The sequence below is a fragment of the Cervus elaphus genome, chromosome 22, assembly GCF_910594005.1.
Source record: "Cervus elaphus chromosome 22, mCerEla1.1, whole genome shotgun sequence".
NCBI classification, from domain to species: Eukaryota; Metazoa; Chordata; class Mammalia; order Artiodactyla; family Cervidae; genus Cervus; species Cervus elaphus.
Window position 1 is genome coordinate 38,401,767 of NC_057836.1, and position 72,089 is coordinate 38,473,855.

Below are 72,089 nucleotides of genomic sequence, written 5' to 3' on the forward strand. Positions count from 1 at the left end.
TTTAGGCAAATTATGCTCAGAGACTGAGATCATCTTTGCCAATAATTAATTAAACACAGGTTCAGTATAGAACTAAAATTTATAATAATAATTCACAAGTCAATAGTATGCAGGGTAATATCTCTTAATAATCCAATAACGAAATAACATCCCAAACCAATGATTTGTTCCAGGCAAATGATTTGTTCTACACTATTGTTCCAGGCAAAAGGCTGTTCCAAATTTAGTAGAGATGTACCTTTCTTCAAGTTAGTTCTCAGAAGAGTCTGCTGAGCCAACTAAAAGTTGATATCATGCTGCCAGCACAAATTAAAAGTCCCTTGTCACTAGAGCACAATGCTGTAGCAGAACAATGGCCCCAGTGTTGGTGAAAAATATGATCTCCTTCATGGAGCCGCTACACAGTTTTCACTTCTGTTGGGAAAAATGAACTTGCCAGGGCAGGAGCTAATGCCCCAAGGTCTTCAAAGAGCTACTTGAATTAGCAAAGAGTAGCCTAGTCCATATTTAATACTCTCAGTAAGTCTTCACTAATTCTTGGTATTTAAAGTTTAAATGTCCCTTATGTCATAGTTGCTCCTCCATGAGTTCATATCAATAAGCACTCAGTTACACATCACTTTGATGCCATCATCCTGACATGACCTTCCCAATGTAAGCAAATTCACCCTTAGATCAAAACAACTTCATTTACCATGAACAAGTGGATTTGAAATCATAGCAAACCATACATAAATCATAATAAATAGAGAGAGGATGTGCACATGCTCCTGCATGCCCACGCACACACACATGTGCACACACACACACACACACATACACGTGTTGGGCATGATCTGCTTGCTTTCTAAAGAGTGGTTCCTGGACCAGAAGCATGGGCCTCACCTGGCAACTTTTAAAAATGCAGAATGTCGAGCTCCACCCTAGACATATAGGCTCAGAATCTGCATTTTCATATGAAGCCGAGATACATTTTCGAGAAAGACTTTCCTAGAACCATCCTAAAAAGGGGAAGCAGAAACACAATGTAATGAGCTAGAAAGGAGGCAATATTACTGGGAAAAGAATAGTGACTGCTGGAGAGTATCTTCCTAACCCTATTTTCAGCTTCTGTCGAGAGGACCTTTCATACTCTAAAAAACTATGAAATAAGACAATAGTCAACACACTCCACTTTGCCATTTTTAAGGCAAGTTTGAATATGTTATCATCCCAGAAATTTGATCTGAAATTCAAATAGGTGCCTCCAGCAGAACAATGGTGTTTCATGAACAACTGCAAAAATCACCTGGGAAGGCTTTCTTCTGGCAACATAACTGGGTCTCACATTATAGCACCGGGTCAAATAAATGGTGTTTCTCAGAAAATGAAATGAACTTTTAATTCAAAATAGACATAAGCCTAAAATGTTCATTGTTGTCTGCATGTTAATTGAAACAATGATACACAATATAGTATCTAATGAGAAGTAATACCATTTGGTATCTCTTTCACTAAATAGTTTTCAATTGCTGTTTAACTAATTGCTTAATTTCCATAGAAACAAAACTCACAAGCCTTTTCTTAACGTCCAAATAGCCTTCCAAGGCTGCATGGGTGAGTAGCACTTTGAAGCTTTAGCACTGTTCAGTAGATCTCTTATTCTACTCGCAAGCAATACCGACAGACAAACCATTCAGTCTACACTCTCTGGGCTCTGGATATTCTTCCTAAGCACTCCCTCCTGCTTCCACTGGGGTTTTGCTAAAGGGAGAAAAAACTTTCAGAAATCAACCCCTATCATTAAAGGAAACTTCCTCTCCACATTCACCTCAGAAGCAGGCAACAAGTTTCTCCTGATGAATCTAGACATTTCTTGCTGTTTCACTTTCCTCCAAGGCTCCAGGCTCACCTTGGGACTTTCCTCAAACTTGATTTGTACACCAACTTCAATAGATTTTTAGATACTTTCTTTGCATTTCCAGAAACTCTAGAGATTTGCTTTTAATTAAAGGAGATCATTTTCCCTTTATGAACATCTTTTCTAAAATAGGTTTTTATCAACACTCACAGTAGTTTTTCCACTAGAAGACAAAGCTTGCTTGTTTGAAGAAGTCTCTGTTGGCAGGACTTATCGAGATGGCAAATTACAGGGAAATGTTTTTGTATGTGCGTTGCTTTACTTGAACATAATTATTTGCTTGTAAAACACATGAGAGGAAAAAAATTCATGAGGATATTTTCAAGATCAGAGAAGTCAGAAGTAGAACTGGGTTCATCTGGCCTGAAGATAAAAGTTCTTAATCCTATGAAGGTTAAGAATATGAGTTCCAAAGTTTACTGCTGTGGTTCAAAGCTCGGTTTTGCCAAAACTATGTTGGCAAACTGGGCAAATTCCTTATCTGTGCCTTGGTTTCTGCATCAGGATAATAAAAGAACCTACTTATTAGTGTTGTAAAAACTGAATGATTTAACATACACAAAATGCCTAAAATACCTGGCAGATAGCAAGGGCTCCATAAAATAATTACTATTATTGGTTGTAGTCTAGCAGGATGTATGAATGAAGTGATTTTCCTAACACGTTCAAAGTTATGTTTGATTTCACCATAATTCTAGGCTTTGTATAATGCAGTTTATTACTATTTTTTTTTAATCTGATAAGCTTGCCCTCGAGGAGTTGGAAGCATTTCGTATTATCTTCCCAGCAAATATTTAGGTAACATACACATGTGTGCTTTCTAGAATATGGGGAAACAGATGAACTAAGAATATAACTGACTTAATAGTGGGAACAAAGGTCAGCCTGTGGTCCATCTCTTTTGATGCCCCACCAAATGTTCTTTCAACTAAAATATACTTCTTTAAAGCTAGTTCAAATCCATTTTGACTTTAGAAGGGCTGAGAACGTCTGGTTTCCAGCTTTTCTATTATTTGAGCTTGCCCACCAATAAATGGACTTCCCAGGTGGCGCAGTAGTAAAGAATCCCCCTGCTGATACAGGAGACACAGGAAACAATGGGTTGGATCTCTGGATCACGAAGATCCCCTAGAGGAGGGCATGGCAACCCACCCCAGTATTCTTACGAGGAAAATCCCATGGACAGAGAAACCTGGCGGACTACTGTCCATGGAGTTGCAGAGTCAGACACAACTGAGCAACTGAGGTCAACACACAGCACCAATAAACAGTCCCGCTGCTGGAAATCCCCCAAAAGGCTTAAAAAGAGAGGAAAGCTGCCTGAGTGTGACAGAGGGGCCAGAACTGACGATCTGCACTACAGTTATTAGAAATGTTTTCAATGTAAAGGTGGCCTGGCCTCAGGTAACTGGGGCCATAGTATACAGCTAAAGAAAGGGATCTTTGAGAAGCAAAGGGAGAAGACTTACATCATCTTCTAGAAAAGCAAACAGGATGGGAAAAAAGGGAGAAATGTCTTTACTCTCTCTGGGGATTCTTGGTTTACTGGAAAAACTGACTTGGCCGCCACGCTGCTTCGGGTCCCTTGTTTCCTTTCCAAGGCAATTGTTGCATGCAGCATGATCCGCATGCCCTAGAGTCAACCTGAACAAGTGGGTGATTCCCAGGAAAGACTTTTGGCCTCCAAGCCCGCTAAACTGTGGTGCTTTTGCGAACCATATTCGAACATCTGCCTCCAGTGAATGGGGCTGGAAATCTTGCAAGAATATGTTTCCCAGAGGGTGATTTTGAGACTTCTTGCTTCTGGTCTTAGCCAAGACCAGAAGAGATGAAGCAGAAGGTGGGTTAGAGAGGCAGAGAGAGGACCATTTCACTGGGGGAACGTCTCCTCTCCCAGCTAAGGATTCCGTTAGAGTTTGGTGAAGCTCCCACTGGCTCTCATTTAATCTGAATCAATTTTATCACAGTATCATATACAAGGAATTGTGCTTTGTAGTCAGACTCCCCGAAATACAGCCAACTGCTTCCTTGTGCCTCAACCAGCACTGGAATACTCAGGCGAGATGGTGAGGCATGGGCCCTGTTCAGGGTTTGCACAAACCCTGCTTTGGTTCTGGGTTGTAGCACTGTGCTGTTTCCTGGCCTGTACAAACACACCCCCCCTCCCAGTTTGGAAACTGGGTGTCTGCCTGGCTGCGTGTGTTGCTGCCATCCCATCCCGGGTGGGCCAGCGCTGTAGGTTTGGACTTATTCAAACACCTCAAAGTACTTTTCAAATGTTTTGGGTTCGCTAAAACCCTAAAGTGTGTTTGGCCTGCTTTCCCCCCTCTTTTTCAAACCCCTACGTGTTTCAAGGGAAATTTAATCCATATGTTTCTGATACATTTACACTTAACTCATCAAAATATTGTTTTGTGAAAACCACTGGATGTCCAGGGTTCTTTAGGAGCTCTTTTCATGGAACTTTTGAAAGCTTTTTTTTCTTAGAAACAGGAAGTCACATTTGGGCCAAAAGTTAAAAGAACTTGAACCTCAAAAAAAAAAAAAAATTGGAATTCTATCTGGAGTTTCAAATCCACAGGTTTCCAGGGGTTCTAAACTTGGCAAGCCATCCCCTGTTTTGCAAACCCAAAGCCTATAAACAGAACCCAGAGTCAGGTTCCACAGTCTCTGCAAGAACACAACCACCCCTGTGTTACATGAGACAGAAAAGGATGCAGCTAGAAAACTATGGCAATCGTCCTGCACATAAAAGAAAACTTTAAGTGCTTTTGTAGGACCATCAAAACCTGCGCAGGAGGATCTGAGCTTCACCCGTGCCTGGAGGTGGATTTGATTGTTTCAAGTGCTGGGTAAATTATAGGCTCCCCTGCACCCTTAAATCCTTGTTTTTTTAAAAATAGAATGTGAGAGATTTGGGCCAAAGGTGCTTTGTTGCTGCAGAGCCCAAAATTAAAACCAGGACCAGGAGCTTCAGTTGTAAAACCAGGGGTTTACAGCTACAAGGAGAAAAGGGCTTTCCCTTCCAGGACCCTAATTACTATAACTTTGCACCAGGATCTTGCCAGGGAACTGCTCTCAGCCCTGCCCTCCCACCCTCCTGGTGAAGGCTCTGTTTCCCTGTCCAGGATCTCTAGCTTAAGCCCACCAAAGGCAGGTTGAGTCACCTGATTTCTCTCAAGATTCCTCTGTCCTCTGCCAGCCTCATATTTTAAGAGTTTCATAAAAACTACCTTACCATGACTGCCTTGATACGGGTTTTTTTACAGCACTCCAAATTAAACAACTTTAATCACGGTAAAATGCAACTCTGATATCCTGTTCAAGTCTGGGGGGCAATCCTAGCTCCTGCTCTCTTAGGCCCACAGTGGAGGAGAGCTGATACCCCATGTTTGCACCCTTTTTCACTCAGGCTGGCTTCCCAACCTTGATAAAGATTCCCCTCTGCTATCTGACTTAACCCTCCCATGTGTGGGGAACAGGGGAAAGACCTAAAAAGAACCTTCTGAGGGTGACCAGGAAGAGCTCAATAGTTCTTAGGAGCCTATCCCACTGCGTATGCATAGTGCAATGACCTGAATGTGTGTATCCCCTAAAATCCATATTTCTTTTTCTTTTTTATTGGAGGATAATTGCTTTACTATATTGTGTTGGCCTCTGCCATATATCAGCATACATCAGTCACAGGTATACATATGTCCCCTCCCTCCTGAACCCCGCCTCCCGTTTCCCACTCCATCCCACCTCTGTAGGTTGTCAGAGAGCACTGGGTTGAGCTGGCTGTGTCACACAGCAAATTCTCACTTGCTATCTATTTTACACATGGTAATGCACATGCTTCCATTAAAACCCATATGCTGTCGCTCATTCGCTCAGTTTTGTCTGACTCTTTGAGGTCCCAAGGACTGCTCCCCATGTGATGGTCCTTGGGAGGTGACTAGATTATGTGGGTGAAGGCTTCATGAATGGGGTTAGTGCCCTTATAGAAAGACCCCAGAGAAAGTCCTCGGTCCTGTTCCACCCTATGAGGACACATCAAAAGGCCAGAGGTCTGCCACAGCACCTGATTATGCTGGCACTCTGACCTCAGACTTCCAATCTTCAGAAGGGTGAGAAATAAGTTTTTGCTGTTTATAAGCTACTCCACACTTTAAGACACATAGTTTCAGAGGCAGACCCTCCCCAGCCAGTGGAGTACTATGCTTAGGATACAGAGGTGCCAGTTTCTTATATGGCAGGGAGCAACTTCTGTTGACTGACCCCAGCCCACATGTGTGCTCAGAAATATGTGTAATGTCCACAGGGTACTTTGCACTCCATCGGAAACCATACTCTCCATATATGCCTCCCCCTGTTCAGAACATGGCTGGGAGAAGTACCAACCTCTCTGTCAACATCATCCTCTGTGTCTTGTAGTCCAAAGCTTGAACCCTCTAAAAGCTACCCGCATACCACGTGCATGCTCTGAGAACTCATCTAGGGATGTGTGCATATATTAAACTCCATATCCCTACACGCTCTGCAGACTTACACACAAACAACATATCTGCTCTGGGCAGATCAGGACCGGAGAAGCAGCAGGCTGCAGGGCAGTGCTGGTGATGGAGAAGGCCAAAGAAGGTGCTCAGACTGCCTCAGCCTTGGCTTCGTTCCCCACACACAGGGCCCCAGTGACTGCACAGAGAGAGGAAAGGCCCCTGTCTAGGACTCAAGGCACCTTCCTGTTTGCTTGGCTGCCTTTGCACAATCTCTCTGAAAAATCAACTGTCTCCCCTTTCAGTCTTCCCAGGGGAAGTTTCTGGCAGTCCATGAAGTACTGTGTATAAGGTCTGTGAAATGAAAAAATTACCAGGCAAACAGTTTTGGCCCAAGCTACTTTCTGTTAACCTTGGGTTTGCACTTCTGATTTGAAAGCAGGAAAAAAGAAATGCCATATTGTTTCCTCTAAACTTCTCTTACCTTGCTTGGCATGCCAGTTGCCAGTTTAGACCACCTATCTTGCAGACCTGCCTTGGAAGAAAAGGCTCTCTGATGACGAGAAAATCAAGGAATACATGAAGCAAGAATGCCCTCTAATGGAAATGCAAAGGACACTGCATGATTCACAAAATTATTAGCCTGCTGCTTAGTCTAATTGGCAACAGCAGTGCTCCAGATTTTAGATCTTGGGCTCAGAATTAACATTCATGTTGCATATGACTCCAAAAGAGTGAATACTTCAAATGACTATGACCATACTACACCTGAGCCCTTGGGTCTTGTAAATGGGTTCTAAGAGGTTCTTCAGGCTTATTCTAGTCTTCTATGCCATTTCAGCCTCTGTATCCAACCATGCCACAATAAAGCAATGCCAAGAACCAACAAAAATTCTCCTCTGACTTGTCTAAATGTACACTGGTTTTGTATAAAAATGATTCCTCTTATCACTTTGCTTTCTGTCTCTGTTTTTAAATGTTTCCCTTCCTCTGTGCCCCTGATGGTTGAGAAGTGTAAGTTTTCCACATTCAACCTCTTTCAGGTTCAAGATGGAATACCCAGTTCTCTGAGATTCTTTTCCATCTGAGAAGTTTGTATTTTCTTTCATGAAGGCATATGTTTACCATTGAACTCACTGCACGTGACCCAGAGCAGCACCAAAGCCCTCTTGGTCATGCAGCGGTGCAGGGTATGAGCCCACGCAGAGCTGTGTCAGACAGCCGAAGAGGATTTTGTTCAGACTTGCTGACGGCACTTACTGAGAAAAACCCACATAGGCATTTTCCATAAAGACTGATGATTAGCTTAAATTGAACCTAGGATAAGGCTAAAGCTCTCCTGGTATTATGTATCTATTTCCTCTGTTGGTCAATTAAATAATTAATACTGAACGGTGCAGAGGCGATTGCCCTGGCACTTAGCAGACCATGTTTAAAGGCCTTCCCACCTACAGTTATTTAGCCATGATGATGGCTCAGCCAGCAGATGGGATCTGGAACAGGGTAGGACTTATTCTACATACCACCCAAGCAGAATCCCAGAATCCAGGCCATGGGTGGAACTCAGGCCATTGACTTCTGAGGGTGGAGTTCTCTGAGATAAAAGCTGTAGAGATTGGTGTTGGCAATTTAATGTCATTAGAACCAAACCACATAGACGCTGCTACTTACTTCTCTCCCGCTGGGCTGGAAAATTGCTGTCAGGCCTGTAGGTTGCTGGGTATTTACTAGACTTCTGACTGGACTCATCAAACCTAAGCCAGCAGGAGTGTCTGCTCCGTTCTCAGGTTTTGGTTCACAGTCTTTTCTTTGACTTCTGTGATTCGGATCATTAAACGCCTCGGGTGTGGGGGCGGTGAGATGAAAGGGGCTGCTGCGGAAGGAGCAGGGGTGCTGGGGAAGGGGTCTCTGGAGTACCTCACTACCTAATCCTGCCTATAAAGGTCTCTTGCCAAAAGCCCTCAAGCCTCTAACATCATTGCTGGAGGGGGTAAATAGAAAAAGGACAAATCAGTGGGACCTTTTTACACATGAGCAAAATAAACATGAACTAAACCACTTGTGTTCACATCAGCCGCAGCCTGGCAGCCCCTGAGTCCATTGTTTGCCTGCTCTGTGCCTCTGTCCTTCCATGTCTAAAATGGAAACGATGATATCAACTCATAGGGGTATAGAATGGTTAAGTAGATGAACTACCTCCATATTAACAGACAATCTGCATTTTGTTGGGTTAACTTGAAGACATGCTTTGCATTGGAACTCTGGTCTTGAAAACATAATAATGAACCTGATATTGAGCATTCCGTCTTTGTCCATTTTTGTCTGCTGTTGCTGATTTGACACAACTGGGAAACATATAACTAGTACTGTTTTTGTCATGAAGGACACCTGATTTTGTCATGAAGGACATGATTACCTTCTCCTGATTTCTTCTGATGTGAGCCAATATTCTATTGATAACTCACACCAGAGTTGGAATAACTTACTTTTTAATGAAATAATTGCTGTTTAAACTTTGGCAGGGGTTTTCATTAAGAAGAGCCTATTCAAGTTTCATTTTAGTTTCCCAAGCAGCTTTCTAGCAAGATAGATCCTCTGAAATCACTCTAAATAATTTTTGAAATTATTCAAAATCTCAAACACTTCTGAATTGCCCAACAGCAGTGTCATTCTTTTTAGTACATTTTGGAGGGCTCTGACGCTTTGCCCCTTTTTATCTTGCTGCAATATGAAAGTCTGACATCACAATATATTCCACTGAGTTCAACATTTCTTGTCTCTCAGTATTTTAAAGTGCAAAGGCAGGGTGACCTGTCAACCATCAGGGAAAAGCTATAGAGACTAGAAAGCGCATTTTGTCTGAGAATAAACTGGAACCTTCTTGATCCCTTTTATAGGCCTCCCCTTGCTTTAAGATGGCACAGTGGCAAGAAGGCTGGAGGCCCACTTTGAAAAATATTCCAAGGCTACAGCAGTGAGCAAGTTAGATCCTTCCCCTGGCTGAGGCCTTGGCCCTCGGGCAGAGTCCAAGATGGAGGGCCGTGAGAAGCTGGCGGTCAGCACAGGGGGCATAATGAAGACGCAGGGCTGTAGGTCAGAGGTGCAGGTGTATTGGTTGAATTATGTGTGGGTTCAGGTCCTGAGAAGCAAAGTGTGGGCGGCCTGGCCTCAGGGGTACATAAGGAGCTGTGTGGCAAGATCCTCATATGACCTCTGCCCAAAGTTGACTCAATCTGGTTCCAGCCAAATGTTATTCATTCCTCATTTTTAAGAGTGACATAGTCACTCACCAACTCCCAAAGGCCTGGAATTAATCAAACTTTAGAGAGAATGCAAAAAAAAAAAAAAAATGTATTTAAATAATAACCTGGCGATTGTCTATAAAGCTTAGCATGGGGAGCCCTCCAGTGGCCATTAAAAAAATTGAACCCTGGTCAGTTTGGGCATCAGATAGTCTCTACAATCAACGTTTTAAAAGTATCTATTAGATCACCAGCAGAGGGTGGATGCATGAGACAAGTGCTCGGGCCTGGTGCACTGGGAAGATCCAGAGGAATCGGGTGGAGAGGGAGGTGGGAGGGGGGATCGGGATGGGGAATACATGTAAATCCATGGCTGATTCATGTCAATGTATGACAAAAACCACTACAATATTGTAAAGTAATTAGCCTCCAACTAATAAAAATAAATGAAAAAAAGAAAAAAGGAAAAAAAAAAGTATCTGTTAATTATCCCCAGTCATATAACAGCATGTAAAACGAAGCTAGGCAAGATCTCCAAGAAGAAGAAAAGAAGGTTTGCTTTCCTCAAGATTCAGGTCACAACAGGGAAAGAGTTGACACTGAAGTTGGCTTTCTGAGTCTGTTCTGGCCAAGTGTGTGACTTTGGGCCCTTCCTGCCCCTCTCCACTCTCTGAGCCCCTTCTCTGTTGCCCTCCTGTAGTTCTGTTATAAGAATCTAGAGAAATTACTGAGCTGACCAGCTAGAAGGGGGTGTCCTAAGAATGCTCATTCCATCCACTTTTCCCAAGATCATTGCTTATGGTCGTTCCATTAGCTTTGGACCTTACAAAGAACAGAAATGTTTTGTTAGCTGTCTCCTTCTGTGTTGTCTTCCCAACTTGCCTGATGACTGGCTCTTCATACTTCTTTATAGTCACAGACTAGTGTCTACCTTGTACATGGTCAGGCCTGGGCGAATGCTGATTATACCTCACTATTTGTATAAAAATATTTCTCCAGGGTATCCTGTATCAGTTACTCACTGGGGCACTTTGATTGAGACTCACCTGCATCCCCAGCAAGAAGAAGCATTCTCTCAGTCTCTTGTTCTCTCACTCTTACACTCCCCTACTCTCTCTTCCATTTAAGTAAAAACAAAACAAAAAATAAAATCTCACCTAGGAAGATTTGGGCTGTTATTCATTCCACACTCTTTGCAAGATGGATATTCACAATGTGGACAGTGAAGAATTAAAATTAATCTTCTGGCTATGACAGCTGAAAGGTTTCTATTCATCAAAATTCTCTTCCTCCATGTTTATCACTAGATACTGTAAAGAGCTGTTCTGTTCTGCGCTTAGTCACTCTTTGCAACCCCAGGGACTGTAGCCCGCCAGGCTCCTCTGACTATTAAGTTTTCCAGGCAAGAATCCTGGAATGGTTGCTATTTCTTACTCCAGGGGATCTTCCCAACCCAGGGGTCGAACCCGTATCTCTTATTCTTCTGCACTGACAGGAAGGTTCTTCACCACCAGCACCACCTGGGAAGCCCAACAATACTGGAGGGGGTTGCTATTTCCCACTCCAAGGGATCTTCCTGACCCAGGGCTTGAACCTGAGTCTCCTGCATCTCCTGCATGGTAGGTGGATTTTTTACCACTGAGCTACCTGGCAGCCCAAAGAACTGTTAGGAGTGTCTGAAACTTAAAATTATGCTTTTTGGTTCTCAAGTCTTTTCCATCAGTTCCATAGTGGTGGTGAAAAGAGAAGAGGAGGATACTCTGAGTGTACAATGAGGAGAAATACAGCACATAGGACCAATTTGATAAAAGGTCACCAAAACAGATAAGACTAACGAAAAGATATCAGAAGAAAGAAAAAAAGAGTGGAATAGCAAGACAGACAAGCTCAAAGAAATTCTCAGGATTATTTCCCAATCCCTGCATATTGGCATTTATGCTATAGCCTTTAAGCATAACTCACTGGCTAAGTATCAGACCTGGCATATAATTGAATAGGTCAAAGTTTGTAAGGCTATATGTTTTTAAAGGGAGTAAAATATGAATGAACATGGCCATAACTGTCTGGAGTCCTAAGTGTTCTCATATGTATCATTTATATGTGGCAGGTTTCACTTTCCAAAGATGATCACAACAGTATCTCCCATCTTACTGGTTCTTCTACAACGTGACCTTGTCACACCCATCAAAAGGTAGAGTCTAAAGCCCACCTACCCAGCTTGAATCTTTGGACACTTTCAATGACAGAGTCTACTAGAAGTGACACAGAGAGCTTTCAAAATCAGGTCCTACAGGGCAATGCCACTTCCACTTTGTTTGCTTGAACCTTGCACTTGTCACTCCACACTTTGCTGTAAAAAGACTGATTACTCTTACATTGCCTGCCAATGAAGCCACATGTCATTGCCCTGGTCAGCTACCAGCCCCTAAGTGAACCAACTTGGACATCCAGCCAGTTTGGGCTTTTAGATGATAGTAGCTGCAGCCAACATCTTATTACATCTGCATGGGTGACCTCAAGGGAGAACTACCCAGATGAATCTTGTCCCCACAGATTTTGAGCACAATAAAATTGCTGCTTTAAATTGCTAATTTGGGGGTATGTAATTTGTTATGCACTCTGTCTATCAGATCTAATCTCTTGAATCTGTTTGTCACTTCTGCTGTATAATTGTAAGGGATATTATTTAGGTCATACCTGCATGGTCTAGTGGTTTTCCCTACTTTCTTCAACTTAAGTCTGAATTTTCAATAAGGAGTCCACAATCCGAGCCACAGTCATGAACTGCTTCTAACAGAAGCAGAAGATATCAAGAAGAGGTGACAAGAATACACAAAAGAACTATACAAGAAAGATCTTAATGACCTGAATAACCACGATGGTGTGATCATGCACCTGGAGCCAAGCATCCCGGAATGTGAAGTCAAGTGGGCCTTAGGAAGCATCACTACAAACAAAGATAGAGGGAGGTAAAGGAATTCCAGCTGAGCTATTTCAAACCATAAAAGATGATGCTATAAAAGTGCTGCACTCAATATGCCAGCAAATTTGGAAAACTCAACAGTGGCCACAGGACTGGAAAATGTCAGTTTTCATTCCAATCCCAAAGAAAGGCAATGCCGAAGAATGTTAAACAATTGCACTCATCTCACATGCTAGCAAAGTAATGCTCAAATTTCTCCAAGCCAGGCTTCAACAGAACGTGAACTGTGAACTTCCAGATGTTCAAGCTGGATTTAAGAAAGGCAAAGGAACCAGAGATCAAATTGCAAACATTCACTGGATCATAGAAAAAGCAAGGGAGTTCCAGAAAAACATCTACTTCTGCTTTATTGACCATGCCAAAGCCTTTGACTGTATGGATCACAACAAACTGGAAAATTCTTAAAGAAATGGGAACACCAGACCACTTTACCTGCCTCCTGAAAAATCTGTATGCAGGTCAAGAAGCAACAGTTAGAACTGGACATGGAACAACAGACTGATTCCAGATTGGGAAAGGAGTACATCAAGTCTGTATATTTTCACCCTGTTTATTTAACTTGTATGAAGAATATATCATGCAAAATGCTGGGCTGGATGGAGCACAAGCTGAAATCAAGATTGCCGGGAGAAATATCAATAACCTCAGATACACAGATGATACCACCCTTATGGCAGAAAGCGAAGAAGAACTAAAGAGCCTCTTGATGAAAGTGAAAGAGGAGAGTGAAAATGCTGGCTTAAAACTCAACATTCAAAAAAAAAAAACATCATGCCACGTGGTCCCATCCCTTCATGGCAGACAGATGGGGAAACAATGGAAACAGTGACAGACTTTATTTTCTTGGGACCCAATATCACTGCAGATGGTGACTGCATCCATGAAATTAAAAGATGCTTGCTCCTTGGAAGTAAAGCTATACCAACCTAGACAGCATATTAAAAAGCAAAGCCATTACTTTGCCAACAAAGGTCTGTCTAGTCAAAGCTATGGTTTTTCCAGTAGTCATGTATGGATGTAAGAATTGGACCATAAAGAAAGCTGAGCATCAAACAACTGATGCTTTTGAACTGTGGTATTGGAGAAGACTCTTGAGAGTCCCTTGGACTGCAAGGAGATTCAGTTAGTCAATCCTAAATGAAATCAGGCCTGAATATTCATTGGAAGGACTGATGCTAAAGCTAAAGCTCCAATACTTTGGCCACCTTATGTGAAGAGCTGACTCATTGGAAAAGACTTTGATGGTTGGAAGGATTGAAGGGAGGAGGAGAAGAGGATGACAGAGAATGAGATGTTTGGATGGCATCACTGACTCAATGGGCATGAGTTTGGGCAAGCTCAAGGAGTTGATGATGGACAGGGAAGCCTGGTGTGCTACAGTCCATGGGTTCGCAAAGAGTCAACATGACTGAGAAACTGAACTGAACTAAATTTGTCATGCATCAACAGTATTCAGAGCAATTTGTGAAGTTGGTGGTATTCCCACTGCAAAGATGAGGGGAGCTTCACATTATTAGCATGTGCTGGATACTGGCACTTGTATGAAGGTATTTGACATGTAAACCCTGCCTCAGTGATCTGCCGGATCATTAGAGAAGATGACTGGTGGGTGAAGATGGTGTGTGAGGAAGGTCATGAAAAATGTAATCAAAGTACTACAGAAGTGAGAAGGATATTGCTTTAATTCACAAGATCAGAGAAGGCTTCATACGGATGGTGACATTTGAACTTGACTTTAAACAATATGATGGATCTTTTTGAAGAAGAAATATCCTGCACAAAGATCCAGCCATGTGAACGGGAAGTATTCTTGTGATAATGAAGTCTTTAAGCCCCTGAACTTTAGTTCAATGTCCTTCCCACCCATCTCTGATTACTGCTTACTGAATCTAAAGTTGAGGTATCCATCAAGTCGCTGGCTGAATAATTCTGCCAGAGAGAGCAGCAAGCCTTTGTAACTGCCCATAACCATAACTGCCCATAACCAAGGGACACTCTCCTTGTCACATGTCCAGGGTTGGGATTTCAAGGGTTTAAAAAAAATCTGTGATGTCAATTCTATGACACCCTCTTTGCAATTATCCTTGAAACATTCAAAGAGAATTAAATAATTCCTATTCCATTTCTGCTCAATGTCTTATTGAAATATGCTAGATGTTTATTTTTAAAATAGCAGAAATTAATCTTAATCAATAAAAAATAGAACTTATATCCCAGGACATGAAATCTGAGATATCCCAGTTGTTTTTGAAGGTAACAGTTTTAAAATTCAAGGCAATCTTCATTACTTATGTGTCCTTTTAAATTTAAAAAGTAAATGGTACTTTTCTTCTTACCTCCTCCCCCTCTTGAATATACCCACTTTATATGTTCTGAACTTACAGTCATATACTGGGTCTAATATATTCAACAAAGGTTTTACTTTAAAAGTTTGAAAGAAACATTGCAAAACAAAATTGGAAAATACATAGAAATAAGCAAAGACCAGTAGTATAGAAATATAGATATAGGTATAGATATAGATAGATATTGGAGAAGGAAATGACAACCCACTTCAGTATTCTTGCCAGGAGAACCCCACGGACAAAGGAGACTGGCAAGCTACAGTCCATGGAGTCACAAAGAGTCATACACAAGTTTGTGACTGAACAACAAATAAATATAGATATCATGGCTTGCAATGCCTATGTTGTAATCAAAATTGTCCTTTCACACAATTAAAACAACTTGAAAGAACACATATTTTTTTTCTTTTTCATTTATTTTTATTAGTTGGAGGCTAATTACTTTACAATATTGTAGTGGTTTTTGTCATACATTGACATGAATCAGCCATGGATTTACATGTATTCCCCATCCCAATCCCCCCTCCCCCCTCCCACCTCCCTCTCCACCCGATCCCTCTGGGTCTTCCCAGTGCACCAGGCCCGAGCACTTGTCTCATGCATCCAACCTGGGCTGGTGATCTGTTTCACCCTAGATAATATACATGTTTCGATGCTGTTCTCTCGAAACATCCCACCCTCGCCTTCTCCCACAGAGTCCAAAAGTCTGTTCTGTACATCTGTGTCTCTTTTTCTGTTTTGCATATAGGGTTATCATTACCATGAAAGAACACATATTTAACTGGTGTGGAAAAAATCCAAACACTGTTGACTAATCTTGGAACACAATGCCTAAGAGACAAGGGTATCTGAAGCTATATCATCTAGAGCTGCTCTATTCAGTGTGGTAGTCAGCAGCTGGCTGTTTTAATTTAAGTAAAACAAACAGTTCAGTATGGCACTAGCCACATTTAATTGATCAGGGGCCACCTGCGGCTAGTGGTGATCATTTTAGATCAGCAGATATCAGGCATTTCCATCAGCACAGAAAGTTCTGTTGAAAACACTCCTTTAGACAATTAACTGTCTCTCTTCATCAATATTCGGGCTGCTGTGTGGAAAGGATTTGAAACGAAAAGAATCTAATGTCTTGAATCACAAAACACTATCTATTTGTTGGAGCACATCAATCTCACAATAACAGATCTTATTTGTATATTAACTTTGGAAGAGGGATTGATGATTTTGAAATGTGCCTGTACATTTTTACTCATTTTGAAATTTTTCATCAATTTTTGCCTCGTGAATATCCAAATAGGTGTTAAGTCATGAAGTCAGTCTTGAATTTAGATGGCATTTAGAACACATAACTTTATAACTTATGTTAAGTAAGATGAATATTTGTATATAACTTCCCTAACCCTGCTCTGATACCAGGCTCCTCTGTCCATGGAACGCTCCAGGCAAGAATGCTGAAATGGGTAGCCATTCTCTTCTCCAGGGGATCTTCCTGACCTTTATCAATTAGTGTTTTCATTTTCTTCAGATGAATACCCAGTAATGGAATTGCTGTATCACATGTTATTTTATTTATAATTTTTTGAAGAACTTCCATACTGTTTTCTGGAATGGCTACATCAATGTATATCTCTACCAATAGTGCACAATGTATTCTTTTCTCCATATTTTCACCAATACTTGCTACTTGCTGTCTTTTTAATAATAGCCATTCTGACAGGTTATGAGGTAATATCTGACTGTAGTTGGATTTGCATTTCCCTGATGATTAATATATTGAATTTCTTTTCATGTGACTCTCTATATGCCTTCTTTGGAAAAATGTCTATTCAGGGCCTCTGCCCATCAGGTTGTTTTTTTCTTTTTTTTTTTAATGAGTTTTTAGTATATTTTTTATATTAACCCATTATCAGATATACTGTTTGCAAATATCTTCTGCCATTCACTAGACGTTCTTTTCATTTTGTTGATAGTTTCCTTAGCTGTGCAAAAGCTTTTAACTTGATGTAGTCTCCTTAATTTACCTTTATTTTTGTTGCCCTTGTCTGAGAATAGGTGTCCAAAAAAACATTGCAAAGACCAATGTCACAGAACATACTGACTATGTTTTCTCCTGGGAGTTTGATGGTTTCAACCTTTAATATTTAAGATTTTCCTATATTTTGTTTATTTTTGTATATGGCATAAGTAGTCCAGTTTGATTCATTTTACATGTGGCTGTCCATTTTTCTCAACAGCATTTACTGGAGAAACTCTTTTTCCATATACTATATTCTTTCCTCTATTGTCATCAGTTCAGTTCAGTTCAGTTCAGTCACTCATTCATGTCTGACTCTTTGCGAGCCCATGAATCCCAGCATGGCAGGCCTCCCTGTCCATCACCAGCTCCCAGAGTTTACTCAAACTCATGTCTACCGAGTCAGTGATGCCACCCAGCCATCTCATCCTCTGTCGTCCCCTTCTCCTCCTGACCCCAATCCTTCCCAGCATCAGGGTCTTTTCCAGTGGGTCGACCCTTTGCTTGAGGTGGCCAAAGTATTGGAGTTTCAGCTTCAACATCTGTCCTTCCAATGAACACCCAGGACTGATCTCCTTTAGGATGGACTGGTTGGATCTCCTTGCAGTCCAAGGGACTCTCAAGTGTCTTCTCCAACACCACAGTTCAAAATCATCAATTCACTGGCGCTCAGTTTTCTCTGTAATCCAAATCTCACATCCATACATGACTACTGGAAAAACCATAGCTTTGACTAGACAGACCTTTGTTGGCAAAGTAATGTCTCTGCTTTTTAATATGCTGTCTAGGTTGGTCATAGCTTTTCTTCCAGGGAGCAAGCGTCTTTTAATTTCATGGATGCAGCCACCATCTGCAGTGATTTTGGATCCCAAGAAAATAAAGTCTGTCACTGTTTCCATTGTTTCCCCATCTGTTTGCCATGAAGGGATGGGACCACATGGCATGATGTCTGTTTTTTGAATGTTGAGTTTTAAGCCAGCATTTTCACTCTCCTCTTTCACTTTCATCAAGAGGCTCTTTAGTTCTTCTTTGCTTTCTGCCATAAGGGTGGTGTCATCTGTGTATCTGAGTTTATTGATACTGCTCCCAGCAATCTTGAACTCAGCTTGTGCTTCATCCCAGCATTTCACATGATGTACTCTGGATATAAGTTAAATAAGCAGGGTGAGAGTATATACGGCCTTGATGTACTCCTTTCCCAATTTGGAACCAGTCTGTTGCTCCATGTCTGGTTGGAACTTAGTTAAACTTAAAATCTTCTGCACAGCAAAAGAAACTATAAATAAAGTGAAAAGGCAACTCTCAGAATGGAAGAAAATAATAGCAAATGAAACAACTGACAAAGGATTAATCTCCAAAATATAAAGGCCAATCAATCATTCAGCTCAATACCAGAAAAAAACTGTCAAAAAATCTACAAACAATAAATCCTGGAGAGAGTGTGGAGAAAAGGGAACCCTCTTCTCTGTTTGCGGGAGTGCAAATTGATATAGCCACTATGTCTCCATAGTGACTGTATGGAGGTTTTTTTTTAAAGCTAGGAATAAGCCTACCATATAATTCAACAATTCAACTACTGGGCATATACCCTGAGGAAACAATAATTGAAAAAGACACATGTTCTTCAATGTTCATCACAGCACTGTTTGCAAGAGTTAGGGCATGAAGTAACCTAGATGTTCACCTACAGATAAATGGATAAAGAAATTGTGGTACATATACTTAATGGGATATTACTCAGTCATAAAAAGGAAAGCATTTGATTCAGTTCTAATAATGTGGATGAACCTAGAGCCTACTATACAGAGTGAAGTATGGCAGAAAGAAAAAGACAAATATCATGTATTAATGCATATATGGAATCTAGAAAGATGGTATACTGATGAACCTATCTTCAGGGCAACAGTGGAGATGCAGACATAGACAACAGACTTGTGGACACAGAGAGGTAAGGAGAAGGTGGGATGAATTGAGAGAGGAGCAATGAAACACATACATCACCATGTGTAAAACTAGATATCCAGTAGAAATTTATTTTATGGTGCAATGAGGTCAAATTCAGTGCTGTGAGAGCCTAGAGGGATGAGATGGGGTGAGAGGTGGACGGGAAGTTCAAGATGGAGGGAATATCCATATATCTATGGCCAATTCATGTTGATATATGGCAGAAACCAACACCATGTTATAAACAATTATCTTCCAATTAAAAATAAATATTTTTTAAAAGAAAAGGATATCTTTTTTGGTGTTAGTTCTAGGTGTTGTAGGTCTTCACAGAATTAGTCAGCTTCAGCTTCTTTAGCATCAGTGGTTTGGGCATCGACTTTTATTACTATGACGCTCAATGGTTTGCTTTGAAAAGGAATCTAGATCATTCTGTCATTTTTGAGGTTGCTTCCAAATATTGCATTTTAGACTTTCATTTTCTTCTTAGGGATTTTTGCCCACAGAAGTAGATATAATGGTCATCTGAATTAGATTCACCCATTCCTACACATTTTAGTTCACTGATTCCTGAGATGTTGATGTTCAATCTTGGTATCTAATGCTTGATCATGTCCAATTTACCCTGATTCAAAACCTAATGCTCCATGTTCCTATGTAATGTACTTTGCAGCATTTGCAGTACTGTTGAAGCCTCGTTTGGAGAATTTTGAACATTATTTTGCTAGCATGTGAGATGAGTGTAATTGTGCGATAGTTTGAGCATTCTTTGGCATTACCTTTCTTTGGGACTGGAATGATAACTGACCTTTTCCAGTCCTATGGCCCACTGCTGACTTTTCCAAATTTGCTGGCATATTGAGTGCAGCCCTTTAACAGCATCACTTTTTAGGACTTGAAATAGCTCAGCTGGAATTCCATCACCTCCACTAACTTTGTTTGTACTGATGCTTCCCAAGGCTGAGTTGACTTTGGATTCCAGAATGTCTGGCTCTAGGTGAGTGATCACACCATTGTGGTTATCTGGGTCATGAGGATCTTTTTTGTATAGTTCTTCTGTGTATTCTTGCCACCTTTTTTTAATTTCTTCTGCTTCTGTTAGGTCGATAACATTTCTGTCCTTTATTGTGCCCATCTTTGCATGAGATATTCACTTGGTATCTCCAATTTTCCTGAAGAGATCTCTAGTCTTTCCCATTCTATTGTTTTACTCTTTGCATTGACTGAAAAAAAATTGAAGAAAAAAAAACTGAAAAAAATTCTTTGCAATGATCAATGAGGAAGGCTTTCTTATCTCTCCTTGCTATTGTTTGGGACTCTGTGTTCAGATAGGTATATCTTTCCTTTTCTCCTTTGCCTTTTGCTTCTCTTATTTTCTAAGCTATTTGAAGGCCTCCTCAGACAACCATTTTGTCTTTCTGCATTTCCTTTTATTGGGGATGGGCTTCATCACTATCATTAACCTCTGTCCGTAGTTCTTCAGGCACTTTGTCTATCAGATCTAATCAGATCTAATGCATTAAATCTATTCCAGATGTTCAAGCTTGATATAGAAAAGGCAGAGGAGCCAGAGATCAAATTGCCAACATCCACAGGAACATCAAAATAGCAAAAGAGTCCCAGAAAAACATCTATTTCTGCTTCACTGACTACGCCAAAGACTTTGATGGTGTGAATCACAACAAACTGTGAAAAATTCTGAAAGAGATGGGAATACCAGACCACCTTATCTGCCTTCTGAGAAATCTGTATGCAGGTTAAGAAGCAACAGTTAAAACCAGACATGGAACAACGGACTGGTTCCAACTTGGGAAAGGAGTATGTCAGGCTGTATATTGTCACCCTGCTTATTTAATTTATATGCAGAGTACATCATGTGAAATGCTAGGTTGGGTGAAGCACAAGCTGAAACCAAGACTGCTGGGGAAAATATCAATAATTTCAGATATGCAGATGACACCACCCTTATGGCAGAAAGCAAAGAGGAACTGAGGAGTCTCTTGATGGAAGTGAGAGAGGAGAATGAAAATGCTGGCTTGAAACTCAACATAGAAAATGAAGATCATGGCATCTGGTCCCATCACTTCATGGCAAATAGATGGAGAAACAATGGAAACAAAGACAGACTTTATTTTCTTGGGATCCAAAAGCACTGAAGACGGTGACTGCAGCCATGAAAGACACTTGCTCCTTGGAAGAAAAGCTGTGACCAACCTAGACAACATATTAAAAAGCAGAGACTTTACTTTGGCAACAGAGGTCAATCTAGTCAAAGCTATTGTTTTTCCAGTAGACAGGTATGGATGTGAGAGTTGGACTATAAAGAAAACTGGGCACTGAAGAATTGATGCTTTTGAACTGTGGTGTTGAAGAAGACTCTTGCAAGTCCCTTGGACTGCAAGGAGATCCAACCAGTTCATCCTAAAGGAAATCAGTCCTGAATATTCATTGGAAGGACTGATGTTGAAGCTGAAACTCTAATACTCTGGCCACCTGATGAAAAGAACTGAGTCACTGGAAAAGACCCTGAAGCTGGGAAAGATTGAAAGCAGAAGGAGAAGGCGATAATAGAGGATTTGATGGTTGGATCGCATCACTGACTCGATGTACACGAGTTTGAGCAGGTTCTGGGAGTTGGTGATGGACAGGGAGGCCTGGCGTGCTGCAGTCCATGGGGTCACAAAGAGTCAGACGTGACTGAGTGATTGAACTGAACTACAGGATTGGACTTTACTTTCACTGCTAGACACAATCACAACTGACCATTATTTCTGCTTTGGCCTAGCACTTCATTCTTTCTGAAGCTGTTAGTAATTGCCACTGCTCTTCTTTCATTGCATATTTCAAACCTTCCAACTTGGGGGGCTCAACTTCTGGTGTGATGGAGGGATAAATTAGGAGTTTTAAACTAGCAGATACAAATTAGTGTGTATAAAATGGATATCCTTTTATCACACAGGATGATATTCAGTATCTTCTGCCTGGCACTGGAGTAGGGAGCAGTCGAGAGGAGATACCCTATGTCCAAGGTCAGGATCAGCAGCCATTAGGAGATACCCCACATCCAAATCAGAGAAACCCCAGTAATATGGTAGGCACTGAGAGAGGGCATCAGAGGACAGACAGACTGAAACCACAATCACAGAAAAATTACCAATCTAATCACATGGAACACAGCCTTCTCTAACTCAATGAAACTAAGAGCCATGCCATGTGGGGCCACCCAAGAGGGACAGGTCATAATGGAGAGTTCTGACAAAATGTGGTCCACTGGAGAAGAGAATGACAAACCACTTCACTACTCTTGCCTTGAGAACCCCATGAACAGTATGAAAAGGCAAAAAGATAAGATACTGAAAGATGAACTCCCCAGGTTGGCAGGTGCCCAATAAGCTACTGGCAATCAGTGGAGAAATAACTCCAGAAAGAATGAAGAGATGGAGCCAAAGCAACAACAACACCCAGTTGTGGATGTGACTGGTGACAGAAGCAAGGTTTGATGTTGTAAAGAGCAATGTTGCATAGGAACCTGGAATGTTAGGTCCATGAATCAAGGCAAATTGGAAGAGGTCAAACAGGAGATGGCAAGAGTGAATGTTGACATTTTAAGAATCAAAGAACTAAAATGGAATGGAATGGGTGAATTTAACTCAGATGACCATTATATCTACTACTGTGGGCAAGAATCCCTTAGAAGAAATGGACTGGCCATATAGTCAACAAAGGAGTCTGAAATGCAGTACTTAAATGCAATCTCAAAAATGACAAATGATCTCTGTTTATTTCCAAGGCTAGCCATTCAATATCATGGTAATCCAAGTCTATGCCCTGACCAGTAATGCTGAAGAAGCTGAAGTTGAATGGTTCTATGAAGTCCTACAAGACCTTTTAAAAATAACACCCAAAAAAGATATCCTTTTCATTATAGGGGACGAGAATGCAAAAGGAGGAAGTCAAGAAACACCTGGAGTAACAGGCAAATATGTCCTTGGAGTACAGAATGAAGCAGTGCAAAGGCTAATAGAGTTTTGCAAAGAGAACGCACTGGTCATAGCAAACACCCTCTTCCAACAACACAAGAGAAGACTCAACACATGGATATCACCAGATGGCCAACACCAAAATTAGATTGATTATATTTGCTGCCAAAGATGGAGAAACTCTATACTGTCAGCCAAAACAAGGCCGAGAGCTAACTGTGGCTCAAATTATGAACTCCTCATTGCCAAATGCAGACTTAAATTGAAGAAAGTAGGGAAAACCACTAGACCATTCAGGTATGACCTAAATCAAATCCCTTATTATACAGTGGAAGTGACAAATAGATTTAAGGGACTAGATCTGATAGAGTGCCTGATGAACTATGGATGGAGGTTTGTGACATTGTACAGGAGACAGGGAGCAAGACAATTCCCAAGAAAAAGAAATGCAAAAAGCAAAATGGCTGTCTGAGGAGGCCATACAAATAGCTGTGAAAAGAGAAGTTTAAAGCGAAGGAGAAAAGGGGAGATATACCCATTTGAATGCAGAGTTCCAAAGAATAGCAAGGAGAGATAAGAAAGCCTTCCTCAGTGATCAGTGCAAAGAAATAGAGGAAAATAATAGAATGGGAAAGACTAGATATGTCTTCAAGAAAATTAGATACACCAAGGGAACATTTCATGCAAAGATGGGCTAAATAAAGGACAGAAATTGTATGGACCTAACAGAAGCAGAAGATATTAAGAAAAGGTGGCAAGAATACAAAGAACTGTACAAAAAAAGATCTTTACGACCCAGATAATCATGATGGTGTGATCACTCACCTAGAGCCAGACATGCTGGAATGTGCAGTCAAGTGGGCCTTAGGATGCATCACTACAAACAAAGCTAGCGGAGGTGATGGAATGCCAGTTGAGCTATTTCAAGTCCTAAAAGATGATGCTGTGAAAGTGCTGTACTCAATATGCCAGCAAATTTGGAAAACTCAGTAGTGGGCCACAAGACTAGAAAACATCAGTTTTCATTCCAGTCCCAAAGAAAGGCAATCCCAAAGAATGCTCAAATTACCACAAAATTGCACTCATCTCACATGCTAGTAAAGTAATGCTCAAAATTCTCCAAGCCAGGCTTCAGCAATATGTGAACTGTGAAGTTCCAGATGTTCAAGCTGGATTTAGAAAAGGCAGAAGAACCAGGGATCAAATTGCCAACATCCAATGGATCATCGAAAAAGCAAGAGAGTTCCAGAAGAACATCTATTTCTGCTTTATTGACAATGCCAAATCCTTTGACTGTGTGGATCACAATAAACTGTGGAAAATTCTGACAGAGATGGGAATACCAGACCACCTGACCTGCCTCTTGAGAAATCTGTATGCAGGTCAAGAAGTAACAGTAAGAACTGGATATAGAACAACAGATTGGTTCCAAATAAGGAAAGGGGTACATCAAGGCTGTATATTGTCATCCTGCTTATTTAACTTATATGCAGAGTACATCATGAGAAACGCTGGGCTGGATGAAGCACAAACTGGAATCAAGATTCCCGGGGGAAATATCAATAACCTCAGATATGTAGATGACACCACCCTTATGGCAGAAAGTGAAGAAGAACTAAAGAGTCTCTTGTTGAAAGTGAAAGAGGAGAGTGAAAACGTTGCCTTAAAGCACAACATTCAGAAAACTAAGATTATGGCATCCAGTACCATCACTTCATGGCAAATAGATGGGGAAACAGTGGAAACAGTGTCGGACTTTATTTTGGGGGGCTCCAGAATCACTGCAGATGGTGACAGCAGCCATGAAATTAAAAGACATTTTCTCCTTTGAAGGAAAGTTATGACCAACCTAGAAAGCATATTAAAAAGCAGAGTCATTACTTGGCCAACAAAGTTCCATCTAGTTAAGGCTATGGTTTTTCCAGTAGTCATGTATGGATGTGAGAGTTGGACTATAAAGAAAGCTGAGCACCAAAGAATTGATGCTTTTGCACTGTGCTGTTGGAGAAGACTCTTGAGAGTCCCTTGGACTGCAAGGAGATCCAAACAGTCCATCCTAAAGGAGATCAGTCCTGAGTGTTCATTGGAAGGACTGATGTTGAAGCTGAAACTCCAATACTTTGGCCACCTGATGTGAAGAGCTGACTGATTGGAAAAGACCCTGATGCTGGGAGGGATTGGGTGCAGGAGGAGATGGGGACGACAGAGGATGAGATGGTTGGATGGTATCACCGACTCAATGGACATGAGTTTGGGTAAACTCCGGGAGTTGGTGATGGCCAGGGAGGCCTGGCGTTCTGTAGTCCATGGGGTCACAAAGAGTCAGACTAGACTGAGTGACTGAACTGAACCGAATAATAATCTATAAGGGAAAATAATCTGAAAAGCATATATAACCCCACTTTCTGGTCATTTGCATTTGTGTGAAATAGTTTTTTCCATAATTTCACTTTCAGTCTGTGTGCTACTTTAGCTGTGAACAAAGTCTCTTGTAAGGAGCATACAGGTGGGTCTTGTTTTTTATCTTATTAGTCATCCTACATCTTTTGACTGATGCTCTTAATCCATTGACATTTAAAGTAATTATTGATAGGTATGCTCTAATTCACATATTGCTGAAGCCTGGCTTGGAGAATTTTGAGCATTACTTTACTAGCGTGTGAGATGAGTGCAATTGTGTGGTACTTTGAGCATTCTTTGAGATTGCCTTTCTTAGGCATTGGAATGAAAATGGACCTTTTCCAGTCCTGTGGCCACTGCTGAGTTTTCCAAATTTGCTGGCATATTGAGTGCAGCACTTTCACAGCATCATCTTTCAGGATTTGAAATAGCTCAACTGGAATTCCATCACATCTACTAGCTTTGTTCGTAGTGATGCTTTCTAAGGCCCACCTGACTTCACATTCCAGGATGTCTGGCTCTAGGTGAGTGATCACACCATTGTGATTATCTGGGTCATGAAGATCTTTTCTGTACAGTTCTTCTATGTATTCTTGCCACCTCTTCTTAATATCTTCTGCTTCTGTTATGTCCATACCATTTCTGCAATACTTTGGCCACCTCATGCAAAGAGTTGACTCATTGGAAAAGACCCTGATGCTGGGAGGGATTGGGTGCAGGAGGCGATGGGGACGACAGAGGATGAGATGGCTGGATGGCATCACCGACTCGATGGGCATGAGTTTGAGTAAACTCCGGGAGTTTGTAATGGACAGGGAGGCCTGGCGTGCTGTGATTCATGGGGTCGCAAAGAGTCGAACACGACTGAGCGACTGAACTGAACTGATGCTCTAATTCTGAGAAGGCAATGGCAACCCACTCCCTTACTCTTGCCTGGAAAATCCCATGGATGGAGGAGCCTGGTAGGCTGCAGTTCATGGCGTTGCGAAGAGTCAGACACGACTGAGCGACTTCACTTTCACTGTTCACTTTCACGCATTGGAGAAGGAAACGACAGCCCACTCCAGTGTTCTTGCCTGGAGAATCCCAGGTATGGCGGAGCCTGATGGGCTGCCGTCTATGGGGGTCGCACAGAGTTGGACAAGACTGAAGTGACTTAGCAGCAGCCGCAGCAGCAACATGCTCTTTTTGCAATTTTATTACTTATTTTCCAGTTGTTTTTATGTTCTTGTTTATTTCTTTTTCTTTTTGCTTCTTACCTTGTGGTTTACTGTTTTTAGTATTATGCTTATAGAGATTTGTGTGTGTGTGTCTATTGTAGTTAGATTTTATATTTGCATTTAGTTTTTGTGTAGTTTTTTATTTGTGGTTACCATGTGTTGGTTGATTGTCATAGCTAGAGCTATAACTATAGGTTGATCTGTAGCTATATCTACTTGTTTTAAGCTGGTAGTCATTTAAGTTCAAACACATTCTAAAAAATCTAGATTTTTTTACTCTTCCCTCATATTTTGCATTTTTATGTCATTTTATATTCTCATATATATTAACTAACTATTTAGTGATAGCTGCTTTTGCAACTTTTTATATTTTAACTATGAAGTTTAAAAGATAGCTTATTTAAGTGGATGACTCTTATCCCTTACTATGTATTTGCATTTCCTAGTGAGATTTTCCCTTTTGTATAGATTCTTCTTTTCCACTTAGAGAAGACCTTTTAACTCTTCTTTCAAGGTAAGTTTAGTATTGCACTCTTTTACTTGTTGCTTACCTGAGAGGTTGTTTCTCTCTCTTGATTTTATATGACAACCTTGCTGGGTAGTATATCCTAGGTTGCAGATTTTTCCCTTTTGGCATTTGACTATTTCATGCCACTCTCCTCTGGCCTGCAAACTTTCTGCAGAAGTATAAGCTGAAAGCCATGGAGGTTCTCTCGCATGTGGCTCTTTATTTTTTTTCCTGCTGCCTTTAGAATTCTCTCTTTATCTTTGACTTTCACCATTTTAGTCAGGATATCTCTTGGTGTGGATGTGTTTGGGTTCATTTTGTTTGCGACACTTGGTACACCCGCATTTGAATATTTTTTTCCTTCTTCAGATTTGGGATGTTTTCAGTCCTAATTTCATCAAATACATTCTCAATCCCCTTTCCCTCTTTTTTTCCTTTCAGGTCCCCAATAAAATGAATGTTGGTATACTTGATGCTATTCCAAAGATAACTTGTCCAATGCACAGCTATAACACAGAGTAAGCAGGGTTGGGAACATTCACTCAGTTCTGGCTGCACTGCACCAGGGTGGTCAGAGAGATGAGGCAGCAATCAGAATAACCTTCAATCCACCCTCTCCACTGTGCCTGGGGACAAGCCAGCCTGCTTGCCCCTCCTGAGTGGAGTCCAACCTTCCCGCAAGCCCTCCCATTAGTTCCAGAGTCCCTCCAACCAGGCGAGGAGACTCAGCTTCCCTTTGTAGGATCCCAGGGCCAGGGTGCCCAAAAAGTGGCTTGAATCACTCACACCCCATAGCAAATCTCCACTCAGGTAATCTCTCTTTTTCTCTGAGTGCCCCCACCCCTACAGGTCTCAATCTGTTCAATTCTTTTCCTTTCTTACACAATTCTGTGTGTATCTTTCTTACAGCCTCAATTTTACAGGATTCTTTCTGCCAGTTTCCAGTTAGTTTTCAGTGAGGATTACTCCACATGTAGATGTATTTTTGATGCATTCATAAAGAGAGGTTAGTTCCATGTCCTCCTATTCCACCGTCTTGATTGAAATTACTTGTTCCTATCTTTGCTTTGTCAAGATCTTACCATATTGGGTAATGAGGCTCCTTAAACTTTGCAATTATTTCTTATGTTTCACATTAGTCTAGTCCAATGACATTTTTTAAAGTTTTGTTATTAGCATTTGAGTATCATTTTAGTTCAAACCCTCCTTTTTTTTAATCCCATACCTATAAACCCCTTCCATTCCAGGCTATATTGAGCCATGGAATTTTTTTGCTTTGGAGTATAACTTTCTCTCTCATCCTCTTAGCTTCTCCTCTGCATTTTTTCTTACTCTTGTGAGGATTGTGTCAAAAGTGGCCATTGTTTTATGGGGGTAAGTTTTATCTCCTCTGTTTTTTAAATTACTTCCTGTTTCATGACATGTATTTATTTGTACACTTGTCTATTATCTTTCTAATTAAATGAAAAGCAGAGCCTTTTTTCTGGTTTACTACTCTATCCTTTTGTCAGTGCAGTTCTTGACAAATAGTAGGTACTTAGTAAATATTTTGTTGAGTGAATGACAGCCTGCTCATCTAGCTCAGTCTGTGGATTTTGTTTGTATAGGAGGCTAAGGGATCCAGTCCTTCAAAGATTTCTTGATCCTCTTGAAAGATGTAGTTAGAGGTTCTGTCCAGCCACCAGATGGAGATATTGTGTCTATAGTCCCCTATTTCATGTGGCTTTCTCCCATGATCTGGAAATTTCTGGTAAGCCTTCAGAGTGTTAATTTTATCTTCCCTTTGTATCCCTAAATTAATACCTGTGGACACAGGGTGGAGCCATCTTCCCAAGGAGGCTTGAGTGGGATGAGGAAGGCACTTCATCCTCTCTTCAATGGTCTTCCCGTTTGTTTTGGGACTTCACCAAGTCTCCATGTCTTTTTCTCAACAGTTACCCTGCTATGAAATGTGAGGACAGCCTTTGTTTTCTACTGGAACCTGCAAAATTGATAAGCCAGGTTCTTGGCAGCTCCCTGGCACTCTTCCCCATAGGACAGTTACCATTTCCTGAAGTTTGCTCTCCTTAAGAAGGCGATATGACCTCTACTGTCCCCAACTTGTTTTTATTTTATTTTGTTATTGTATAAACTAAAGGGAAAGGGGCTTGATATGCTGATTTTTTTTAAATTATTCTTTGGAGTATTTTCACCCTGATATCCCCCTTCAGTAACTCTGAGAAAGCAGGAAAGGATTAAAAGTAATTTATAACTTTGTAATCAGTTGGAGAAAAACATAGGCAAAAAAGATGATAATAAGGATGAACCATTTTGTTTCCTACCTTGCTCGTCAGTACCAGTTCTATAGAGCTCATGTATACTCTCCCTTTACTGCTTCAGGAGTTTCTCTAAGAATTCCGATGAGATGCAGAGACCCAGGTCATATACTTATCCCCAAATCTTACTTTTTTCAGCTTTTAAAATTCAAAGATTGAATAAACCCTATGTCCTGAAAAAATATTTCCCCCACCTACCACCCTTTTCTGTAGAACCAGAACTTCAGTAAAGGTCTGTTTCTTACTCAGGTGAAGGCCCTAATTACCATAGTCCCTAAACTGAATCCCTTCATTTACTAAATAAACCCAGATAGGGTCCCACACTTGAAGACACTAGACAAAACAATGGGTTAATCCTTCAAATTTGGCAGTGATTTTTAAAGACAATCCACAGGCCTGCAAATACTAGCTACAATATAAACTTCTACTGCCCACAAATTCAAAGACTAGCAAGCCATTCACCCAAACTACTCCAAGACATGCTTTCTCCCTATTCTACCTTGTATGTTGATTTCTTGAGGTTGCCAGGCTAATATGTCATGCAATGGATTTGCAAGAGACAATTTGTTTCCTTGTCAGTCCAGATTCTGATCCAGTTAAAATATAAAGACACAAAACTTTTGGCCACCAACAGAGCAATAGTTGATTTAGGCAAGAATCATCAGTGGAAGCTACAACCAATGCATCACAGATCCCACTGTTGAACAGGATCAAAACTATGTACATATATATTGCATATTAATTACAAAAGAAAAGGTGGTTTCTTTATTTTGGCAAAATTATACTAATCAAGTTAACATAACCTTGAATGGAACAAGCTGACATTATGTGCCTTCTGATGTAGTATCCCTGATAAAGATATAAAACCTAAGTCTAATCATGAGAAAACCATGAGACCACCCAAGCTCAGAGGGCATTCATAAAAATACTGAACTGTACTCTTCAATAATGTGAGTGTCATAAAAGCCAAAGATTTGCTGAGGAACTGTTCCAGACTAAAGGGGGCAAAAGAAACAAACACAACGTGAATCTAGGATTAGAACATGGATCAGGAAAAACAATTTTTATAAAGGAGATTTCTGGAGCAGTTGGTAAAATTTGAATATGGACTGTGTATTAGGTAACAGCATTAAGTTAATGCTAAATCCCTTGAATTTTGTAACTGTATTGTGATTACCGAGGAGAACGTCTTTGTTCTAGGTATGCATATACTGAAGTACTTAGGAGTGATGGTTCATTAACTTACAAATGGTTATGAAAAAACAATTACATTCATATGCACATATTTATTAAGAGAGAAATTATAGGTGCAAAATGTTCACAATTATTGAATCTAGATGAAACATATAAAGGTGTTCATTACCTTATTCTTGAACTTTCTGTACTTCAAAATTTTTCAAAATAAAATCTAAATTATAAGTTGAAGGCACATAAAAAATAAAAAGTAAATCTAAAAATTATGTACAACAGTCACATTAAGGACCCTAATATCAGCTTTATCACTAGTAATATTAGATTAGAGAACATGAAGAGTAAAAGAAAAGAAAATCTGCCTCCTACGCCTTCCTGAAGTGATTTACCAGAGACAGAGCAGCTAGAGAAGTCTAGGCATTTCTCAGACTCCCTCAGCATCTCCTCCCTCACTGAGAAACATTTGCTTCTCTATTGAGTTTAACCACACATAACATATACTGTTTTTTGTTATTGTTAATTATACTGTCACTTGAAACATATAGACAATAGTTTTTATTCCTAGAGTTCCTGTTTTTGAAAAGTCTGTTCATTCTTTATGTTTTTGGTATACTCATATAATTTCATACTTTATTATATCGTATTATGTAAAACATTTTTATACATAGTTTCTCGGCATCCTGTATCTGCCAATGCTAATACTGTCCGTCTTTTGGTACTTACATGTTTTGTGTGCTGTTTCTGTTGAGAAGCATTCACAATGACCGCTTGAAAACCTTGTTTGGCATTTCTTTTTTTCTTTTCTTTTCTGAAGTCATACTTACTTTCATCTTTCAGAGTCCTATTCTGAGCCAATTCTGAGCAAATTTTAAAATTGTTGTCAGCCAGATGATTCCCTCTACAGGGCTAATCTCACACTTTTCAGTTATTTTGGCTCTGAGCAGGTGTCTCAGACTCAGCTTTTCCTCGGTTTGCTTTTTTGAAAATTGATATCCCCTTGACTCTGATGCTATAGGAATCTGGCTGGCTTTAAGGAAATTCTCACTGCCTGTTGGCCCAGACAGTGTCTCTGCCACTCTGGTTTAGTAACTCTCACTCAGTCTCTCCAGCCATTGCTCCAAACCTCTGGAGCATTGACTTCATTCCACACTGGTCCAGCTTCCAAGTATTCCCAGCTCAGCTCCTGGCCATAAATATCCAGGCTCTGTCCCCTAGAAAATCTAGGCTTGTTTTATCACTGTCATTTTTAAGCGATTGCTGACTTTGGTGATGTTCCCTCAAAGTGGTACATCTCCTTGTCTGTTACCTAGATTCAGCCCATCTTTACTTTGTTCTCCTCTTTGTGAGAGTCCTGTGTGCCCTAGGTTGTAAGAGTGTTCCTTTCAGAATGTTTCTGAATATCTTCTGACAGAATGTTGATGCCTAGGGGTGACATTTTTTTCCTCAGTGCACATTTCCAAGTGGATGACCTGGAAGCATGTTCTGCTGCTGGTAGAGTTGTTCTAGTTCTTTTTCCATAAATGGGTGAGGTTTAAAAGCTTCCAGCCTCATGCAGGAGGTTAGTTTTAGCCTTCCTTCTCATGTGAGGAGGTTCTGTCTTCTCTCCCCTATCCCACGGCTGGGTAATGTTTATCAGCTGTCAATAAACAGCTGATAAAATTCTGCTCTGTACATCTGTGTCTCTTTTTCTGTAAATGGACAAGAGCCAAGTAAATATCCATATTAAAAAAAAAAAGCTGATAAACAGCTATCCTTTTGCCTTAAGTTTTCCCTAAGTTCTGACACCTAAGGATATCTTTTTTTTTTTCTTAGAATTTCACTTATACACATATTCAGTGTGTTGGTTGCATGGAGTAGGGAGAAGAAATAGGTTCCATGGTTCGTTTTATTCCAAGTCCCCATTTTCCAGGTTGTTCTCATGATACCTCCTCCTTTACTGCCATCAATTGGCTTGACAGAGGGAACATCCCTGATGTTCCAGTAGCTAAGACTCCATGCTCCCAATGCAGGAGGCCTGGGTTCAATTCCTAATCAGGGAACTAGATCCCACATGCACCAATTAAGAGTTCACATGCTGCACATAAACCCAGAGCAGCCAAAGAAATAAACTGGGGAGAGGGAGCTAAGATGGTGGAGGAATAGGATGAGGAGACCAATTTCTCCCCTACAAATTCATCAAAAGAACATTTGAACGCTGAGCAAACTCCACAAAACAGCTTCTGATCGCTAGCAGAGGACATCAGGCACTCAGAAAAGCAGCCCATTGTCTTTGAAAGGAGGTAGGACAAAATATAAATGATAAAAAGAGAGACAAAAGAGTTAGGGACAGAGATCCGTCCCAGGAAGGGAGTCTTAATAGAGGAAGTTTCCAAACACCAGGAAACCCTCTCGCAGGCGGGTCTGGGGGAAGTTTTCAAACCTCGGAGGGCAACCTAACCAGAAGGAAAAATAAATAAAACCCGCAGATTACATGCCTAAAAGCAACTCCCAGCAGAAAAGTACCCCAGATGCTCGCATCCACCACCAGCAAGTGGGGGCAGAACAGAGAGGAGTGGGCAGCATTGCTTAGGGTAAGGACCGGGCCTGAAAGCCCTGAGGGCAATCAGAGGGAGCTAATGTGAGATAGCAACTTAAACTGTGGGATAGCAAGAGAGAGAAAGAATTAACCTGAGAAAAGCCCTAATCTAAGGCACAGCCTGCCCGTTCGCAGAACAAAGGACTGAGCAATACCAGAGAAGAGCTAGCTGGCTGTGGACTGGCCCATCCCCCGCCGGAGGCAGGAGGCAGGGGGAGGCGGGTGCCAGCCAGAGCCAGAAAGGGGCAAACTCAGCCCCAGAGATGGCATTCCCTACCAAACTGCAAACAGGCTTCCAGTTTCTAACCAAAGACTTCCTGAGATTCTGGATGGTTGACATCTGCCGGGAGGGTCACAGCCAGAGATCAGCTCCCAGAAGAGTCACAAGGCACACAGGACCAGCATGCCCGGAAACAGGCTGGGACGGGGAGGGGAGAAGTCGCACTGCACCTGAAGGGAGTGCACTCATCAAGCTCCTGGTTGCCTGCGCTGCTCCGACCAGGATGGCACAAAACGCAGGCCCAACCGAGTCTGCACCCTTGTGGAGTACCCGAGACCCTGAACCTGAGTGGCTTAGGCCTGGGAAGTGCACGCAACTCAGGGCCTGCTCCCTGTAGAGCAGCCTGGAGCCTGAGCAGTATAGACAGGGAAAGCACACACGCCGCAAGCGGGGGCAAACCCAGTGTGGTCAGAACACTGAAAGTGCTCCCCACACACGCCAGGGATATCTGTCTGCAGCGCCCCTCCCTCCCCGCAGCACGACTGAACAAGCTAACCTAAACAAGAGACCACCTCCGCCCACTTGTGTCATGGCAGAAACTAGACACTGAAGAGACCTGTAAACAGAAGCCAAATAAACTAAGGGAACCGCTTTAGAACTGACAGGTGCAACAGATTAAAATCCCTATAGATAACACCGACTACACTGGAAGGGGCCTATAGATATTGAGAAATATAAGCTGGGAAATGGAACTATCTGAAACTGAACTGAACCCACACTGCCCGCAACAGCTCCAGAGAAATTCCTAGATATATTTTTACCATTATTATTTTTTTAAGTAAAAATAAAAAATTTTTTTCTTTTTTTTTAAGTCCTCTATTACTCCTTAATTTTCATTTTTATAACACACTATAACCTTGCAAAAAAAAAAAAAAAGGACCCTATTTTTAAAGCGAACTTCATATGTATTTCTTATTTTTTGGTGTTTTTTTTTAATATTGTATTTTTAAGAGTCTAACCTCTACTCTAGATTTTTAATCTGTTTTTCAGTATTTGATATCAATTTTGGACATTTAAGAATCCAATCTTCAGTACCCATTTTTACTTAGGAGTGTGATTACTGGTTTGATTACTCTCTCTCCCTTTTGACTCTCCTTTTTCTCCCCCAGATCACCTCTATTTCCTCCCTCCCCCTTCTCTTCTCAATCCAATTCCGTGAATCTATGTGGGTGTTCTGGACTGTGGAGAACACTTAGGGAACAGAGTACTTCCTAGATCTGTCTCTATCCTCTTGAGTCCCCCTTTTTCTCCTCCTGATCACCTCTATCTCCTTCCTCCCTCTCCTCTTCTTCATGTAACTCTGTGAACCTCTCTGGGTGTCCCTCACTGTGGAGAATCTTTTCACCATTAACCTAGAAGTTTTATTATCAGTGCTGTATGGATGGAGATGTCTTGAGGTTACTGGAAGTATAAGACTGAAATCCAGAGGCAGGAGGCTTAAGCCCAAAACCTGAGAACACCAGAGAACTCCTGACTATAAGGAACATTAATTAATAAGAGATCATCCAAAAGCCTCCATACCTACATTGAAACCAACCATCACTCAAGAGCATATAAGATCCAGAGCAAGACATACCAGGCAAATTCTCCAGCAACGCAGGAACATAGCCCTGAGCCACACCAAATCCATAGACCCATCTAAAAACTCACTACTGGGCACTCCATTGCACTGGAGAGAGAAGAAATCCAGCTCCACCAACCAGAACACTGATGCAAGCTTCCCTAACCGGGGAACATTGACAGCTAATCATCCAACCCCACCCACTGGGAGAAACCACCACAATAAAAAGGAACCACAGACCACCAGAATACAGAAAGGCCACCCCAAACACAGCAATCTAAATAAGATGAAAAGGCAGAGAAATACCCAGCAGGCAAAGGAACATGAAAAATGCCCACCAAGCCAAACAAAAGAGGAGGAGATAGGGAATCTACCTGAAAAAGAATTTATAATAATGATAATAAAAATGATCCAAAATCTTGAAAACAAAATGGAGTTACAGAAAAATAGCCTGGAGACAAGGATTAAGAAGATGCAAGAAATATTTAGCAAGGACCTAGAAGAAATAAAAAAGAGTCAATTAAAAATGAATAATGCAATAAGTGAGATCAAAAACACTCTGGAGGGAACCAGCAGTAGAATAATGGAGGCAGAAGATAGGATAAGTGAGGTAGAAGATAAAATGGTGGAAATAAATGAAGCAGAGAGGAAAAAAGAAAAAAGGATCAAAAGAAATGAGGACAACCTCAGGGACCTCTGGGACAATGTGAAATGCCCCAACATTCAAATCATAGGAGTCCCAGAAGAAGAAGACAAAAAGAAAGGCCATGAGAAAATACTCGAGGAGATAACAGCTGAAAACTTCCCCAAAATGGGGGAGGAACTAGCCACCCAAGTCCAAGAAACCCAGAGAGTCCCAAACAGGATAAACCCAAGGCAAAACACCCCAAGACACATATTAATCAAATTAACAAAGATCAAACACAAAGAACAAATGTTAAAAGCATCAAGGGAGAAACAACAAATAACACACAAGGGGATTCCCATAAGGATAACAGCTCATTTTTTCATAGAAACTCTTCAGGCCACAAGGGAATGGCAGGACATACTTAAAGTAATGAAAGAGAATAACCTACAACCCAGATTACTGTACCCAGCAAGGATCTCATTCAGATATGAAGGAGAATTCAAAAGCTTTACAGATGAGCAAAAGCTGAGAGAATTCAGCACCACCAAACCAGCTGTTCAACAAATGCTAAAGGATCTTCTCTAGATAGGAAACACAGAAAAGTTGTATAATCGTGAACACAAAACAGCAAAATAAATAGCAAAGCGACCATACTTATCAATAATTACCTTAAATGTAAACTGGTTGAATGCCCCAACCAAAAGACAAAGACTGGCTGAATGCATACAAAAGCAAGACCCCTATATATGCTGTCTACAAGAGACCCACCTCAAAACAAGGGACACATACAGACTGAAAGCGAAGGGCTGGGAAAAAATATTTGATGCAAACGGAGACCAAAAGAAAGCAGGAGTCGCAATACTCATATCTGATAAAATAGACTTTAAAATAAAGGCTGTGAAAAGAGACAAAGAAGGACACTACATAATGATCAAAGGATCAATCCAAGAAGAAGATATAACAATTATAAATATATATGCACCCAACATAGGAGCACCACAACATGTAAGGCAAATGCTAACAAGTATGAAAGGGGAAATTAGCAATAACACAAAATAGTGGGAGACTTTAATACCCTACTCACACCTATGGATAGATCAACTAAACAGAAAATTAACAAGGAAACACAAACTCTAAATGACACAGTGGACCAGTTACACCTAATTGATATCTATAGGATATTTCACCCTAAAACAATCAATTTCACTTTTTTCTCAAGTGCACACGGAACCTTCTCCAGGATAGATCACATTTGGGCCATAAATCTAGCCTTGATAAATTCAAAAAAATCGACATCATTCCAGTTATCTTTTCTGACCACAATGCAGTAAGATTAAATCTCAATTACAGGGGGAAAAAAAAAAAAACTATTAAAAATTCAAACATATAGAGGCTAAATAACACGCTTCTGAATAACCAACAAATCATAGAAGAAATCAAAAAAGAAATCAAAATATGCATAGTAACAAATGAAAATGAAAACACAGCAACCCAAAACCTATGGGACACTGTAAAAGCAGCACTAAGGGGAAGGTTCATAGCATTACAGGCTTACCTCAAGAAACAAGAAAAAAGTCAAATAAATAATCTAACTTTACACCTAAATCAACTAGAGAAGGAAGAAATGAAGAACCCCAAGGTTAGTAGAAGAAAGAAATCTTAAAAATAGGACAGGAATAAATGCAAAAAAAAAAAAAAAAAAAAAAAGAGGCCATAGCAAAAATCAACAAAGCTAAAAGCTGTTTTTTTGAAAAGATAAATAAAATTGACAAACCGTTAGCCAGACTCATCCAAAAACAAAGGGAGAAGAACCAAATCAACAAAATTAGAAATGAAAATGGAGAGATCACAACAGACAACACTGAAATACAAAGGATCATAAGAGACTACTACCAGCAGCTCTATGCCAATAAAATGGACAACTTGGAAGAAATGGACAAATTCTTAGAAAAGTATAACTTTCCAAAACTGAACCAGGAAGAAATAGAAGATCTTAACAGACCCATCACAAGCAAGGAAATCGAAACTGTAATCAGAAATCTTCCAGCAAACAAAAGCCCAGGACCAGATGGCTTCACAGCTGAATTCGACCAAAAATTTAGAGAAGAGCAAGTACCCATCTTACTCAAACTCTTCCAGAAAATTGCAGAAGAAGGTAAACTTCCAAACTCATTCTATGAGGCCACCATCACCCTAATACCAAAATCAGACAGAGATGCCACAAAAAAAAGAAAACTACAGGCCAATATCACTGATGAACATTGATGCAAAAATCTTTAACAAAATTCTAGAAAACAGAATCCAACAACATATAAAAAGATCATACATCATGACCAAGTGTGCTTTATCCCAGGAATGCAAGGATTCTTTAATATCCACAAATCAATTAATGTAATACACCACATTAACTAATAGAAAGATAAAAACCATATGATTATCTCAATAGATGCAGAGAAAGCCTTTGACAAAATTCAACATCCACTTACGATAAAAACTCTCCAGAAAGCAGGAATAGAAGGAACATACCTCAACAAAAAAAAGCTATATATGACAAACCCACAGCAAACATTATCCTCAATGGTGAAAAATTGAAAGCATTTCCCCTAAAGTCAGGAACAAGACAAGGATGCCCACTCTCACCACTACTATTCAACATAGTTTTGAAAGTCTTGGCCACAGCAATCAGAGCAGAAAAAGAAATAAAAGGAATCCAGATAGGAAAAGAAGAAGTGAAACTCTCACTGTTTGCAGATGACATGATCCTCTACATAGAAAACCCTAAAGACTCTACGAGAAAATTACTAGAACTAATCAATGAATATAGTAAAGTTGCAGGATATAAAATTAACACACAGGAATCCCTTGCATTCCTATACACTAACAATGAGATAACTGAAAGAGAAATTAAGGAAACAATACCATTCACCATTGCAACAAAAAGAATAAAATACTTAGGAGTATATCTACCTAAAGAAACAAAAGACCTATATATAGAAAACTATAAAACACTGATGAAAGAAATCAAAGAGGACACAAACAGATGGAGAAATATACCGTGTTCATGGATTGGAAGAATCAATATTGTGAAAATGAGAATACTATGCAAAGCAATCTATAGATTCAATGTAATCCCTATCAAGCTACCAATGGTATTCTTCACAGAACTAGAACAAATAATTTCACAATTTGTATGGAAATACAAGAAACCTCGAATAGCCAAAGCAATCTTGAGAAAGAAGAATGGAACTGGAAGAATCAACCTGCCTGACTTCAGGCTCTACTACAAAGCCACAGTCATCAAGACAGTATGGTACTGGCACAAAGACAGAAATATAGATCAATGGAACAGAATAGAAAGCCCAGAGGTAAATCCATGTACCTATGGACACCTTATCTTTGACAAAGGAGGCAAGGATATACAATGGAAAAAAGACAACCTCTTTAGCAAGTGGTGCTGGGAAAACTGGTCAACCACTTGTAAAAGAATGAAACTAGAACACTTTCTAACACCATACACAAAAATAAACTCAAAATGGATTAAAGATCTAAATGTAAGACCAGAAACTATAAAACTCCTAGAGGAGAACATAGGCAAAACACTCTCTGACATAAATCACAGCAAGATCCTCTATGACCCACCTCCCAAATATTGGAAATAAAAGCAAAAATAAACAAATGGGACCTAATTAAACTTAAAAGCTTTCACATAAAAAAGGAAATTATAAGCAAGGTGAAAAGACAGCCTTCAGAATGGGAGAAAATAATAGCAAACAAAGCAACAGACAAAGGATTAATCTCAAAAATATACAAGCAACTCCTGCAGCTCAATTCCAGAAAAATAAATGACCCAATCAAAAAATGAGCCAAAGATCTAAACAGACATTTCCCCAAAGAAGACATACAGATGTCTAACAAACACATGAAAAGATGCTCAACATCACTCATTATCAGAGAAATGCAAATCAAAACCACAGTGAGGTACCATTACACGCCAGTCAGGATGGCTGCTATCCAAAAGTCTACAAGCAATAAATGCTGGAGAGGGTGTGGGGAAAAGGGAAGCCTCTTACACTGTTGGTGGGAATGCAAACTAGTACAACCACTATGGAGAACAGTGTGGAGATTCCTTAAAAAAATGGAAATAGAACTGCCATATGACCCAGCAATTCCACTCCTGGGCACATACACTGAGGAAACCAGAAGTGAAAGAGACACATGGACCCCAGTGTTCATTGCAGCACGGTTTATAATAGCCAGGACGTGGAAGCAACCTAGATGCCCATCAGCAGACGAATGGGTAAGGAAGCTATGGTACATATACACAATGGAATATTACTCAGCCATTAAAAAGAATACATTTGAATCCGTTCTAATGAGATGGATAAAACTGGAGCCCATTATACAGAGTGAAGTCAGCTAGAAAGATAAACACCAATACAGTATACTAACGCATATATATGAAATTTAGAAAGATGGTAATGATAACCGTATATGCAAGACAGAAAAAGAGACACAGATGTATAGAATAGAATTTTGGACTCTATGGGAGAAGCAGGTTGGGATGATCTGAGAGAATAGCACTGAAACATGAATATTATCAAGTGTGAAACAGATCGCCAGTCCAGGTTGGATGCATGAGACAAGTGCTCAGGGCTGGTTCACTGGGATGACCCAGAGGGATGGAGTGGGGAGGAAGGTAGGAGGGGGGATCGGGATGGGGAATACATGTAAATCCATGGCTGATTCATGTCAGTGTATGGCAAAAACCACTACAATATTGTAAAGTAATTAGCCTCCAACTAATAAAAATAAAGGGAAAAAAAGAAAATAGTCTCCTAACTTGTCAAAAAAAAGAAATAAATTGGCTTGACAGTTTGGTAGGATTTACTTTACTCTCAAGCCAATGAGTAGGATTAAGCAAGTTAGAAACATCTATAACCCTGGGTAAGACGGTCAGTTTGGAGCTGGGTCACATTCACTCAGTACAGGTCAGCGATGAGAAAAGATATTTTCTAACATACTTGATTAAAGTTAGATACAAGATGGTAGTGTGGTAATATTATAGACTGCAACATATGTTTCAATTTTAGATTAAATTTTGTTTGAATGTGTTTAAAAATCACTCAAAATAATATAAATCATTTATTATAAAAATATAATATTTCTTTACTTTGGACAAAAGAAGCATTTATCTGGACACCTGAAAGCCATCTCCAGAGAGACTTTGCCTATTATCTTCATTTTCTCTCCATTATATAATGCAGTTTAATTGTCTCATACCATATATCAGTATCTGAGGTTGTCAAGTTTATTTGATTACTTATATTGTCTCCTGCATCAAATTTAATTTCCATATAAAAAACCTTGTGTGTCTTATTAACCACTATATTTCCAGTGTCTAAAACAGTATGTGACACACATCAGATACTCAATATTAATTGAATACGTCCCAGCCACAGTTCAGAATTTTTCCAATTAAACTTGTCCCAATAACTGGTGCATGCCTTCAAAAAGAAAAGATCATACATATTAATACCTTGTTCAGAAGTATCAGTTCAATTCAGTCACTCAGTCATGTTTGACTCTTTGCGACCCCATGGACTGCAGAAACCAGGCCCCCCTGTCCATCACCAACTCCCAGAGTTTACTAAAACTCATGCCCACTGAGTCAGTAATGCCATCCAACCATCTCATCCTCAGCCATCCCCTTTTCCTCCTGCCCTCAATCTTTCCCAGCATCAGGGTCTTTTCAAATGAGTCAGCTCTTCTCATCAGGTGACCAAAGTATTGGAGTTTCAGCTCCAACATCAGTCCTTCCGATGAATATTCAGGGCTGATTTCCTTTAGGATGGTCTGGTTGGATCTCCTTGCAGTCCAAGGGACTCTCAACAGGCTTCTCCAACACAACAGTTCAAAAGCAGCAATTCTTCATCAGTCAGCTTTCTTTATAGTCCAACTCTCAAATCCATACATGACTAATGAAAAAACCATATCCTTGATTAGATGGACCTTGTTGGCAAAGTAATGTCTCTGCTTTTTAATATGCTGTCTAGGTTGGTCATAATTTTTCTTCTGAGGAGTAAGCATCTTTTAATTTCATGAGTGCAGTGACCATCTGCAGTGATTTTGGCGTCCAAAAAAATACAGTCAGCCACTGTTTCTACTGTTTCTCCATCTATTTGCCATGAAGTGAAGGGACTGCATGCCATGATCTTCATTTTTAGAATGTTGAGTTTTAAATCAGCATTTTCACTCTCCTCTTTCACTTTCATCGAGAGGCTCTTCAGTGCTTCTTCACTTTCTGCCATACGGGTGGTGTCATCTGCATATCTGAGGTTATTGATATTTCTCCTGGCAATCTTGATTCCAGCTTGTGCTTCATCCAGCCGAGCAGTTCTCGTGATGTACTTTGCATATAAGTTAAATAAGCAGGGTGACAATATATAGCCATGACGTACTCCATTTCCTATTTGGAACCAGTCTGTTCTTCCATGTCCAGTTCTAGCTGTTGCTTCCTGACCTGCATACAAGTTTCTCAAGAGGCAGGGCAAGTGGACTGGTATTCCCATCTCTTTCAGAATTTTCCACAGTTTATTGTGATCCACACAGTCAAAGGCTTTGGCATAGTCAATAAAGCGGAAATAGATGTTTTTCTGGAACTCTCTTGCTGTTTCGATGATCCAGTGGATGTTGGCAATTTGATCTCTGGATGATCTGCCTTTTCTAAAACCAATTTGAACATCTGGAAGTTCACGGTTCATGTATTGCTAAAGCCTGGCTTGGAGAATGTTGAGCATTACTTTACTAATGTGTGAGATGAGTGCAATTGTGTGGTACTTTGAGCATTCTTTGGCATTGCCTTCTTTGGCGTTGGAATGAAAACTGACCTTTTCCATTCCTGTGGCCCACTGCTGACTTTTCCAAATTTGCTAGCATATTGAGTGCAACCCTTTCACAGCACCATCTTTTAGAACTTGAAATAGCTCAACTGGAATTCCATCACCTCCACTAGCTTTGTTCACAGTGATGCTTCCTAAAGGCCCACTTGACTTCACATTCCAGGATGTCTGGCTCTAGGTGAGTGATCATACCATCTTGATTATCCAAGTTGTGAAGATCTTTTCTGTACAGTTCTCTGTATTCTTGCCAGCTTTTCTTAATATCTTCTGCTTCTATTAGGTCCATACCATTTCTGTCCTTTATTGAGCCCATCTTTCCATGAAATGTTCCCTTGATATCTCTAATTTTCTTGAAGAGATATCTAGTCTTTCCCATTCTATTATTTTCCTCTATTTCTTTGCACTGATCACTGAGGAAGGCTTTCTTATCTCTCCTTGCTATTCTTTGGAACTCTGCATTCAAATGGGTATATCTCTCCTTTTCTCCTTTGTTTTTTGCTTCTCTTCTTTTCTTAACTATTTGTATGGCCTCCTCAGACAGCCATTTTGCTTTATTGCATTTCCTTTCCTTGGGGATGGTCTTGATCCTTGTCTCCTGTACAATGTCACGAACCTCTGTCCACAGTGCATCAGGCACTTTGTCTGTCAGGTCTAGCCCCTTAAATCTATTTCTCGCTTCCTCTGTATAGTCATAGGGGAGGGGATTTAATTTAGGTCATACCTGAAAGATCTAGTGGTTTTCCCTACTTTCTTCAATTTAAGTCTGAATTTGGCAATAAGGAGTTCATAATCTGAGCCACACTCAGCTCCCAGTCTTATTTTTGCCGACTGTATAGAACTTCTCCATCTTTGGCAACAAAGAATATAATCAATCTGATTTTGATGTTTGCTATCTGGTGATGTCCATGTGTAGAGTCTTCTCTTGTGTTGTTGGAAGAGGGTGTTTGCTATGACCAGTGCGTTCCCTTTGCAAAACTCTATTAGCCTTTGCACTGCTTCATTCTGTACTCCAAGGACATATTTGCCTGTTACTACAGGTGTTTCTTGACTTCCTACTTTTGCATTCCAGTCTCCTATAATGAAAAGGACATCTTTTGGGGGTGTTAGTTCTAAAAGGTCTTGTAGGTCTTCATAGAACCATTCAACTTCAGCTTCTTCAGCATTACTGGTCGGGGAATAGAATTGGATTGCTGTGATATTGAATGGCTAGCCTTGGAAATGAACAGAGATCATTCTGTCGTTTTTGAGATTGTATCCAAGTAGTGCATTTTGGACTCTCTTGTTGACTATGATGGCTCGTCAATTTCTTCTGAGATTCTTGCCCACAATAATAGATATAATGGTCATCTGAGTTAAATTCACCCATTCCATTCCATTTTAGTTCACTGATTCCTAAACATCGACATTCACTTTTGCCATCTCCTGTTTGACCACTTCCAATTTGCCTTGATTCATGGACCTAACAATCCAGGTTCCTATGCAATATTGCTCTTTATAGTATCAGACCTTGCTTCTATCACCAGTCACATCCACAACTGGGTATTGTTGTTGCTTTGACTCCATCTCTTCATTCTTTCTGGAGTTATTTCTCCACTGATTGCCAGTAGCTTATTGGGCACCTACCAACCTGGGGAGTTCATCTTTCAGTGTCCTATCTTTCCTTCAGAAGTATAAGGTTGTTTTTTCTCCAAAAAGGCAGCCCCCCCCAAAAAAAAAGTCTACTTGATCTCATTGGCCTGTATCAGAACATATAACCACTCTCGAGTCAATTATATTGGCTAGAATTATTATTTTTCACTAATTGACTTAAGACAAGCAAGACTTATCCATAATGCTGAGGGTATGAAGCATCCACTCAAATCAATTTTTAAGGATATGAAAAGGTAATTCCCCAAGAAGTATTCTGATGCAATTGACATGAAAATAAGTGATCTACACACTACTATCTCCTATAATTGCCCACAGTACCACCCAACCTTTAAGACAAGATCTTAGCAGTTTTAGTCCAGAAAGTTCAGTTCAGTCGTATAGGGCATTTACGAATTAACATAGGAAACAGTTAACAGATTAAATTCCCAAAGGCCTAAAAGTGGAATAAAATCTCCAACTCCTTGCCTATTACTTAATTCTTATTTACTTTAATTAGTATTATTTAATTTCTTTGTACCCATTCATTCACATCCATTCATCAGCAAATGTTTATTGATCATCAACGATGTGCCAGACAAAGGCTCTATCAGGTCTTAAGGCTAGAGCAGTATATTATACAAACAAGTTCTTGATTCTAATGGAGTTTGCATAGTAGTGTGAAAGACAAGGATAAATCAAGGACTAAGTTCTTATGTGATATAAAGTCAGGTTTATGTGTGTATGCTCAGTCGCTTCAGTGGTTTCCGACTCTTTGCGACCCTGTTGATTATAACCTGCCAGGCTCCTCTGTCTACAGGATTATTCAGGCCTGAATACTGGAGTGGGCTGCTATTTCCTCCTCCAATAAAGTCAGTAGAAATAAATAAATACATAAGGCAAAGTAAATGAATAGAGAATGACAAGAAGTGATATCTTATGATAGGTGGTTGGAGAAAGCCCAACTAAGTAGATGATGTGCACTTAAGCAGAGATCTGTGTGAAATAAAAGAGAGAGATATGAGGATGTCTAATTGAAGAGAATTGCAGGCAGAAGGAACAGCAAATAGCAAAGGCCTCATTGTAGAAGCTTGCTTGGCTAGTTTGTGGAACAACAAAGGGATAATATATTAATAATATGATAAAACAAACACAGGTTGTGTAGTCTTAGACAAATTAATCAACCTCTTCTAATTGTCGGGACCCCCTTTTGTAACTAGGAGAGAGCTTACTTTGTAATATGGATAAAAGAGGAGTATGCATAAAAAAGGGCTTCCCTGACAACTCAGTTGGTAAACAATCTGCCTGCAATGGGGGAGACCCTGGTTCAATTCCTGGGCCAGGAAGATCTTTTGGAGAAGGGATACACTACCCACTCCAGTATTCTTGGGCTTCCCTTGTGGCTCAGCTGGTAAAGAAAATCTGCCTGCAATGTGGGAGACCTGGGTTCAATCCCTGGGTTGGGAAGATTCCCTGGAGAAGGGAAAGGCTACCCACTCCAGTATTCTCGCCTAGAGAATTCCATGGAATGTATAGGCCATGGGGTCGCAAAGAGTCAGACATGACCGAGTGACTTTCACTTTCATGCATAAAAAGCCTCTGACACACAGTAGGTGTTTCTCCCTTCATCTTTCTCATAGGTTCAGTCCTCACCCAAGTCATATTAGGATACTAACTACACACATGCTCAATTTCCCTTTATGAACTCTTTCAGTTTGAGGGCAACTGATGCTTCGAACTGTTCCTCTGTCCAAACCATGCGGTTTTATAACCCTTTTGTTCATGATCCTGTTACACTAACCACAATCCACAAAGGTAATTGCAACATGCTACTGAGAGAGTCAATTCCTAGGCAGGTTGGTAAGAAGTTCGGGGTCCCTGAGGAGGAGAAAGGGGTCTGGGGCTCTCAAGGAGGAGATAGGGGTCTGGAATTCTCAAGGAGAAAGAAAAGACAATTTTTTTTTCTACATTCCTTAGTAAGAATTATATAACAATAATGTATCCTGCTTGAGGACAAATTTCTCCTTCCTGAAAACATTCTGACTAACCCTGTTATCTTAAAATGTATATTACGGGAGCTATTAAGATCTTTATAACCTTGAGACATTCTTTTGATTTATTATAATAACCAATTTAAAAGTATATAGCCCTTTTTCTGTTTTGCATATAGGGTTATCATTACCATCTTTCTAAATTCCATATATATGTGTCAGTATACTGTAATGGTCTTTATCTTTCTGGCTTACTTCACTCTGTATAACGGGCTCCAGTTTCATCCATCTCATTAGAACTGATTCAGAGGGATCAGGTAGAGAGGGAGGTGGGAGGGGGGATCGGGATGGGGAATACATGTAAATCCATGTCTGATTCATGTCAATGTATGATAAAAACCACTACAATATTGTAAAGTAATTAGCCTCCAACTAATAAAAATAAATGGAAAAAAAAAGTATATAGCTCCCTTGCTAAGACTAGGGAGGGGCACTCTCTGTCCCCCTTCTGATGTCTATGTCAGAAGCTTTCTCTGTCCCTTTTCACACTTCAATAAAACTCCACTACACAAAAGCTCTTGACTGATCAAGCCTGGTTCCTGGTACCAAAGCTAAATCTTCTTCAGCGATCATGAATCCAACACCGTTCACTGTAAGCTATCACTATCTTCTTTATGTGGGTGTTTTGTTGTGTTTTTTTAATCTAAGTGGGTTGTGTGAGTATTTGATCATGTGAGTCAAAGGTTCCAACCAGAATATAAACATCAATAAAAACCTAGTTCTTGGTCAAAAGAAGGCAATGTCAATTGGTATAAGCCAGACTGTGTGATGTACCATAAACCCTAGTAAATTATTGAAAACCATTCTCCATTAATGTTTCCAAATGCATTACAAGAATGTTTTCTGTTTGGGTCCTATGTTGCAAACTTTTTCTAAATAGCCAAGTCTCACTTTTTGCATAGATTTTATAGATAGATAGATGTTTATGTATGTGTAAATAGATAAATTAAAAAACCAATTAATCTAAGAATATTTATTTGACTAGGCTTCCTGAATAGTCATTGGAAGGACTGATGTTGAAGCTGAAGCTCCAATACTTTGGCTGCCTGATGCAAAGAACTGACTCCCTACCTGATGCTGGGAAAGATTGAAAGCAGGAAGAGAAGGTGATGATAGAGGATGAGATGGTTGGATGGCATCCCTGACTGGATGCACATGAGTTTGAGTAAGCTCCAGGGGTTGGTGATGGATAGGGAAGCCTGGTGTCCTGCCCTCCAAGGCATCGCAGAGTCAGACACAACTGTGCGACTGAAATAAACTGAACTGAACCGATGGCACTGGTTTTCAAACTCAATTTCACACAATCGTTTTAAGCTATGGTATGTGGGAGCAGAAGCATATGTGGGCTGAGATGTGGGCTTTGTGCTATCACTATTTCAACTGGAACTTTGGTTTTTATCTACTTTACATAGTTGGTAAGATTTTATTTAAATGAAGAGTTCTGCTAATTTAAAAAAAAAAAAAAGCACAGAAGATGCTTGGATACCATAACAAAGCCAAAGTGAATATATTTAACAAATTATGCCCTATCGTCAGGCTTCCCAGGTGGAGCAGTGATGAAGAATCTGCCTGCCAATGCAGGTGACACAGGAGATGCCAGTCTGATCCCTGGGCCGGGAAGATCCCTTGGAGTAGGAAATGGCAACCCATTTCAATATTTTTTCTGGATAATCCAATAAACAGAGGAACCTGGCTGGCTACAGTCCATGGGGTAGCAAAGATTCCAACAGGACTGAGCATGCAGCACACTGCATACAGGCGCTATTATAAGATTCTAAGAGACGAGGGTGTTAGATTTCCTGATTTCCTTTAGTCATTAAGGAATTTATTGTGTTAGTTATCTTTAGGTTCAGTTCAGCTCCATCACTCAGTAATGTCCAACTTTTTGCAACCCCATGGACTGCAGCACACCAGGCCTCCCTGTCCATCACCAACTCCTGGAGTTTACTCAAACTCATGTCCATTGAGTCAGTGATGCCATCCAACCATCTCATTCTCTATAATCCCCTTCTCCTCCTGCCTTCAATCTTTCCCAGCATCAGGGTCTTTTCCAATGAGTCAATTCTTTGCATCAGGGGGCCAAAGTATTGGAGTTTCAACTTCAGCATCAGTTCTTCCAATGAATATTCAGGACTTATTTCCTTTAGGGTTGACTGGTTGGGTCTCCTCACAGTCCAAGAGACTCTCAAGAGTCTTCTCCAATACTGTGGTTCAAAGGTATCAATTCTAAGTGGCTCAGTGGATAAAGTGAAAGAAGGAAAATCTAGACTATCATGTAATTATTGAGAGAAAAATAATAGGCTATAATATTAATGGAGTAAATCATTTCAAACTTCCCAGTTAACATTATTTTTGATTTGCTAGTTGCATCAACAGAGAAATAGCTTTGCCTTTAAGAGTATTTGTCATCCTACCAAGTTATAGTGTTTTTTAATGTTTCAGAGTCAAGATCATATAACACATTTATATAAACTATTAATGAACAAGATCTTATTGGCAATAAATTATATTTGTTAAGCTTCTGATTACAGTTACATTTGCACAATGAAATTTATCTAAGATTCTCTTTTTTAAACTATTAGAATTATCAGTATTTTTTCCAGTAAAATTAAAAAAGGTCATTTTTGTGAAAAATCTGAAATTACTTTCCTAATCAGCAATGTTCCAGGCTGCCTACCTTCCACTCTGCTGGCCTCTTCAGGGCATCTTCATTCCACACAAAGCACTGGTCCATTTCATCCAGGTCCCTTCCAGCTCAAAAATGCTATGATCCTGTGAAAGATTGCCTTGTGGAGTTTTCCACATCTCCCATGATATTTATGCTGGAACACATCAAGGAAGTGGGGAATTTCCAATGCTTTTTACTGATTTGTTTTTGCATTTCCTTCCATCCAGATTCTGAGGGGGGGTGGGGGAACTTGAACCTTTTTTATTTTTTTTCCCCTTAAAAAATAAGAAATTCTAATCTTAAAAATAGCCCTTCAGAAAGAATAAATTCTTATTTGGATTTTCCTGGGGTGAGGGAGGTGGCTGTTGCATTCACTGTTCCCAACCTTAGGTGCCAACTTTTCAAAGCCAGGGAAGTAATGAACTGAATGAGATGGTGCATTCTCCCAGGTGGCCCCAAGCTGCTGGTGCTGATAATGAAAAGTCTGCCTTGGTCCCTTGATTTGCTCATCGTTGTTGACTTTTGCCATTACTGCATTTACTTTTCACTCTTGTGACTACAGTTTGTTCCTTTTCATCCCTTTGGAAGGTTCCATCCCTGAAGTCATCAATTCCAATAATTTAACCATAACTTCTGCTCTTCTATTCTTCTGACTTATTGTCATTGTGCCTCTACTTTGACAGTATCTCTGTATTTTTCACTCATCTACTTTCTCTCTGTTTATCCAGACTTTCTCATTCCTCCTCTTTTCTCTCCCTATTCAGTTGGATTTTATAAACCATCACTCTTATTCAATTCTTGCAATATCTTCAGTCACTCTGCTGCTTATTTGTTTAATCACAGCAGGTAAAGCTAAAGCCCTGGGTTAACTCCACTAGCTGCTTTATCCCACTGAATGTCATAAGCTGCTGAAACTGAGTATACCCAGATCCGAACTTGTCACCCTCTCACCAACTGTAGCCTGTGTCATCCTCACGGTATCCTCATACTCACTGAGGATACCCCCGTTTCCAATATATCTCCAGGTCTTGATGATTTAGCTCCAGTTCTCAAGCCTTTATTCTCATTTCCACTCACTTAAGCCAATCTCTCTCAGTTTCCTAGACTTCTACAGAAGCCTCCAAATTGATCTCCCTATATTCAGTCTAGGATTTGTCCAATTTACTCTGTACACTGAAGCCAGATGATGTTATTAGAACACAATTTTTATCAAGTAACTCTTCTATTTAAGACCTTCAATAACTACCATTGCTATGAGAATGAAGTCCAAACTAACTAAAATGGCCACAAGGTCTTTCATGATTTGAGCCTATAGCCTTCTGCTATCTTGTCTAACTATACTGAAGTTCTTCCAATAGACCTTGCTCTCCCTGGCTTCCAAAACAATCTGTATGTACTCTGCTTAAACATCCAGTCTTGTACTTTCTTTTCCCCTGATCCACTGACCTGATTGACTATCATTATTAATGTAGGTAATATTTAGACTTCCCACATATGCTAAGAGATCTTTCCTCTATTTTCATAGTGCTTTAAACTTTCCTTATCATATCATTTGTCATTATCTTGTGATATAATGCCAATTTATTTGTTTTTGCCAACCATGCTCCATCTGAATGAGACTATAATCTCTGAAAAGGCAGAAATTTTATTTTTGTGACTCAGCAATAAAACCCCAGAAACTAGCATAGCAGTAGAACATTGTACATACATAGCAAATATTTGTTGTACTAATGGATTCATTCAATGAATATAGTCTATCCATTAATTGAGTAATTTATTCAAAAAACATGTAATGTCACTCATATTTTTAAGTGCTTGAAATGCAAAATATAATCATCTGAGATACCTTGGAATATGTTTCCATAGTAAAGATAATGCAGTAGAGTCTTTTAATAATAACAAACCTTTATCAAATATAAACTGTGTGCCAGTTTTTGTTTCAAGTGTGTTACATGTTTAGTTAATCTTCATAACATTATGAAATAGGTAATATTATCTCCATATTTCACATACACAAACTGAGGCAAATGGAGGTTAAATAACTTCTCCAAGTTTAGAAATCAAGTGGTAAAGCCAAGATTTGAACTTAAGTAATGAATCACAAGTAGTTAATCTGTGAAATGCCAGTTCTTTTGGGAAATTGTTTACTGGGTTATAGTTGCTTCTGTGTCTACCTTTCTTTCTAGATCTTTAGTTCTAAAAATGAAGATACCTTATGAAACTCAGGTAAACAAGGGAGGTGTATTGTGGCTTTCACAATCTCTATGTGCGTATGTGAAAAGGAAGAGAATGGGCTACACACAAAAAGTCATAATCTATGGACATAGGCTGTGAACAGAGCATTATAAAAGTTCAAAGGAGGTCATGATTCACTCTGTCCTTAGAAAGTGAGGGCTCAAACAAGTCTTTATAAAAGTGTTTATCTTTAGCTGGATTTTGAAGGCTAGAACAACAAAGACACAGAAGCAAGAGTGTGAATGAGTTGGAGAAATTATTACATTTCAGGCTAAGTGGAGCATCGACTGCTTGGGGTATTTTTATAAGCTTTGGGCCTCCCTAGTGGCTTAGTTGGTAAAGAATCCATCTGTGATGCCAGAGACCTGGATTTGATCCCTGGGTTGGGAAGATCCCCTGGAGAAGGGAATAGCTATCCACTCTAGTATTCTGGCCTGAAGAATTCCATGGAATGAATAGTCCATGGAATCACAAAGAGTTGGACATGACTGAGAAGCTTTCAGTTCACTTGAGGCATCAAAGTCAGTTAAAGAGTTTTGTGTAGAGAAATTCAATATTATTCTGCAGTAGTGATGAGGCATCCAATGAACTCTGACTCCACCTGTTCCCATCTTTGAGACTTAGGTAGTCACTTAAGCGCTTCACCTCAGTTTCCCCATCATAAAATAGGACTAATAATGGTGCCTACTGTGCCAGATTGTTGTTGATGTGATATTTCAATTACTACATATATCTAACATATATAGTAATATATATCTAATTATCATGCATATATATAAACTAGAACAGTGTCTAGTGTATAACAAGCACTATGCACATGCTAACTATTATGATGCTGTAACTTTCAAACATTTTCTAAATGAAATCTTATGTAGAATTTATATGTACAAAGCAAATTTAAAGAGCTGTTTTGGGGCTTCCCTGGTGGTCCAGTGGTTATGAATTCACCTTCCAATGCAGATTGGAGAACTAAGGACCCACATGCTCTAGGACAACTAAGCCTCTGCACCATGACTACTGAGCTCATGCTCTAGAACCCCATGAGCTGCAACTAGAGAGGAGCCCACACACCGCAAGGAAGAGCCCATCAGCAGCAAGAGATCCAGGGTGCCATAATTCAGATCCAAGGCAGCCAGAAATAATAAATATGTTTTAGAAATAAAATAGAGCTGCTCTTTTGAAGGAGTCCCATCTCCTCAACAGTCCCTCAGTTTGCTGAATTGTCCCCATGGCATATCCTAAGAATCCTACAATTCTAGGAGAAGAGTTTGAAATCCTCCAAAGCAAACCCTAGAAGGAAGTCCCTGACTCTAAGGGAAGAAAGGCTTTCTCCAAAAATAAAATAAATAAATAAATAAAGGCTTTCTCCAGCCTACATCTCATTCCTGAAATCCACATTTAGTATTTACTAAACAAAACTACAGTGATGTCTCTGAGGCATCTCAAGCACATCTAAGTAAAATTCTTGATTTTCTGCTCTTTACCCCCACAATCAACAAAGTCCATTTCTCTCCATCTTCTCCTTGTAATGAATGACCCTGCCATTCAGCTGGTTTTGAAACCAATACCTAGATTTCATCCTATCTCTCACCTCATATTTATTTTGACCTGCCTACAAACTTGCAACCTCATCCCATTGAATGTAGCATAAAATTCATACTGATTAATATGAGCATTCAAAGTTGCATGTGGTTTGACTTGAACCTTGCCTTCTTCTTCAGTGTTTTTTGTATCCCTCACTGTGTCAGTCACTCAGTCATGTCTGACTCTTTGCGACCCCACAGACTGAAGTCAACCAACCTTCTCTGTCCATGGGATTTTTCAGGCAATAATACTGGAGTGGGTTGCCATTTTTCCTCCTCCAGGGGATCTTTCCACCCCAGGGATCCAGACCACGTCTCCTGTGTCTCCTGCATTGCAGGCAGATTCCTTACCTACTGAGCCACCGGGAAAGCCCTTGTATCCCTCACTAGTTGCTTTTTTTTTTTCCTGGAACAGGCCGACCTTCTTCCCTCCTCAGGGCTTTTATACTTGACATTTCTTCTCATCTACTTCAATCACTGTAGCAGGGCTTTCTATTATTTGCAATGGATGCATTTCTAATACCTGGAACTCCAGTGTTGACCTGATATCACAAGAACTATTCTGTCTTATGTATTCATCGCTATTCTTTTCAACAACCTGTCATGGTTTATAAATTCACCAGCCACTTCACTTAGCAACTTCAAGAGTTTATTTATCCAGAAGAAAGCCAAAGGCCAGATCATCAAGAGGGTTTTTGATTCACTAGGGAGCCTATACTTGATCTTGGCAAAAGTAAGTTTTAAAGCAAGAGTGTCTTAGGCAGACTTGTGTTTTAGATATATTCCTCTATCACTCATATGGAAGCTAGTTTCATCTCCATTTTACAGATGAGAAGTTTTAGGCTTAGAAGTTCAGTAAATACATAGAATAATTTTTTATTTGATAAGTAAAAATCATAAGAGGAAAAAGCTAGACTTGAACCTTGATTTTTCTCACTTCAACCTCATAATTATTCCCTTTTTTGGATGAAAGGAATAAATTATTCTATTTATTGTTTCCTTTAAAATTGCTTACTAAAATGTTTACAATGCACCTTTCTAGGTCCTGGGATTAAAGAATAAAGAGAGTGTAATTGGGCCCTTTAGAATTCACACTCCTCTAAGTTTTAGCTTCAGTTTGATTTTCAATAAGCCTAATAAAAATTTACTTCACTCTGCACTGAAATAATAAATTCCTTCCCTTTCTCCATTCTTCTCTGGTGTGAAGGGAACACAGAGGCACAGTGTCCTTCTGTTAGCATTTGTATGGAAATTGCCCATGTTTCATTCTAAGAGAAGCTGACCATTTTGTGGCAGCTAAATTGGGTTGGAACACACATAGGAATTTGACTAACAGCTACACTTGACGTTGTTCCTACATCATGAACAAGTGTTCTAAGGATTCTGGTTACACAAACCATCACAAAGTTTCCAATAGAAGAGAAATTGAACCAGTGAGGCTATGAACCTCACCCAAAAGGAGCGTTTGTCCAGAGCACTCAATACCTTCTTTAATATCAGCAGCCAGGAAAAGAAAACATTTATGCATTCTCAGAGGTTTAAGCATTCTTTCACTGTGTCATCTCTGAATATATTGCATTAACCCCAAGGGTCATAATAACATTCTTGGTTTGAGGACTACTTTAATTGTAGGAAAGATGATCTTATGCAGTGGACAGTTTTGGATCATATAGCAGATGCATAATAAATTTAATGATGGAAAATAATGATTAATAGAGCTAAACACTTAAATAGGACTTTCAGCTTTCTGAAACCACATTCTTTTTAAAACCTTGTAAGAACCCAGTGGTTGAATGGAGATCAGGTAAATATGTGACAACTAAAGAAAACTAAAGCACAGGAAGCTAAATAATTTGTTTAAAGTATTAATGGCTATATGTTTCCTATTAAATTATACTCATGTGTTAGACTGAACAAAAGCACAAACTCAGGACAGCTCTAAGTACAGACCTTTTGCGTACTTCTTCACTTGTACCTTTACTATTAGATATCCTAGTAAAAGATAAAGCATGAATGAGGACTTTTCTGAATACTGTATCTAGGTTCATACTTATTATCTTTTAATTTGTATGGAATATTATTTTTGCTTGATCTTGAATATAGAGGCAGAAACCTTCGGCAGAAATTTAAAAGTGATATTAAATCAGTTTTTTAGATATGACCTTGAGTTCATGCAATGATTAAATAGACAACTCACATATCTTCAATCTTTACTACAGTGATAGAGGTGTCCTAGAGTAAGTGTCTGAGGTCATATCTCAACTCATTTTTCCTGTGTATGAACTTGGGCAAGATACTTCAGTTTCCACATATACATGAACTGAAAGTCTCTATTGTATCATATTATGAGAATTAATTGAGAGAATACATGGAGAACACTTAGAAAAGTGCCTAGCAATACTTTATTCTCAATAAATGGCATATTTTTTATAATGAGACCACCTAATTCCATTTACTGGTAGTTTTCTTTCAATTTTAATTATTTTTATGAAATTTATTTCTTAGTGAGGTCACATCATGGCAGCTAACATTCAGATATTCCATCTTCTATTGATCTATCTCACTGTGCTTTGCATCATAAACTTAAGACAGTTGATCATAGTAAAGAGGAACAGTTCTGTTTTAACAAATTATCTTCCACATTTAAAATAAATTCCATTTCCTTAAATATTTATGTTTTACTCTGTTGAGAGAATAAACCATACCAAGGCCATAACTGAAAAATATTTATGTGTGTTGAATTTTTCTTGATTCAATTAATTCAATAAACATCCATTTAGCAGTGGTCCCTACCCTCAAGAAACTTGCTATTCATTAGGAAAAAAAGCATACAGAGAAATAATTATAGCACACATTCCTCTATTATAGCTGACTATGAGATAAAACCTTACATGCAGGTGGCTTATTTGAGAATGTAAGCCAGGAAACAGGATGAGGGACAGGGGAATTCAACAGGGAAAGAGCAATAAATAACAGAATCATGTATTATAAGGTTGACCACTGCTTTAGGCAATTGTTCAATTTTATGGTACTGTCCAAAGAATTTTATGAAATATGTCTCAGAGCTATCTTCTCAGAAGATGAAAGATGAATTTATCCATTAGCTCCTATATTCCATTGGTCAAGTGTGGCCCCATCAACATAACTCTCCTGCAGTTTCTAATTGCATACTTAAAGTCCACAGATATCCCATACTCTGGCTTCAGAGAAACCATGGAGCAAAAAGCAAGAGATACATATCATGAAGCTCAAGATGTAGCATAGTCAAGTCTCAATTTCATGAAGCTTGTCAAAATCCAGGTGCTACTACAATGGCTGGTGCAAAACATGGCTCAGAATATATTAAATTGTGCATAAAAGAGTTGTCTGATACAACCCTCCAATCTGCTCAAGCACTCCAATAAATCCAATATGTCACACGGTCTACTTCAAGGGTGTGGCCAGCTCTACTATCTGTAAAGATTTAATAAAAGGGGATTAGGTGAAAAGCTGACAGCCCTGTTCATCTGGCTCCAAAGCAAGAATTACAATAACAGTCATCATCTCCTTCATCACTATTTTTTAAGACTTTTCTCACTTTTATTGTCAGTACTCCAACTTATCAATATGTCCTTGAGAAAACATTTAGATCATCATCCCTGAGCTATCGAAACCTTTAGTTGTCTTTCTCTTATCAGGAGTTGAATGCTGTAATTGAAATTTGTTATTAATGCTGGACATGGAAATAGCGAGAAATGTACCCAGAGAGTTCCCTGAGTTCCAGAAATCACCCTCTGAACCTAAGTTTTGTGGAACAACCTTGGTTCTCCCTTGAAATCAGACTAATAACTGACATCTTTTTGCTCATTTCACTCTTTGTTTGCTGTTTCCATGACATGTAGAACCCATGGAATTCTTACTCTGTCCCCTGTTTAAAAGTTTTTTTCCCCCTGGGAACTGGGACCTCTGATCAAAGAGAAGTTAATGTTATGAAGACAGCAAAATTCCACAAGTGGTGTCTGAAAGTGATGGTGAGAGGACCTAACCCTACTACCATCTCTTGATTGTTTGACCCCATCTAGTCTACCTATTGAAGATATAGCCCCCATATATATACAGTTGAGTCAATGTAATAATGTATCTTAGAGGACAGCACCCCAAGTCAACATTTGGTCAATGTTGACTTGGTACCTTAGTTGAGCTTTTAACTGGACATTCCACCATTGCAATATGCCATCTGTATCAAGATGCTGAGATATGTAAATGGTAAAATAAGTGGAATTCATTGCCATGCACCCAGTGTTGTACCTCTTTTATCATAAAACAGATCATCTAGCTTGAAACAACCTGTGTAGGGTATCTTGTTGATAGATGACTTATCCTATAAGCTCTCAAATAGTGGTGCTAGCCAAGGCATTAAGAGTAAAGAAGGCAAATCCAAATCCAGATTAGATAATTTTGTTTGCAATAAATCACTGCAACTTTTAGGGTAGAAGGGATCTAACATAATCAATTTGTTTTCAAGTAGAAGGTTGGATGTACCATATTAGGAGCCCAGTATGGTCTCTTTGTTGGCATACTGGGCATTCAGCCATGGCAATAGCTACATCAGTCTTTACTAGAGGGAACCTGTGCTTTAGACTCATACATAATCCCCATCACTGCCATATTAGCTACCTCCATGACTCCTCTGCAGAGATGAGGAACCCAAGCACACAGACTAGCTGAAATTTATGTCAGTCAACCTGGTAGTTTATTGCCTTCTCTGTAGTGATGACTGTCTCTAGGAACTAATGTTAATTTGAAGTCCTCAAACTTTGTGCCCATTCCTCTGAGAAATCAACCTTCATGTTGCTTTCTCAGATCTCCTTGTTCTGTGTCTTGCTCTTTCCAAGCTACTGGCCACTAATCAGCATTCTATTTACATCCTTACTTTAAACTACACAAAGCAAATGTCAAGTGTACCACTCAAAGATTTTCCCATTTGATATATGTCCCCACTACTATCTTTCAGAACTTCTGAATGAGGTTTCCCAGGTGACTCAATTGGTAAAGAATCTGCCTGCAACAAGGAAGACTTAGGTTCGATCCCTGGGTTGAAAAGATCCCTTGAAGGAGTGCACGGCAATGCATTCCAGTATTCTTGACTGGGGAATCCCCATGAACAGAGGAGTCTGGTGGACTACAGTCCATAGGTCACAAAGAGTTGGACATGACTGAGCGACTAAGCACACACATAATTTTGAAGCAGTCAAAGTATAGCTAGAATATGTATTTAAACCCATCTATGAACTACTAATAGTTTCCAGTTTCTCCCACTTCTTTCATTTGTCCTTTGGAAACCTTCTGTGAGGCATGCTATGAGTTGAGAAAGAAGCACCTCTTCAATAAAGATGGGTGTCATGGAGGTTCAAGATGCCAATTCAAAGAATTTTCTGGTGCCTTCTGTACCTTTCCAGTCCCAATCTCAGATATGTGTGATGCATTGCAGTTGTACCCATTCACTCTTGTAAACCTCATGAGTCTGATACTATCCAGGTCATGATGAACATCTTGGGTTTATAGTAACTTGTTTGTTGCCCATGACCTGAAACTTGATCTTTTCTAGCATAACCTTACTCCAGATCCTTAGAGGGAAAAAATAGTGAGTCTCTTACTAGAGCTTGCCAAAGATGCCACATTTATACCATGGAATATTGTATCCATTACATAATTGCTGCATATTACTGCATGGAAAAATACTTCAAAACTTAGCAGCTGCAATTATTTTACCTTCCAACTATCATTTATTTTAAATTAACTGTCTTTGCCTCTAAGTACACTAACTGACTCATATTTCTGGAAGCAATAGTAGCCTTGATGGTGCTTGATTCCTCACTCATTCTCATTATGCTGGACGAGATTTGAAGTGTAAAGATGTGGGATTGTCTTATGCACTCTGTAGTAAGTCATTTACTGCTATGTGACCAACTTTAGCCAGACAGGGTGGGGTAGCTCTACTGTTCCTTAGAGGTATGATGTGCTCCTCCTTTAATCCAATATGATAAGTTGAATGTTTGTCATCCTGTGAGATTTTGATCTCTGCAAAAGTGGCTGATAATTGTGTGTCTGATATTAACCCAAATTTATTTTCCATTCAGCTCATTCAGTAGTGTCTAGAGCCAGGGAATCCACCCTCACTGATGGGTGATAACTAATTCTAAGTAACAGATTAACAGTGGCTCCCCAGGGAATTGCTTGTACCCATCAATAAAGTGACTCAATTTCCTTACTGTATCCTCTGGTCCCCATGTTCTCTTGTCCTAGAACATTTCCCACATAAACCATGTGTTTTTGTTGTGGTGGTGGTGGTTGTGGTTGCTTGTTTCATTTTTTGTCATTAGAAGTCAAGTAGCTTTCCTCTTGGCTTTGGTCAAGGATCCGTACTATTCTTCGGGCAATCCCAGAGATAAGCATGCAACCCAGTCTGGCTAAGACTAACCCATGCTATACACCAGAATTCAGTCAATACCTTTCTTTGTAAGGAGTCAGATAATAAATATTTTAGTCTTTATGAGGCATATGTCCTCTGTCACAACTACTAAACACAGCATAAAAACAGCAATGGACAGCACGTAGATGAATGCATGTAACTGTGTTTTAATAAAACTTTATGAACCAAATTAGGCAGTGAATCAGCTTTAACTCAAGCTTATAGCTGGATGACCTCTGCTGTACTCCATCCCTTTTACTCATATCTGTACCTCCTCTGAAGCCAACAGAGGCGAGCATCTTAGTACTTGCCAGCAGTTATGATCATCCTAGAGGTTGCCCCCTCAGACTCCTTGGAAACAGAGGCTGAGACAAAGAACTTGGGCCAAGACATTTCATTTAAGATACAATCCCAGGATACAAGAATGGAATAATGAGGAGAGTCAGATAAGGAGGAGGAGAAGGAAGTATGAGAGCATTATGAAAGTTTCTACTGTGGGAGTGCAGGGTATCTAGACAACATATTAAAAAGCAAGGATAACACTTGGCCAACAAAGGTCCATCTAGTCAAAGCTATCGTTTTCCAAATAGTCTTGTATGGATGTGAGTGTTGGATCATAAAAAAGGCTGAGAGCCAAAGAACTGATGCTTTTGAATTGTGCTGTTGGAGAAGACTCTTGAGAATCCCTTGGACAACAAGGAGATCAAACCAGTCAATCCTAAAAAAATCAACCCTGAATACTCATTGGAAAGACTGATGCTGAAGCTCCAGTACCTTGACCGCCTGATGTGAAGAGATGACTCACTGGAAAAGACTCTGATGCTGGGAAAGACTGAAGGCAGGACAAGAAGAGGGTGACGAAGGATGAGATGGTTGGATGCCTTCACCAACTAAATGGACAGGAGTTTGAGCAAACTCAGGGAGATACTGAAGGACAGGGAATCCTGGTGTGCTTCAGTCCATGATGTCACAAAGAGTCAGACACAACTTAATGACTGAACATGGAGGATGTCAAGTTCAGTTTGGTTCAGTCACTCAGTCGTGTCTGACTCTTTGCGACCCCATGAACTGCAGCACGCCAGGCCTCCCTGTCCATCACAAACTCCCACAGTCCACCCAAACCCATGTCCATTGAGTTGGAGATGTCATCCAACCATCTTATCCTCTTTCATCCCCTTCTCCTCCTGCCCTCAATCTTTCTTTCCCAGCATCATGGTCTTTTCAAATGAGTCAGCTCTTTGCATCAAGTGGCCAAAGTATTGGAGTTTCAGCCTCAGCATCAGTCCTTCCAATGAACACCCAGAACCGATCTCTTTAGGATGGACTGGTTGGATCTCCTTGCAGTCCAAGGGACTCTCAAGAGCCTTCTCCAACACCACAGTTCAAAAGCATCAATTCTTCTGCACTCAGTTTTCTTTATAGTCCAACTCTCACATCCATACATGACCACTGGAAAAACCATAGCCTTGACTAGACCGACCTTTGTTGACAAACTAATGTCTCTGCTTTTTGATATGCTGTCTAGGTTGGTCATAACTTCCCTCCAAAGGAGCAAACATCTTTTAATTTCATGGCTGCAATCACCATCTGCAGTGATTTTGGAGCCCAAAAAATAAAGTCAGCCACTGTTTCCACTGTTTCCCCATCTATTTGCCTTGAAGTGATGGGACCAGATGCCATGATCTTAGTTTTCTGAATGTTGAGCTGTAAGCCAACTTTTTCACTCTCCTCTTTCACTTTCATCAAGAGACTCTTTAGCTCTTCACTTTCTGCCATAAGGGTGGTGTTATATGCATATCTGAGGTTATTGATATTTCTACCAGCAATCTTGATTCCAGCTTGTGCTTCCTCCAGCCCAGCATACTCTGCATTCAAAACATTTCCTGGAATTGCCGTGTAATGGTATAAAGACTGGGAAGTTGTGATCCTTATATACCAGCACACATCCCTTATTTGTTGACAAATATTAACTACACTGAATTTTTGAACTGAGCTTTTTCATGAATTTAGCAATAACTTAAAGGCTCCTGCAGCATTGGACAAAGCCCTGGAGCAGAAACTGAAAAAGCATGTGGTACACTTAGGAATGGGATGCTCTCAGTAAAAGTGACTTTTATTTTGTGCTGAATGCTTATCACAATTATGGCTGAAATCAGATCCAGGGCAAGTGACCAGGATATCAGAAGTATAGTCAGACGGTACATCAAGAAGAATTCACATATAGCATCAAGTACTAATCATCTCAGGAGACCTGGGTTTGATCCCTGGGTTGGGAAGATCCCTGGAGAAGGAAATTGCAACCCACTTCACTATACTTGCCTTGGCAATCCCATGAACAGAGGAGCCTGGTGGGCTACTATCCATGGGGTCACAAAGAGTTAGACACAATGGAGCGACTAACACTTTCATTTTTTCACTAATCATCTCAATAAATTAGAAGCTTCAGAGTAGCACTGAAGAGGAGTGGAGTGGAACTGCAGGCCAATAAGGTCGAAAAGTCACACCATCCTGGGCATGGGAGCCAAAGTTAAGACCAAGTATCTAAACTGGTTTTCACCTCTCATGTCACAATGACAGCCAATTGTATCATACAAGGTTTTCAGTCACTAAAAGTCTGAGTTCCTACTGAACAACTACACTAAAAGTGTGACTGCCTATAAAAGTGAGCAATACCTACTATTCCCTCGACTATCTCTGTGAAGCCATTGATGCCATATATGCTCAGGGCAGTCCTATAGCCCAGAGGCACTCTGCTTGGCTAGGGCCAAGCAAGCCAGCCCTGTAAGTCAACACCTACACCGTTTCTCCTGTTTTGTACTATAGAACCAACAAACTGATCCATAGAAAATATGCTAAGTTCCTGCTCCTATTTTATTTCAATTTTACTCTCAAAGAGCCTCATGATAAATATGAGATGAGATAAAGAGAAAATTAAAGAACTGCTGTTACAACTTTGATAAATGCATCCGAGATAAGGTCAAAAGCAAAGAAACAAAAATTAAGGATAAGAAACAGTCTGGCAGTCTAGTGATTAAAATTTCACCTTATAATCCAGGGGGTATGGGTTGGATCCCTGGTTGTGGAACTAGGATCCCACACGCCTTGACACCAAAAACCAAAACAAAAAATCAGAAGCAATATTGTACAAACTCAATAAAGACTAGAAATGGCCCAGAGCAGGAAAAAAAAAAAATACAATACATAGTGTAATTCTATGCTAAAAAAATTTTAAACCCTATAATACTTAATCAAAATGTCAAAATTTAAACAAATTGTTCCATAAATTGTTGTGTAGTAATATTTTAAAACATTGTGTACTACTCAACTCATTTTAAAAGTACAAGGATATTAAAAATGACCACAGTGCAAATGAAGGTGTGAAAAGGCAGAACAGAAAAGTGGATACACAATTACTGAGCCTTTATTTCATTATGAGTAAGATGGTATGTATTTTTTTCACTATAGGCTTGACCTTCCTGTTGAGGAACTTCCAAGAAGACCATGATGAAGTGGAAGGAGATTGTTCACAAGAAAGATCATTTATAAAGACTGAGCCAAGGGTTGTTGCTGGTGGATTCCCAGACAAATATGTCTCTGAGATTAAAGAACTAAAATACTTTGTCCTGGCCACAACCACAAGCCATAAGTAACAAATGAATGAAGCCTTAGTTGACTCAGGACTAGGCACTTCTGAAATGTCTACCTTACTGATCAGAGTCTTTTGGGTAGAGAACAGATGATAATATAAGAGCATGATGACTTGTTGTTCTAAATAATATTGGGAAAACTAGGGCACTCTTGTAAATATAGAAACAGAAGTAATAAAATCTTTCATAACATAGGAATGTAACTAGCAGTGACTAATGTCTTGTGGTTCTTTCTAGGATAATAAAAGGTAATGTCTATGAAGTTTGGCCTGAAAATGAATTCAGCTATTTCAGGAAGTCTTGGACAATTTGTTGACACCCTGGCAAAAGAAAGATCATTTGGGCAAATCATTAAATTAGTCTTTAGAAAGTAAGAAATCCTGAGTTTGTGAAATAAAGATAGCATCACAGATCTAAGGGAAATCTAAGCTGGTACAAGTGGAAGAATTGAAATATAAAAATGTGTACGCAAGGATTTTGAAAAGAGATTGGATGGAAGTTTTGCAATTGGAAAATCTTTAGTTGGAGAATGGAGCTGAGGCAGCCAGTTTCATTCTGAGTTCTTGGAATGATCTAAAATGTCTCCCCCTTAATTTGGCTTTTTCAAGGCCTTGCTTGGGGGGCTCAAAGAATTGTCAGTTGCTGAGGGGTAAATTAGAAGCCCCTGAAATATATTGGATAGAAATTCTACTTTATTTTAGTTAGACTTAACATCCCTTTAGTTCAAAAACAACTTTGGATTTTGGTAACATCTTTAGCAATTATTTTATTCCTAGCCTAAGATTGTTTCCGCTCTTGAAAACCATGATGCTATTATTTCACAAACACAAGATTTCTTACTTTCTGAAGATTGATTTAATGATTTGCAAATGATCTTCCTGAAAATCATGGAATCTCTAGATTCTATGAGTGAGAAATAACTACAACAAAACAAAATAGAAAGAAATCTATTTTTTAATGCAAATCACTTGCAATTTTTAAAGTATTAGGATATATATACTCCAAAGGGAATGAAAATTGAAAATTAACATGTGTTTGTATTAATATTTTTTTTAAAAAATTGATAGTCTCCCAGTGATATTTTGTTCATAATTATTTGATCTGACTGGCTCTGATTTAGTGTATTGGCAATGTCTTTAGAAAGCAACAGGACTCAGGAATGACATGCTTGTATTAAACTCAGAACCACCAGAGAACCACAAATAGTAATCTGGTCAATGGTTATCTCTTATCTTTCGAAAGTGTAGCTCTTCTATTTAGTGTGGGTCTTTTTTGAATTAATTTTAGTGAAATACTGGCAACATTAACTATGAGTCTTCTTGCTTGGAGAAAATGATCTACCAGAAAGAAAAGTATGAGCTGTTATTAATATTATATAGAAACTCCACAGTTTTATTAAGTCATCTACTCTCTTGGCAAAGAAAGAAAAACCCAGTTTAACTACTGGCCATAAACACATGGAAGAATTGCTATAATAAAACCAACAGACATTTGTCATAGTAAGCAACCAAGATTAGCAACTTAGCCCTCTGAGAAAGTTAATGAGACACATTACTGGCCATTATATATTTCGGTGCCCAATGTTCAGACTTCTGGTTTCCTATCTAGAACACTGTCCCTCTTCATTTTATTTTCCATGATATGTCTAAAATATAACAATAACAGCAACTCAAACACAAAATATCAAAAATGAGCTATTCCCCCAAAACATATACATACCATTTTAAATCAAGACAAATTATATGTATATTTTTATATATACATATATATAACATATAAAAAATTTTTTTCAAGGCAGAGTATAACTCCATTTATTCATTTTAGGCTACAAATTTATTCTATTTGTAAAATAGACTAAAAACTAAACAAATAAGTTAAAAATGAAGTGTTTATACTGTGAAAGTTGTCATGGAGGTTAACACAGAGATATCTAAGTGTCATTCTCTGAGATCAAGTATCTCATAATTTAACAGAGCTGTTAACACAATACCTGCCATCTTAGGCAGCATATGTTTAGTGCCACAAAGAGAGAGGAACAAAGAAAGGAGTACTTGAAAATGGCACTGACCAATGAGCAAGATTTCAGTGAACTGCAAGGGCATCCTGGATGGGACATATTCTGAGCCTCCATGGAGAAGCAGGAAAGTACACAGCATATTTTGAGACTCCTTAGTTTCTGTAGGAGAATAATAAGAGATAAGCTAGGAACATGCTTTGGTTGGTATCCCCTCTCTTTAAAAAAGAAGCAAAGAATCCAATTCAACTACTGGCTAGCATAGGAACAGGAAACATGTAAACAGCTGTGATGGATTACATATAAAAATTAGTTCTGGACAAAACTCTGGATGAAATTTGTCTTTGGTTCCCACACTCTTCCCTGTTTAGTGTTCTAAAGCTTTCCTTAACCCTCTTTTCTCAATGTCTGTTGTTTTCATTAGATTTGGGACATTTTAATAAAATTTTTATAATGTACTTAAATCTTAAATCACTGCATGACAAAATTATGAGGGTTCTTAATCCTCTTTAACATATACTTCTAGCTTCTCTCTTCATGGATAATTGCCAAATTCTGGTTAACTTCTTCAGCTGTTATCTCAGAGATTTTCTCTGTGTAATTTAAGTGTCACTAAGAATGAAACAGGGAACTCAAGCATAAATCAGTAGGTGAATATTAGCAAGAGTATTAATAAGCTTTCCCGGATTCCTAAACTCAGTTATCATGTGTAGGGTTAAGGTTTGCTGTGTTACCCGGTACCTTAATCTTTCAGGTAGAATTTTTCTTTCATATCTGTGTAAATTCCTAGGAGTAAAATTATAAACATGTAGAAGTAAAAATCCTCATTAAGGAAGAAGTTCTCAAGTACTTGGTAAGAGACTGGAATATTACTACTGGGTGTTTAGCCGACATTCATTATAAACTAAACTCCTTTCCATAAAAGCTGGAGCATGAAAACTGACTTATCCAGCCTTCCTTACAGCTACAGATGGCCATGTCACATTCTTCTGGCCAAAGAAACTGAAGCAGAAATCTGCTGAGAAGCATCTGGGAAACTTTTGCTTCAGTGATTAAGGGAACAGAGAGAGCTGGCAATGTCATTTCAGGACTTGAGCGTGAACTTGATGCCTAGAATAGGAACATCTGTTCTGTAAAAATGAAGATCCAGAGAACTTCAGAAATTCTAGATTGATATTTTTGAGCTGCTGAACACACACCAGTTACTATATATTTCTTGCTATGGGAGAAAATGAACTATTTTCACTCAAGACACCATTAGATTTTCTGTTATTTGCAGTTGAAAGTACTCCTGATAACAAAAGGCTGGTGTCAGAATCAATTGGGAATTTTTCTTTAAATATAACTATCTCAGGGTTGGGATAGGGAGGGAGTGGGAGTGAGGCACATCAGCAAAAAACATAAATATGCATTTCCACTTGCTATTGTTCCCTCCTCTAATCCCTTTCCCTTGTCTGTATTAATTTTAGACATGGAGAAGAGTCTCCATTTTCATCAAAATATACAATAATCAAAATCTCACCTTCTAAGTTATCCAAACCAGCTCAGAAATATCCACCTCACAATGAAGCACATTTATAATCATCATTCACAAGCATTATTTGGAGAGACAAGTAATTATTGAGCAACTTTTATGTATATATTTTTGATATTATTTTATATATATTAGAATTTTTATATAGCTTTGAAAGATAGATTTTTTTTACCTTCACCAGACTTTCTTGTTCCTTTGCTGTTGAAGAGTCTGAGTGGCAAGAAGTTAAGTGATTTGTCTTTACTCTTTCTAGAAAGAGGAAGAAGCAATATTCAGACTGAGGTATACTTATGTTTTTTCATTACTATAATGTATCCTTTATAATTTTAAATCTCTTGATGCTTTACTTCTTTGTATGTATTTGACTACAAACTAGTAGAAGTTTAAATCTGTAAATCATAAGTTTTGTTTTTTTTTTTTTAGAGAAAGTGAAGATGGAATATCATGGAAACTCAGTTTCCAAACTTCTTCTCTTCTTGCTTAAAGTTTCTTACATAAAACAGATATTCTAGTTGCTTTATGTTCTAATACAAGTGATGCTGCCATTTAGTTTCTGATATTTCAGGTCACAAATGTTTCATTAATCAATTCAATAAAATTTGGGGGCACACTGTGTGGAAACCTGTCTTTGAGAATGAAATTTGTGATTGATAGGGCTTATTTTAGAGCTTAATTTTGAGATGGGGAAATTGAACTCCAGAGAATTTTGGTGAAGAGTTATAGGTTCTAGAGTTATAACAAGTTTCTTAGCATCCGGAGTAATACTGTTTTAATCATGCTATAATTATGGATCTTCCACTTGTTGGCTGTGTACTTTTGACTATTTAACCTCTTAAATGATTTTCCCCTTTCTATCAAAGGGGATGGCAGTAATTATATATTATGTGAATGTGTTGTAAGAACTATTCCTTATTCCTCTCCCAAAAGACCTGTGATTTTGATTCAGGAATCTCACGGCTTTAGAGTGGCCCCTCTCTCAGGAGTATAGCCTTAATAGTCCTAATCAAGCTTAGGAAATCATCCATCCCTTTGGCAGTAGTTGACACGGGGGTGAATATAGGATCAATTTCTGGGTGTTGAGTCTAGAGAGGACATTTGTACAAGGAATAAATCTTCCTGTAAAATCTTTGCACAACTGAAGAAGGTATAACCAACAAGGTGAAGGAAGAAAATTATAGAACAGTATAGCTTCTTAAAATAGACACAAAATTTTTTAACAAAATATTTCACAAGCAAATTCAGTAATATATAACAGGAATAATACATCATATCTTAATGCAAGGATTGGTTGAATGCAAGGTTGGTTGAATCTTTGAAATCAGTGAAATTCACCATATTAACAAAATAAGAGAGTAAAAGCATGTTATCATTTCAATAGTTGCAGAAAAATTATCTAGTGAGTTCAGCAGCTACTCATGACAAAATTGTTAGTCACTCAGTCATGTCTGACTTTGCAATCCCATGGACTGTAACCCACCAGGCTTCCCTGTCCATGGAATTCTCCAGGAAAGAATACTAGAATAGGTAACCATTCCCTTCTCCAGAGGATCTTCCTGATCCAGGGATCAAACCTGGGTCTCCTGCACTGCTGGCAGATTCTTTACTGTCTGAGGCCCCAGGGAAGCCCCAGTCATGATAAAAGTTCTTAGCAAATAAGTCATAAAATGAAACTTCAATCTAATGAAGGGCAGTTGCAAAAACTGTACAACTAACATTATATATATATAACTGTAAAATTAATTATTTCCCCTTAAGATCTAGATGTCCACTTCCATCACCACTAACTGGGTATTTATCATAATGCAATTCTAAAAGTATAATAGGAAAAAAATAAGAGAAAGCAGACATATACATTGGAAAGGAAGAAGCAGAACCGATGCTATTTTCAGATGGCGTTATTGGACCTATAGAAAATCCTAAGGAATCTACACAACAATTTCTACAAGTAATAAATGGATTTAGAAAGTAGTAGAATACAATGTTAAAACATAAAAATCTATCTTATTTTTATATACCAAGAGAAAACAATTTAAAATGAAATTAGCATATTATTTAAAAGAGTGTCAAATGGTGTAAAGCATTTAGGAATAACTTTAACAAAAGATGTGTAGATGTTATCCTTGAAAATAATATAATACTGTTAAAAAATTATGAAGATCAAAATAAATGGAGAGCTGAACCATGTTCATAGATGAGAATACTCTTAAGATATTAATTCTATTCAAATTAATCTATAGATCTAACATAATCCTAGTCGAAATTCCAGTAGGTTTCTATAGATACTTAAAAGTTGATTATGAAACACATATGGCACTGCAAATGACATAGAATATTCAAAGCAAGCCTAAAAAGGAAGGTAAAATTGCAGGATTTACATTATCTGATTTTAGGGTTTACCACAAATTTGCAGTAATAAAAAATTAAAGTCACAATGAAATGGCCAAACTATACAGAGATGAACAAAATAAAACAGAATGCTCCAAAACAAACTCACACTTATGTAGACATTCAACTTTTCACAAATGTGCCAAAGAAATTTGATGTGGACACAGTGTGGATTTTTAACAAATAGTGCTGAAACAACTAAATCCATGTGCCGGAAAAATAAAGTCTTGACTGCCCTCTCATACCACTCCCAAAATTAATTAGAATTTAAAAGGAAAGCATAGGGGAACATATCTATTACTTTGGTTTAAGCAATGGTTTCACAAAGAGATCACATATAGCAGTGACTCAATAATGTTATGATAGATAATTTAGATTTTACTAAAATGTAAGACATGCACAACAAAAGATACCACTACAAAAATGATTAGGCTAGCCTAGAGAAAATATTCACAAGGCTGGCATTTAGAATATATAAAAAAAATATATAGCTGTTGTTCAGTTGCTAAATCATGTCCAACTCTATGTGATCCCCTAGATTGCAGCACACCAGGCTTCCCAGTCCTTCCTTATCTCACAGAGTTTGCTCAAACTCAGTCCATTGAGTCAGTGATGCCATCCAACAATCTCATCCTTTGTAGCCCCCTTCTCCTTCTAAGTCTTTCCCGGCATCAGGGTCTTTTCCAATGAGTCCGCTCTTCATATCAGGTGGCCAAAGTATTGGAGCTTCAGCTTCAGCATCTGTCCTTTCAATAGATACTCAGAGGTGATTTGTTTTAAGAAATCAGAGACCATACAACTTTATAATAAAAGGACAAGTAATCCGGTTTTAAAAATGGCCAAGATTTTTGAACAGACACTTTAAAAATAATGTATATGAATGATCAGTAAGTGTCATTTAAAAGTTATTGACATTATTAGTCAGGAAACAAATGTAAATTAAAGTCACAATGAAATAGAACTACCAGAAATGCTAAATTTAAAAAGACTGACAATATTAAGTGTTGGGAAAGACATGGATAAATCATAGTTTTCTTACATTGTTGTTATATTGTTGCACAATTACTTTGGGGACAAAAAGAGTTCTGAAAGTCTTTTTTTAATAAAACTGAAGATACAGCTATCTGTGACCAGAAAAAATTTACTTTCAGGTGTTACCAGTGATATCAAAGACCAATCTATTTTAAAAAAACTTGCATAAGAATATAGCAGCCCTATACTTGTTAGCCAGAAATTGGAAATAGTTCAGGTGTCCATCAAGAGGAATATATCAACAAAGTGTGACTCATTTTTACAATAGAGTGCTACTCAAAAATAAAAAAGAAATGAACTATTGAAACATGCAACAACAGATGAATCACAAAAAAACATTATACTGAACACAAGAAAACTTATGAAAGAATACATATTGCATGAAGCCATTCTAATGGAATCAGCCAAAACACACTATTGTGGGAAAAAAATCAGAGCTGTTGTAAATAGAGCAGAGGAAGGAATTAACTGGTAGGGAAGACATGAGGGAAGTTTCAAGGGTGAGGGTAATGTTCTATATCTTAATAGAGGTTTGAGTTACGTAGATATATTATGTGTCAAAACTTAAGTATTCATGTAAAATTTGCAAATTGTGTTGTTTATAAATTATATCATGAAACAAAAAATACTGTAAACAAATGCTTAACTTTGAAGATAAGCATGTTGAAGTGTTCAGGGAAAAGTATACTTCTGTCTGCTATTTACTTTGAAATGCGTCAAAAAAACAAAACAAATTGATAGATGAAAAGTAGAATAAATAGATTGATGAACATGTGGTAAAGATAATGTGATGCCAATTATAGAAGCTATGATTGGGGTCAGCATCCAATGTGTCTAATCTGAATATAATCTGGCTTCAGAAAGGTTTGATTAGCTTATTACCAAAATCTCTCCTTAATGGAAAATCTTTCAAGGCTGTGCAACTCAGAAAACACATGTTATTGCTCAACCTATCAGAATCTCCATTTGCGTACAGAGCCATTTGTAGTGGCATCTGATGAGAAGCTGTGATCCTTGACAGTGCCCAAGTGAGAGCTTTTCCCCAGGACTCTTCTGAAAAACAGGCTTCTGGCTCGCTGCTCAATGCTGGCTAAAGACAGAACCATCTGGAAAGCAGATATAGAGTGATCTCTATTTTTCCAAGATTCAAAGGAAGGTGGAACATTTCTGAATGAAACCACGGATGTTATTCATAAAATCTGGGCCACATGAGGCTAGAGGCATATTGATTTCCAGGCTAAGGATGAATTGGCCATCTTTGGCCTTTCAGGAAAATGACCACAGATTAAGATGATGAAGAACAGATGCCACTATTTGAGGCTTCAGTTAGAAAACCCTAAATGGGCTTAATTGGCAGGACAGCCATAACAACTGTGTCTTGCCGCAGATGGGCGGAAAGATGACAAATGTTTTAATGTGGTGAAGACAAATCCTGGGTCTCGTTGCTTCCGAATAAATGATCCAGCCAGATTGAAAGGTCTGAAGAAATAAAACTTGCCAATACTTACCAAGTTCCAGAAAGGCCTTATATTTGACTGATTTCACTGTTGACACTAGGTTTGAGGACAAAAACTATATTTTTTTAAAGAGTTTCTTAATGAGAATATCCATACCTAGTAAAGTGTTAGAGAAAGCATAGACATAGTTCTGCTCCCAGCTTGTCTACAAAGCTTCTGCCTCCATTTTTCTACATGTTCCTTCTTTTCAGCAGCCCTTCTCCTCTACTGCCCAACAGCCTCATCATCCAAAATGCCCCAGACTTTGTGTGTGTGTGTGTGTGTGTGTGTGTGTGTATACACACACTAAGTAGTAAGTGATAACTAACTAATCTTGGACTATTTGCCTTCACAGAAAAATCTCCAAAGCGTAAGTCCATGAAATGTATCACTCTGTGCTAAGTCGCTTCAGTCATGTCTGACTCTTTGCAACCTCATGGACTTTAGCCTGCCAGCCTCCTGTCCATGGGATTCTCCAGGCAGAAATACTGGAGTGGATTGCCATTTTCTTCTCCAGGGTCTTCTCAACCTAGGAAATCGAACCTGGGTCTCCTGCATTGCAGACGGAATCTTTACCACTGAGCCACCTGGGTCAACTGAGTAATGTTGGACTATTTGCCTTCATAGAAAAATCTCCAGAGCTTAAGTCCATGAAATGTATCACTAACAATTAAAATTCAGGCATAAGTGACAAGATGTAAAAATATTGAAGGCAAAAAGCATTCAGTACATGATCATTTATTCATAAGGTAATTATTAACGTCCCCTCTTTGAATGTTTTTTTCTAAGCTATAATGAGAAGTACAAAGAAATATAAGTCTAGTTGCCTTTAGATATGGATCAAATGCTTTTAGTCAAAGAACATAATCAAATGATACAGATTTTGTGATATTAAAATATCATATGT

General features: G+C 39.1%; 1 long non-coding RNA gene across 1 annotated transcript; it reads right to left on the reverse strand.

Annotated features, from left to right (window-relative positions):
- Positions 1 to 12,290: 12,290 nt before the first annotated feature.
- Positions 12,291 to 43,311, reverse strand: LOC122680571. The gene is made up of 3 exons (XR_006336722.1): positions 43,208 to 43,311; positions 39,197 to 39,200; positions 12,291 to 12,336 (listed from the first exon to the last, which is right to left on the reverse strand). It is a non-coding gene; the product is annotated as an uncharacterized LOC122680571 (long non-coding RNA).
- Positions 43,312 to 72,089: the final 28,778 nt, after the last annotated feature.